The sequence below is a fragment of the Adelges cooleyi genome, unplaced genomic scaffold (assembly GCF_023614345.1).
Source record: "Adelges cooleyi isolate 19-005CV unplaced genomic scaffold, UGA_ACOO_1.1 ACOO_flye_CR_arks_rails_tigmint_CR_PRNA_1, whole genome shotgun sequence".
Classification (NCBI taxonomy): Eukaryota; Metazoa; Arthropoda; class Insecta; order Hemiptera; family Adelgidae; genus Adelges; species Adelges cooleyi.
In genome coordinates, this window is record NW_026095751.1 from 16,684 (window position 1) to 88,772 (window position 72,089).

Sequence of the window (72,089 nt, forward strand, 5' to 3'; positions counted from 1 at the left end):
ACTTTTCATTAACTTTTTTTAATTAAAAATAATGTACTAAAAATGGTGTCTGGTCGATAACCATTTTTGGTTAATTATTTTTGAAGTTACCGAAGTTTCAAGCTTATGGCAGGAGGACTTCCCCTTTCCTCCTGTTTTCTTTTCTTTTTTAGAGTCAAAATTATGTAGATTAAGTTCCTAGTCGTTAAAAATTATCAGTTTATGATTTGTAGAGGTGTTGTGAATTATTTACATTGCAACAACATGTTTTCGTGTGATCAAATAACCTTGAAATATTGTATTAAATCTTATAAAAAGCACTGCTAGCGTTTTTGCAAAAAAAAAAAACATTTTATCTGAATACGCCTTTTAACTGTACTACGTATAATAGTAACAACAAGGCCTATCAGGGTATTCGCTATAATTTTTGGAAAATCGAGATTCTACCGTGCAAGAAATAAAATATATAAATACAAAACCAACTGCAAAGCTAAAATGTTGAGAAAAACAACTCGTTTTTGATAAAAAAATAAATAATAAAACCAAATTGTTTTTGTAAAGTACGGAGCTTCGCATATTATTCAACATTGGTGATACCTATAAAAACTTGTTTACATTACAACAGTTGCTGTAAAAACAGCTCGGTTTTGATAAAAAAATAACAAAATACAATATTGTACTGTACAGTAACACATTTTATAGATTTTATTATATTGTTTTGGAAAAAAAGGTTTTTTGTTTCAACGTATATTATATAGCCATATAAGATAATAAGGGAATCTGAATGTATGCACAAAATAATTATAAAATGTGTGATCTAGAATACAAGATACAAGAATTATATTGCTTGTTGTACACATTTTAATCAAATTATTATACTGACACCAAAAATCTTGAAGGGTTTAAAATCACTTTTATCTCAAAATCGGTATTTATTGATGCATTTGTCTTGTTATTTTTCTGATTTTGTATTAATTAAAGAATAATCCATAAAGAGGAGCTTTCTATACAATACTTAAATTTTGAATATCTAACAAACGTAGGACAATACATTCAAATACAACCGTACATTTTATTGTAAATAAGTAGATACTGACGTCTGCCCGTCAAGGCAAAGAATTGTAAGAAAGTAAATTGTTGCAAAAATCGTGAAAGCGCAGTTGAAATCTTAAATTTAAATAAATTAGGTGAAATTTATATTAAAAACTTTGGATAGCAAACAAATGTACACAATAATACAAATAACGTCAACAGAAGAGTAACAATAAAAAAAAATTTTAATACAAGTTGTTCCACTTTTAAACAATTTTTATAATGGGAAAAATATAAATTATAATTGATTATAAAATAAGACTGGAAGTTGAGATATTTTGGGTTTCCTGTTTTGGTTTTTATAGACACTATTGCTGTGACTACAACACACAATATAATAACCGGGTCCTACTAATTTTAAATCACTGTTTGAATGAATACATATTTCTAAAATCAATATAATATTTATTTGTAACTTTTTGTTTATTATTTCAAGATGTTTAAGAAATAGTGGTAGTATTATGTTCGTTATTTATATTAAATATTAAATGCAAATTTAAAAATGTATTTTCAATTATGGAAACATCAGGGTTCTAAGATGAGAGGAAATAAATGGTATAACCATTTACCATACTTGTAAATACCATACTTTTTTTTAATTATGTTTTAATTCGTATTTTACATTTTTAGAATTTAACAATTTATACAAATATCTTTACATTGTAAAATGTAATAATTCTTACTATTGTAAAACATAAGAGATAAACTATCACAATGTATTGTTATCACATTTTCTAGGTCAAAATTCACAAATACTTGAGAACTTGCAACTATTTGCTTCAGTTTGTCTTATACATCAGTATGAGCTTCCCTCCACAACTAACTAACATTTTTTTTATAAGTCTCTCAAAGGTGTAATTAACATGAGGTCGTCATAAGTAATTAAACGTTCCTAAAAATCTCTGTAATTCCAATTTGTATTTAGGTGGTTTTAAAGACACTAACGCTTTAATTCTGTACTCATCTGGCTTCATTCCCTCACTGCAAAACACCATACCATAATAATTAAACTCATGTCTTTTATATTTAATCTTAAAACTATTAAACTTTATATTTAATTGTTTAATCCTTTCTAATACCTGTATTACAGTACTATTATAGTTTTTTTTCGTAAACAAGTAGGTTTTAAAAGTATTTTGTTACGTCACTTGTGTACTTAAATGTTTGAACAAAAAAAATGATGAATAATTGAGATCTCATCATATAAATACTCTATGTAAAGAAAAAATAATAATTCTTATTAAACCCAGTAAGGTATTGAGTGGTAAACGATAAATTGATCACCTTGTGTTGTCACATAACATAATATTATAAATAATGTTTTTTTTACATTATTATGCACATGAGGATTATCTGTGTCAGTTAGATAAGCGTTTTTTTTAAATGGATTTTATCACCTAAACAATGATATTGCTTGAATATCTGTAACCAGCTATCACCCCTAACCCTATACGCTCCTACTATAAGTGTAACATATTAACAGCTAGTTTAAAATGCGTAAAACTAAAACTCTACAATTGCCTACAATCGGCAATTGTAGAATAATCGTAAAGATCTTTTTCTTTTTTAAACTTTTTTAGAGTCAAAATTATGTAAATTGTGTTCGTAATTCGTTAAAAATTTATAACTATACGATTCTTAGAGGAGTTATGATTTATTTACATTACACCAGTCGTTGTTAAAAAACACGTTAACTTTACTAACAACGTGTTTTATGTTGAAAAATAACCGCGCAATCCAAAACGATACAAATTGTAGGAAAATATTGTATTAAATCTTAAAACAAGCACTGCTAGCATTTTTGCAAAATAAAAAGTTTTTCAGCCGAGTCTGCAACCACGAAAAAGCATTTTCATGTCTCGTTGAAGTACCGAATAAATTTTGAGTAGTGGTGGAATTATGAATAATCATATAGTATATTAACAAGCAGTAACAAGCTAGTATATTAAAACGTCAAGTTGCTGGCTAAAATTGTAGTGTTTATCATATGGTCAAAAGTAACTTACCATAGAGAATTAAACTATTTTGAATTTATTATTTAGTTCTAATTTGAACGTTGAACGTACAACATATCTCTTATCTCATATCACATAACAGCGTAACGCTTTTTTCGTTATAATTTTTTCGGTAATGCACCACAGCTTATTCCCACCCCCAACCCCATTGCCAACCTTGTCTTCATACCCATTTCTTTTTCGATAACGCTTTTTTCGTTATAATTTTTTCGGTTATGTGCCAGAGCTAAGACATAAAAATGTCAAAAAACATTTTATCTAAAAACGGCTTTGAAGTGTAACACGTAAATTAATATTAATTAGACTTATCTGCTATAAATATTGAAATAATGTCTGTTCGATAACCAGTATTGGTTACTAAAGTTACAGAAATTTCAAGTTTTAGGGCAGGAGGACTCCACTTTTTCTCCTGCCTTTTTTTTTTTAAAGTCAAAATTATGTAAATTATGTTCCTAGTAGTTAAAAATGTTCAGTTTACAATTCTTAGAGGTGTTGTGAATTATTTACATTGCAACAGCATGTTTTCAAGTTGACAAATAACCTTGAAATTTAAAACCATACAAATTGTAGGAAAATATTGTATTAAATCTTATAAAAAGCACTGCTAGCGTTTTTGCAAAAAAAAATATTTCATCTAAAAATGCCAGTGTATTATGTGTAATAATAACAACAAGGCCTATCAGGGTATTTGCTATAATTTTTCTATTCTACCGTGCAAAAAACAAAGTAGATCAAACATATAAAAACAACTGCAAAACTAAATATGTTGAGAAAAACAACTCGTTTTGGATAAAAAAAATAAATAATATAGCCAAATGGTTTTCGTAAAATACAGAGCTTCCTATATTATTCAACATTGGTGATACCTATAAAAACTTGTTTACATTACAACCGTTGCTGTCGAAAACAGCTCGGTTTTGATAAAAAAAAAAATAAAATACATTATTGAACTACAAAATTCAAAATAAATGATTTTACGAAAACTCCTTGTAATAAGTTTTAATTATATAATATTTTTGATTTAGGTATATACTTGTATTAAAAAAAATAGGTACTTGCCACAGTTATTATAACAATAAAACTTTTTTATAAAATTGGCAATTCTCATTATGTAAAAACATAAAAGATTTTAATGTAAACCAAGTAAACAAAAACTCGAATTAATGTATATCTGGACTTTGTTCGTCGAATGTAAAAGACTTATTGAAATTACATTTAAAATTTAAAATTTACCATAAAAATAAAGTGAATTACAAAATATTAAAAATATTTTTTAATACCATTGTGTCTTATATATAATTATACAATTTACAACAAATTACAAATAGCTATTAGCATTATACAGCTTAAGTGACTCCATTAGGCAAAAGTATATTTGAAAAATTTAGAGTTACACGACTTGAAGTTAACGACCCAGTTATTGATTCAACTCTTACAAATGTGTTATTTAAATATAAAAACATATAAAAAAATATGTTATTTCACCCCTTAAATATATTAGCTACATGTAGGGTGCTCTTATGTGTTTAATCAATAACCATATAAATTTAACTACATAAAATACAGTATTTTTCACAATGATTGTTGGAATGTAAACATATGACTAATAACTATTGCCGTCATACATTTTAAAGTTTTAACAATAGAAGAACATTTATGTATACAGTATACAGTAACACATTTTATAGATTTTATTCTATTGTTTTGGAAAAAAATGTTTTTTTTTTTCGACGTAAATTATATTGTCGTATAAGATAATAAAGGAATCTGAATGTATACACAAAATAATTATAAAATGTGAGAACTAGAATACAAGATAATTATATTACTTGCTATACACATTTTGATCAAATTATTATACTGACACCGAGAATCTTGAAGGGTATAAAATCACTTTTATCTCAAAATCAGTATTTATTGATACATTTGTCTTTTTCTTTTTCTGATTTGGTATTAATTAAATAATAATCCATAAAGAGGAGCTTTCTATACAATACTTAAATTTTTAATATCTAACAAACGTAGGACAATACATTCAAATACAACCGTACATTTTATTAGTAAAAACGTAGATAATGACGTCTGTCCGTTACGGCAGAAAAATTGTAAGAAAGTGTATTGTTGCAAAAAACGTGAATGCGCAGTTGAAATCTTAAAATCAATTAAATTAGGTGAAATTAAAAATTAATTTCCTGTTTTGGTTTTTATAGACAATATTCTTGTGACTACAACACACAATATAATAACCGGGTCCTACTAATTTTAAATCACTGTTTGAATGAATACATATTTCTAAAATCAATACGGTATTTATTTGTAATTTTTTGTTTATTATTTCAAGGTGTTTAAGAAAAAGTGGTAGTATTATGTTCGTTATTTATAGTAAGTATTAAATGCAATTTTAAAATGTATTTTTAATTATCGAAACATAAGGGCTCTAAGATAAGAGGAAATAAATGGTATAAACCTTCACCATACTTGTAAATACCATACTTTATTTTTATTGTAAATTTTGAATTTTAATTAAAACGTCTTTTACATTCACCGTATAAATTCTAGAGATACATTTATTAGAGATTTTGTTTATTTGATATCTATTATAATCTTTTTTGTTTTAGAAACACAATATGTAATAACATAGCATGATAAGAATTGTCGATTTTTACAAAATAACGTGTATAGTCTTACTGTAGTTTTTATTAATTAAAAATATATGTATTATTATCTGTTTCGATTGAGGCAGTGTAAACAAATGAAAATACGAGCTATTTTTTGTAACAAATTTTCTTTCGGTGCTGGAGTTTGTGTGCATTAAATAACGTTATCGTTATAATAACCGTGGTAAGTACCTATTTTTGAAATTTATCGCATTTTATCACTCCTTTCACAAAGAACTAACTAAACGAGATTTGAAAATGTAAACATATCAAAACCCCATTCAGCTCGGAGTAATCACAGGTACGAAAACAAATCTTTATGAGAAGTTATTGTTTCAGAACTGAGTATTACTGGGTTCATTGATGTTATAACTGATTTAATATTATAGTAAAGTGTTTTGCACAATACAACATTAATTTCTAGAATTTGGTCACACTAAATTACGGAGGGTTTCAGTTATAAGTAAATGACAAAGTTCACCGTCTCGTTTTATCTAACTGTGACTCAACCGTCGGAGCCTCAAACATGAGGGGTCAATATCAAGGTTTAATCAATTTTCGGAATGGCTTTTTAAAAAACCACAGCAACAACTACCGATTTTGTGCAACTCGCATAAGTAGAGTCGTTTTGAATATAATAGGCGAAACATACTGGTGGACAAAATATGTGGCTTTGAAAATATATTTTGGAATATTTAATGACTCTTAGAAATTACTCATTAACAGTATTCGAGTTATAGTAATAATAATTGGATACTATGTTGGGATTTATTAACAATTACGTTAATATTAGCTACTAAGAGTAGTTTAAACGCCCAACCAGGTTATCGTTTAATTGCAAGTATACCAAAAATTTGACAATTTTCAGAATATAAATTTTGATTTGGTATAATTTAAAAAAAATTAAAACAGCCGAATCTGATATTTTAAATATTGCATGTTCATTTACAGTGATCGTTTGCACGAATTGTATTGTAAGTTTATTATTGTGTACATAGCGCTCCGCTGAGATCCCGCCTTTACATTTACTCATACTAATATAATATTAGGTAAATGTAATATTATATTCTACTTGGTATTATGTTTCAGAATTATGTAAATATGTTGTTCATAACGCAAACTGACTAATGTTGCTGTTGTTAACAAATTCGCATAAACAATTCTGCAAAATAAATCTAGATTTTATTGTTTCGGTCGGCAATATATAAGCCATTCCATCAGTCGTAGATAAACCATTGAAGCAGTCAGTACAACTAGCATTGCAATTACTTAAGTAAGTAATAAACGAAATTTTGATCCTATATTTACTGGTTTTATATATTTTCTAAATGTAGAATGTATTTAATGTATACAAAATAATATTTTTAAATATTTTTACTTTAAAAAATCACTTAAAAAAAAAAAAAAATTATTAGAAATATTTACAATCTGTATTCATATGTACAATAAGTAAACTGGCTATTTTTTTTTAACAAAGCTTGAGTGACACTACTTAAGGTGTAAAAAATCACTTACAGACTATTTAAATAATATTTTTAAAAGTTATTCGAATATATTTTTAAACGAAGAATTTTTATTTGTATAATTTGTTATCTACATATTTTTTTAGATATTTTTTACCAGAATTATGCAAAACTCTGGCTATAACTACGCATAGCATAGTACGCATAGTAAGTATCAAAGCGTTTATTTAAAAGTGATTTTATACTAGTTAGCCAGTACAGTGGAGTTAAAGCAGTAGAGACGCAGAGGTCACAGGTCTACAGGAATTATTATTAATAAAAGTGATAAAACCACTTTTAAATAAACGGTACAAACGCTTTGATGCTAATTTTTAATGAAATCGTTATAAATAAAAAAAAAAAAATTGTTTGTAGCTGCTTTGTTTATGTTAAATGCTTTCATCTATACCACATAAATTGTAAATAGACATCTACGTATTATAATATTTTTGAATACTCTATTTTGCTAGACTAATACAAGTAATGTATCTAGTAAGCACTATCTGAATATTATTACCAGAAATTTTTGGATACCCATATTATCATTTGAGTACTTCAAAAATAGTCATCCAAAACTTGTTACCGACCAGCCAAAAATGTTTAGTACATTTATCTTAATTTAAACACTTTTTTAAAAACAGGCCTTTCTAAAAAATAGTAAAAAAGTGAACTAAGAAACTAAAAAATAATTTTTACTAAAATAACAATTTATCAATCAATTATAGCACATTTTTTTTAAAATATCTGTTACTTTGAAAACATCCAAAAATAAACAATAAGTTTAAATAATTTTAAACATCTTTAATTTTTGTCTAAAAAGAAAAGCGTACTTCATAATTGGTTGAATAGATACTAAATTAATTTTTAGCGGTTTTAGCTCCTCCTCCAAACGTAGAAACTCTAATATGTTTATATATTGAACACCAAAAACCATGTATTTTTTAAACAAGTGTTTTGCACTAACTGAACACTATCCTCAGAAATTTTGGATATTCATACTCATATTATTATTATTATTATTAAAGTACTTCAAAAATAGCTATTCAAAACTTGTTATGGGCCATTGAATTTTTTTAGTACATTATTCTCAATATAAAAACTTTTTTAAAAACATGCTTTTCTAAAAAATAGTAAAAAAATATTTAACTACAAGAACAATTTACCAATCAATTGTAGCACATTTTATTTTAAATGTCAGTTACTTTGAAAATAACCCAAAATTAACTACAATTTTAATTAATGTTTAACATCTTTTATTTTTGACTAAAAATAAAAGCGTGTGTCCTATGTAATTAAGTTCCTAATAAATTTATTAGTTAACATTTCAGATAATGTTTTATATTGTAAGTTTTTTTTTAATTTAAATTTGGTTTAACATTAATGTTGACACGTACGTTTCATTATACTTTACACAATGAATTTGGACTTTGTTGAATAGGGCCTACGCTTTTTTTAAAATGCATGTGTTAAAATTAATGTTTGAAAAGTTGCTATCAAAAAAACTAAGTTTGAGGGGCTGGAAATATATAAATTTGTGGAAAATCGAGATTAAATTTTATGAAAAAAAAATTAAATTATTAATTGAACTAAGTGAGATATTGAGTGGCCTATGATAAAATAATCACACTGTAGAAATTTCGATGGACTATGCGGTTATATACTATCAACTATACAACGTTCTAGTGTAAACATTTATATTTCTTACGTGTTATTACATAACATTCGATTGTATAGAAAATATATAACGATACTTTTTTCTTAACTGCGACATATTAATGAATGTAGAGAAATTTAATTTATTTATTAAGAGATCGGAAAATATGAACACAGTAATGCAAATTGTGTTAACTAGAATACATGACATACGTAGGTAAAAACCTTTGTTTAAATATTTTTATTGGTCCTAATACAAAATTTGTGTTTGACATAATATTTGTAACAAAAAGGTGCTATTATGCAAACAAATTCAAACGTTCAAAACGAAAAATTGTAAAACATAATACAGTCCAAAAAACGATTTGTTTTTCATCAAAAAAAAAAAAAAAATTAGTAAAACTTTTAAAATTGTATTTGTAAAATGCAACAGTTTTTTTTAACGTGGAAACTTAACAAATTTTGATGATTACATTGTTAGCTTAATAGTCATTGGTCTTTTTCTACATTACTTCGAGTTCTTAGGCTACCAGAATAAATACATATGACGTGTTTAATGTAAACAAACAAAATCCGTCTTGACATAATTAAGAGGCCTCTACACCTATGTAGTTTCTATCGAAAACAATTCTATTCAATTTAACCGTAACCCGAAACGACAATAATTTTGAAAACTAGTGTACATTTGCCAATAATTGTTTTTCAATATTTTTTGTAACCGTATCTTATGGTTAAAGATCTTTGCATCAATGTAAGAAAACCATGATTTTTTACCTGCATGTTTATCACAACAGAAGTTTAATCTTCACATCAGAGCCAATATTTACCAATGTAAATAGGTAAATATAATAACAAAGAAATAATCCCGCATGGAGTTAAAAAATGTACTTAGGGACATTTGCAATAAAAGTTAAGATTTTATTGCAAGAATAACTCCGTTTCATATGTTTTAAATTGTATTATTATTTGCAGACAAAAATGAAAGTAATCCATGTGTTTCTCTTCTGTGCTATTGTAAACGTTTTGGCAGATTATGGTATGTGATTCGTTTTTACAAGTACCTACTCAAGGTAGTTGGTTTAGGTTTAAAAAAACTAAACAAAAATCATAATTCAACTTTTTTACAGATACTACTGAATGGAGAAAGAAGATGGATGCTAATAGTCAGTACATTTTTTGTATAAAAATACTTTTTTTAAGTTTTAAGATTTACAGTTTATATACATAATTTGTTACAGACAAACTCATTGTAGCACATGTAGGAGCTGGTAAGACATACTTAAAATTATTAATACTATAAATTTAATAATTTTGTTGTACTTGTTATTTACCTGACTTTAAGATAATTTATATTTATGTACTATAGACTGTATAAAAAAATATTTCCAACTATTAGCCTTTGAGTGTATTGTATTTTTATTATAACGTTTTTTTTTATAACGTTTTTATGAACTCACAATCTTGTTTGCCGTTCCGGGTAGAATCTTGCAATTCAAATTTCGAGCACTTCCCGATTAGCTATCCGGCTGAAACTTTCAGGATAGCTCACAATTCGATGACAATGCATTATTAATCCAAAATAGGTTGAAAATTACACCCCTAAGGGGGTTAAAATGGGGTCGATTTCTTGTCCGTCGTTCCAGGTGGAATCTTGCAATTCAAAAAGACTTATTTCTCACCCGCCAGCAAAAATTATGCGTGGTGCGTTTGGGCGTGACGGTGCTCAGATCTGAGCGGTACCAAGTTCAAACCCGTCCCCATCCTTACACTTTTTTGCATTTTCTTAAAACTTTTATTCAACTTTTATTATCATTTATATAGTAATTACAACTTAATTTTAACTTTTATGATAATTTATACCTTAATAAATCTAAAATTATAAGCTTTTAAATTGATTACTAATTCTGATGATAATCCTTCTGACCATGCAGCTTTTTGTAATGTAATCACCGCTTACAGACGAAATGGACGGATTTTATTATGTAATATTGTAATAATATAATTTATATGTAAAATATATGTATAATTATATGTATAATCATTACATAACATTGTACATTTAAATATATAGATATGTACATACGAAAACGAAAAAAAACAAAATAACTAAAGTAGATAAACAAATTAATCCAAAAATAACGTTTTTATGCGCTTTAAAAAGTATGAAATAATATCCTGATAACCAAATAGGACAGGTGAACTAGAAAAACGTGGAGCGCATCTTTACTACTTCACACGTCTGAATATATAATAACATTCTCTTCTCATTAATAACTACTTTAACTCATAAATCGTGCACAATCATCTTTTCTCTTCTAAATAAAATAATACTTAATGACATGTCGTGTGAAATTGAGCACCACATTACTTTAGATGTGAAGTAGTGAAGATGCGCCCCACGGTTTTCTAGTTCACCTGTCCTATTTGGTTATCAAGACCCCCGAAAAGTTATTTCATACTTTTTAAAGCGCATAAAAACGTTATTTTTAGATTAATTTTTTAATCTTCTTTATTAAAAATGGTTTTTACCGAAGTACTACAGGAATTCTCAATAGTGGTAAAGTCGAGGTTTGTTGAGGATAATAAGCTCAAATAATGCAACTTGTGTTGAGAATATTTCTCAAAAGAGTCTCTCACACGAATAATATGATTACATTATAATTCAGTTTGTACAATATTATTGATGATCTATAATAGATATTAATACAGAATAATTGTGTAATAAAAGTCTAACACGGATTATCACTAGTTAAATAGGCCAAGTTTAATTAAAAATTTACTTGTATTCAGAACATTATCATACATATTATGTCGCATTAAAATTTCATTTGATTTTTTTTAACTCAATGAATTATTTATTTATTTCAGAAACCTTTAATGACAAAATAAAAGAAATTGTTCGACTTGATTATGACATGAGTAATTATTATTCTATAACCAAACCGATTAAATTATGATACAATAACTGCAAAAACAATTTATCAATGGAAATTTATGAGTGATAAAAATATTAAATTTAAATCACTCAATATTAATTTGTAAATTTGACATCCTTATTATTATTAAACGTATATTTATATCTTGACTTTCTCCTTTAAATTTTTGTAATAGAACATGAAATTAAGTCTAATATCGTTTAAAAATAATATTTTTTTGTTATCATAATTTCAGAGCGATTGACTTATATGTGTGCACTATCTGGTAATAATTGAAAATCATTCCATAAAGTTGTTTGTTATTCACAAGTGTAAAATGTTTTCGTTTTAATTTCAGGACTATTTTATGAAGACATTGAATTTTACCGTAATTCATATTTCATATCAGTAGTATATTACACAAAGCCTTCAGATTAGTTTTTAAATAATGAGAACAATTATATGCACATTAAATTTTGCTATAACAATAACCATTAGACGTACATAACAAAGAGTTTTTTTTTTTTTAATTTTAGAGTACGCATTGGAGAGTCAACTGGAAATAATTTTACTCCCAGGCTCCGGTAGTTATAAATTTCCACATATTTTCTCATGCCCTTTACAAAACTCATTTACTCAAGTACCGATTTTTTAAATTTATTGTTCAACCAACAGTATGAGTTTTAATTGAACGAATTTGACCATTTTCACAAAAAATGTTACTTGAGAAAAAATGTTACCAAAGTTACTTGAGTAACACGAGTTACTTAACTCCGTTGTTGAATAAAATTACTGAATTATAAACGGGATTGTGTGCAATAGGGTGATGTAAACCAAAACTACTTTACTAATATATTTTTTTATGAGTTTTAACCGTCTATAGGTGTACTCTTGTTAATTAATCGTAAAGTTTACACTGAATTAACAAGTGTACAAAAGTAAATGAATGAAATGAAATGAAAATGAAAAAAAATAAATAAATGGTAAATTCGTAAGACCCCATTGGCCGCCGCAAACATTAACATCTTTATTATTAGATAATATATCTACACATTTTTTTACGCATAGAACTCTAGTACTTTTTCTTAATAAAATCACATTCTAGCGTGGAGTGTTTTGGCAAGGTAAACTTTTTTAATAATGGCTCAATAAATTTAATAATTAAAGGAATTAAAAAAAAAATTAAGTAAATGAATTGGCCTAAGTTATCTTATTTTTAAAATTATTGTTATATATAGATCTAATAAAATACCCGTATTCAATAACCGAATAAATATTTATTGCATATTTTTGTTCCAGGCTTTACTCCCAATGAAGTTGGTACTCAAGGTGGTCTTGGTAACTACACTTTATATATAGCGTCATCAAAAACCTATTTTAACGATTTGTGTGTTTGTTAAATGTGCGTTTTTCGAATAATGTAATTTGCAAATTTAAAATTTCGCCGTCTTTACTGAGGTTACAAAATTGCCATAGTAAAAACACTTTACAAAATTATTTATACTTTGTTAACACATTTATTGCATTTCCAGGTAATGATCTCAAAAATGTTATTACTCTTGGTAATGAACGAAGAGTTATATTTAAAGACGCTATAATATTGTTTATGCTCGAAATTCAGAACGGTAAATAATAAAATAATGAAAAAAAAACTATTGGTTACACGGAAAAATGCATATTCGGACCAAAAAACATTACAGTTAACACATTTATAGTTAAAACAACTACACAAATAAATCGTCCAATTAATTTAACTAAATTTAGTTCAACAATATGTTTAATACTTGTTCCACCGTTATAGTTTTTTTTATTATTTTAATACCACTACATCAGAACAAAAGTGTATTAAATCAAACATATTAATTTTTCGGTTTTTTGGTTCATGTAGATTTAAATTTCACACTCTATTCACTGCCTTTTTTGTAAAAGTTGCCTGACGATGAATATTTGGTCAGTTGTTGATCTACCAGGCCTAAAACCACCTTGGTATTCACCAGTTACATTTTCAGCTGTCTCTTTTATCCTCGATAGAATACAGTTATTTATTAATTTATTTATTTTTTGTCAGTGCAACTAGCTGAATTTGGCGCTTACTTTTGAAAACTTTTTTTTAGATCCAGAGCAACGCCATACAAATTTTATCTACCAATGTCGAATGTTAGGATTGTACGTGAGTACAAGATATCCGGAAAGATACACAACAGGTGCTGATGTTTCCGCCGACAATATTTGTATCATAAGTCATCATGCAAGTACCGAGGTGTCATTCAAATACATTGGCGATTCTTTAAATGTTGTAAACGATGTAAGCCATGCGGATACCGGGGAAAGCTTTATGCAATATTCCATGAAATAGTTTCTATACTCTCAGGTTTTTTTCCATTAATAACACATTAATTATAAAGTAATTCTGTTATTATATTTAAATATTTTTTTCGTGCCACAGTAATATTAAAATTGTCAAATAAATTAATCTACCGCATGTCAGTCTTTACATTATTTGTAATACACCTATTTTGTCATTTCCCGGACCATTTGCTTGTAATAACAAAATATTAAAAAAAGTGAGAAAAGTAATATCGATATCTGTGGTGTGAGGTGTATTTGAGTGTATTGATCGGTAATACGTTAAAAGGTTTCATTTATGTTCTGCCGTTTTGTTTGATAAATGTTTATTTAATTCATCTTTTTTAATTCTATTATCACTCTAATATTATTTCCACTGTTTTAAACACACTTAGATCTACTATATGAATTCACCAAAAAAAAGTCAATACTATATATGAATCGATAGATTAAATAACACACTTTATTCAGCATAGTGTCTGTACACATATCATCACCTCTCGTGTAGACCACCACATAGGCACTAGCTTGACCATAAAATTACAAGGGTAAGACCGGTGGGTAATATAGTGTAGCAAACGCTCCTAACAACACGTAACTTGTTCTGGTCCAATGACGGTCTTGGAGTAGTAGCTCCTTCAAAAAAAAAAAAAAAAGGAATACACTTATGCTTATTATATAAGTCGTCCTTTTTAGGTACTGTACATGTACATACTACGTTTATTAAAATTGAGATGGACTCAGTTTATATAATTTACTTCGATCAAAGAAATGTTCGTTTGAAACTACTTTAGTTATGGCTCTCTCATATAAATATTTAAACCGCCGCCAATCATTAACGGAGGCAAGAGAGTTAGTTCAAGAATCAAGTGGTCAAATTGTCATTACGACGTTTAGTTCTAATATATAAATTATTAACGAAATTATTTTTTAAATATATATTTGAAATAATTTTATATATTCACTAGTAGCAGGCAGGCGACCGGTTAGGTCACAGATATTAGCTGGCAGGCGACCAGTTTCGAATAACTATTTTTTAAGATATGATGGAAGGGGAAGTGCGGTTTGGAAATGAGCGCAGATAAAAATAATACTACACTCCACCTTTCTTCCTGCCTTAAACTTGAAACTTCAATAACTTCAAAAATAGTTATCCGTAACTGGTTATCGACCAGTCAAAATTGTTAGTACATTATTATTCTAAATTTTAAAAGTTAGCAAAATATATACGTTACCATTTAAGTTTCAAAAGTTACCATCAAAAAACTAAGTTGGGTGGGGGGTAAAAACAAAAAACAATGTGGAAAATTGAGATCACATTGTATAAAAACCATATGAAAAAAAACTTAAGAATTTTAAATAGTAACGCATACATACTAATAACTTTTTAAATTAAGAAAAATTTGCTGAACATTTTGATTGGTCGATATCTAGTTTTGGATAATTAGTTTTCAAGTTATTTAAGTTTAAAATTTAGGACGGGAGGAAGGGTGGAGAGTCACCTAACCTAACCGTCATAACTTTTGAAATTGAATTACTTGAAAACTAATTATCCAAAATTGGTTATCGACCAGTCAAAATATTCAACAAATTATTTTTAACTCAAAAGGTTAATCAAATATATACGTTACTATTTAAAAAACTCATGTTTATACGGTTTTAACATATAATGGACGGAGTTAAAATTTAAAAAAAATTAACTACATTTTTCGCAACTAATAATCATAAAATTATAAAAAAAACTATTAAAAAAAGTCTAATATATTCTAAGTTATTGACAGAACACTGAAACCACCAACATCATCGGCAGTATAGACTGGAACAAAAACATAAAAATATGCAATTAAAAATTTATTCGGTTATTGAATATGATTATTTTATTAGATCTACGTGTAACAGTAATTTTAAAAATAAGATAACTTTAATTAACTTAATTTTTTTTAAAAATTACTTTAATTATTAAATTTATTGAGCCATCATTCAAAAAAATGAACCTTGCCCGAACACTCCACGCTAGAATCTAGCGATTTTATTAAGAAAAGATACTAGAGTCCTATGTGTAAAACCTATTGCTACAAACAAAGTTGATAACAAATCGTCTTGTGTACCAAATAAATATTTATCAGTATGTGATTCAGTAGTTTGGGGAATTGTTTCATCTGGCGGTGGCTACAGAAAAATGAAAGAAATAATGTAATTTACTGGAATTAAATGTATGAACAAATCTACGTTCAACAAAAGAGAAAAAAAATGGGCGAACGCTGGAAATCAGTTTTGTCAGAAGCGATTATTGATGCAGGATTTGAAGAAAGACGGCTGGCCGTAGAGAATGGTGATGTTACTGATACAGGCACTCCGTACATTACTGTTATTGTTGATGGAGGGTGGTCGCACAGAAGTCATGGTCATCGTTATACAGCCAATTCTGGAGTTGCGTGTGTTATTGGCTTACGAACTAGAAAGTTGTTATACGTCGGTATTCGAAACAAGTATTGTTATATGTGTCAATATTTATTGAAAAAATAAAAAACCAAACCAACACGATGGTTGTTTTAAAAATTGGGAAGGAAGTTCTCCGGGAATGGAGTCTGATATGATAGTCGAAGCGTTTAAATGTAGTTTTGAAATGCATGGAGTTGAATATAGAAGTATGATTGGCGATGGAGACTCAAGTGTTTATGTCAAAGCACAGATGCTAGATGAACAATTGCAAATAATTATAAAATGGGATTTAATGTTGATACGCTGAGAGAAGATTGAAAAAATGGACCGAAACATATATTTGGCGACCACAGAATGTGCAAAAATTATTACTGTACAATAAAAAAAGACCAGAATACTTCTCTTAGCATTGAAATGCAAAAAGTATTAGAACGTGTTGAAGATGTTCTTAAACCTCTTGTTCGAAAAGCACCGCAATTACTTACGAATGACACGAGTAATTTAGCGGAAAGTTTTATGGCACTTGTTGTAAAGTTTACCGGAGGAAAACAAATGAACATATGGAGCAGCATTCGACTTTCAATACGGACCTTATTGGGCTCATGAAACTTGGAAGAAAACTACATCAGTTAGTCCCTATTCACCTATGCGTGAATTTGCAGAAAAAAAACAGAAAAACAGTTAGAGTATAAACGTAAATCCATGTACAATAGTTTTATGAGTTGCGTTAAAAACAAAAAAATTAAGGTAGTTCAAAGTTGTGGAGAAGAAGACTATGGTGAATGTTGTCAGATACTTGATATGGACGAAGAAGATTTTAAAATCGAAAAAATTCAATTTATAAAATCCTTACAAATCACAGAAGAAGAAATAAAAGTTTTAGAGCACACGACTATTGGCCAGGCTGAAAATAGTAATTGGTTCGAAGCTCGTAAAAACCGTTTGACCGCATCAAATGTTGGGTCCGTTTGTAAAAGGCTAAAGACAACTCAATATGGTCCAACTGTCCGTCGTAATTTGTATAAAGATATAAATAACGATTTACCTGCGTTGCAATATGGACGTCTAAATGAGTCGGAAGCAATTAGGCGTTATGAAAAAGAAAAATCCGCGAAAGTTTCACCATGTGGTCTATTTGTTGATTCTAATATAGGATTTTTAGCTGCAACCCCAGATGGCTTAATAGATCCAAATGGCATAGTTAAAGTCAAATGTCCTATGTCTATTCGAACTCTTGGAATTGAATTTGCAGTAAAAAATAAAAAATCGTTTTATCTTAAATATTGCGAAATTTCTCATAATCCTTATCTCAACAAAACAAACGATTATTATTACCAGATACAAGAACAGCTTCACATTTGGAAAAAGGATTTTTGTGATTTTGTAGTATGGACGCCAAAAGACATGCATATGGAACGTATTAAGCGAGATGATTTAATTTGGAAAAAATAAAATGGAGACACAATTAATTTCATTTTAACACGATGCTCTTCTTCTCGAAATCGTCGACCCAAGACTTTGCAGAAATATGCCAATTAGAGAAAATCCTAAAGCAAATAATGTATCAAAAAAAAAAAAATAAATAGTTTCAAGATATTTAACATAATATTATTATTGTTAATACTATTATATCGTTTAAGATAATAGTTATAACATAACACATACATTTAATAGATATTTTAGTTTAAAAATCATGAAAATTGTGTCTTGTATTTTTGTTTTTTTAATTTATCACATGTGTACTAAAAATGTAAAAAATGCAATGTTAATTACTGTCAGAATATCCTTCAACATATCAAAATTGAAACTAAAAAGTTTCACATTGACAAAGAGGTCAATAACACTTGCAAGTTTATTTTCACAATTTTTATAGATAGTATAGTACGTGCAATACTATAATATTGTGTTTACTACTACAATGCATATTAGATAAATAACCGGTTTCCGATAACGAATACGACCGTGGCAATTTTTGGGAAATTCGATTTTTGTTTAAAAATAAACACAGCGGCCTGTGGTGGCTGAACAATTCATGCGCTAACTATTGACAGCGAAACATACTACACGTTCGCGACCTTCCCCCTTAATAATACGAGACAATTTTACTTATTGTCAGGCAAAAACTATATACTACTTACACATTTACTTACATATTTACAAAGGCAAAATAGTGTCGTTTAAATTTAAATAACGACTTGTTGTAGCGTGAAAAGTAACATAAGAACACCGCGCTACAACATCGAATAAAATTACTAGATTTTTTCCAAATTTCTGGCTGGAGAAACGCCGGAACTCCAGTGTTATATCAATCGGGTGAACTAGGTGACACGCTGATTCGATTATTACTGTTAACACAGCTGATTGGACACACAGGTGAAGAGTAACTTAAGCGCCCTCGGACTCAAACTTAGCACCCCCAAAAATTCAAACCCCAATCCTTGAACTGTACGCATAACACTTTAACAATGTAAGCATACCATTTTTTTTTTATTTTAATATTTTCGTTTTCAATTACTTTAATTTATATTTAAAGGTTTAAAGATAAGGATTATGTTTAGTTGGGTATATAATTGCCCCTATGATTGGACAGCAAAATAAATGTTAAGAGCACGAATTATTATGAACAGCAAAGTTACAGTCATCTTACTACGAGTACTTGCCGCGCAAGAACGGTTTTACTTAAAACATGAGAATTTGAACGCCAATTTTAAAATAATATCAACATTATACGCATATAATACAACACATAAACAAAACAATTGTCTTATATCGAGATTAAAACTGTTTATTTTTAATGACATTAAATTTATTGACAACGTTGATAATAGGAGGTGTGCAAAAATAAATTCAATATAATATTAGTACTACAAAAGAAGTTATCTTTATAGTTTTTGGTTTAAATCATACTATTTGAGAAGAAAGTAGCTGGAATGGTGTACCGTCAGCCTTAATTTGCCAAATATCGCCATCAACGGTTCTGTATCTACTTACATTCTTGTTTACATCTGTTATGAAACAAGTTCTTTCGATGACATTAGCAGACTTTATATACAAAGCTGGTTGTTCAATAGCTCTGAACAATCCTATTAAACGACACACATAGAACACATCTTCAAAATCTGGATCGGTTTTACCTTGAAAATACAAAAAATACAACATTTAGCTCATTTGATACTACTTTTCCTAATTTGCAAGACACAGGTTTACCAATAAAAACGTAATTTGTTTCATGATTAGAAATTTAAAAGCTTTAAATACAACAAATATTGTAATTTTAATTGGGTTATATCTAGTTCAATATAACTTTGTAGATGATTATGTATTATAGGGAAATTATTCGTTAGTGATGCCTACATATTACAATTTATAATAATAATAAAAATAAAATAATCCTAGTAATAATAATTCTAATAAGTGTATCTTAGGAAAATGTTTGTCCAGTATAATTATCGTTTCAGCTTTATAATTCTATTATTAAAAAAACTCTAAATTGTGTGTTAATGTGATAAAAATGAAGGGTAATTAATTACATCTTTGTATTTTATAAGTTAACCAAATTAGTACAATCAAAATAAAAACATTTAATGATTAATTGTACACTTATTTATACAAAAAAGGTAAAAACATTAATATAATTTCTATATAAATTTGATTGTATTTACTTATTACTAAATTGAGTAAATCATTTACAGCTGCACTAGTTTTCATTCTTCTCGCTTCTCCCAAATTAAATAGACTAACATCTTCAAAATCTCCTTAATGACATATATAAAAAAATAAAACATTTTTATATTAATATTACATTTTAAAGAACTGGCATGTTGCCAAATGATGTGGTTATGTTTTTTAAAAATATATTAGATTTGTCCTAACTAATAACTATAAGAGTATGAAAAAAAAATTTTAAAAAGTCTATTATTTTCTAACTTATTGACTCACTTGAGTCATAGTCAATCAATCACTTGGTACCTACATAACAATTTACAAAGCAAAACCTCCGAAAATTGTATATATAATTGTAATTACCTTCATTTATATCAAATGGATTGATATCTGTAACCAAAATATAAAATTTCATATAATTATGCAATTAATGAAAATCCTATTTTAATATAACAGTTTCCTAAAAATGGAGACTACTTGGACAAATCAATCAATCTAAACTAATTGAAAAACTTTCAACTTGTAATAGCCACATTTATATCGACGATTTAAACTGAGCTGTAAACGATCATCAAAGCTTTAAAATAATAAAACCATGAGATTATGACTTTAAACTCCAATCAGATATTTATCGTTATTATTTTTAATCACACTCTAATATGGTGAAAGGTTTCCCCTCGTGTAACTTGTTTGTGTTGTTTTTGTTTAATTGTTTTAAAATACGCTTATTTTGCAAGTTCTACATATTATTCATATTATTATATAATTTAAAAAAAAAATACGAAATATCAAATTTAATAGTTGTTTTTAGAAAAAGAGTTAAAATGTGTATTTACTAATTACATCCTCTATTTCTGATTGCAATTGAGTCTGGAAAACTATCATTCCTAAAATTCAAAACAATAAATATTTTTTAATGCACATCATTTATTATAACTGAAATGAATATGTAAGTAAGTGATTATTCTCAATATACACAAACATTTTTTCTAAGAAGACTGTGTAAGGCTTAAATACATAAAGTTTGTTAGAGTACAATATAAGGGCTCTTAACAAATTGTATACACATAAACACGTTTACAGACACCGACATGAAGATAGTGTCGAAACGCATCAGTCAGCGGGACCTATTATATCCGCCAAGCCACCACCTGATGACTTATTTTTTTATCAAAAATATAAGTTAGCTAAAAAAAAAATGTTAACTCTGTTGTTTACTAAAATTATTGAAAATCATACTAAAGTACACCACACACCATGAGGTTCGCAAAACCTTTTAAGGTTTGTTTGTGTTAGGGTATTGCTTGGTCTTTCTGAAATTAAAATAAAAACGTTTCATACTTAATCAATATGAAATAACTATGCGGAATTACTTCCATAGAATGTCAAGACAATTAATACCTGGTACTGCCAACAACAAAGTCATTATCTCTGAAATTCACATAACATGAATTATGTAATATTTAATGACATTCGATTGAGTTTTTATCATAATATAAAGGAGAAGAAGGCGTGCTTTATGTTTATTATTATTATTTGAATAACTACTATCAGCGCTAGTTGTATTTACAATATAATTATGATTACCCATCGTAAAAGTTCCTTGAATAATGTTTTTAACTATTTTCGGCAAATGAGCTAGAATAAACAAATAATAATGTTTTGAGCTATAAAAAAAAAACAAGAAAAATCTTTTAAAAAAAAAAACTTCTGATTATACACAGTTCAAAAATGAAAAAATGATTTTTTTTAAACAAATGCTATTATCATTAAACACAGTAGACGGAGACTGATTACAGGCAAATACTTCCCACTTTTGAGGAACCTAAGTAATGTCCTTTAGTCAACATCTTTTTTTTTTCTTCAAATGTTTGTTCATTTTTCACTAACTGACTTAAGTCCCAGCATAACAAACTGTTTAAGTAAAAATTCTTGTGCCGCAACGGGAAATACTTTTCGTAGCGGTTTTTATATTTACATAATTTGTCACTACACACAGAATCATATCCATGATTTTAGCAGAGGACTTAGTATCGATTTTTCTGCCAAAAATTCGCAGCCTTAGATTTTGAAATTTCGAGTCTTGAAATTACACTTAAATTTGAATAATAATCCATTGACGGACAGACGAAGATGTAAAATCACCGTATATGATTTATTTTCCAGATTAATGAACCGAGTAGAATCAAGATCTTGTGCATCTTATTTTAGTTTTCTTAATACTGTAAACTGTAACAGGTATTACTGATACGGACTAGCCACCCGTTATCTATTCGAGGTTCATTTATTTAGTTCTACCTTTGATAGCGTAGGCAACTAAAGGCAGGCTTTGCATACATAAATTAAGTGTCTACTATGTGTTAAGAACTCTGGTACTTTATATTCCGCTCGTTTTCAATTTTAAGATATTATAGAAACTACAATTCTTGATTTTAGAATTATTTGATTATCTCAGATAACATTATCAATAACATTACGTAATAGGATATTAAATATTTTAAATATGTTTTACCTTCAGCCTGCTTTATCAGTACGTCTGTAAATAGACTATATAATTGTAGTAAAACTTAAGAAATTATTATTTATGAATAAACATTTTTACTGACTTGTTTTGAGAACCTCCTTAGCATATTCATCTACAAAAAAAGTGAAATTTTTAGTTTTTTTTTTTTAATAGTTTCATACTTGCGTATAGGTTCATATAACAATTAAATAATTACCTAATGCTGCTACAAAAACGTTTGCCGAGGCAAACGATAAAATAACATATACAAATTTCATTTTTATCTGCAAATTGTAATAAACAATAATTTTTATTATTTTAGGCTCTATCACCAATGTCAAAATATCAGCTTTAATGTAGTGCTCATGTCCTACAACAAATATAATAACATCTCAGATCATTACATCTACTAGCAAAAATATCTTAGAACAAATATCGTATTCAGGAAAAACGAAAAGCATCCCCAGATGAAACAATCAATGTAGTTCAGCAAAACAAAAAACAAAATCAAAACAGATCTAATGGATTATAGAGCAAAAAAATCACAAATACAAAAATAAATATTTATTAAAACTTAACAAAATGTGCTGACATTTTTAAAAATTAGTAACTATTAATTAATAACTTAACGGAATGATAGTAATTATAAGCCAAGTACCAACTCGGACCGCTTGTTGGGTTCTTATGTCGATCGAAATAAAAAAATCAAAATAAACTTTGTCTGGGGCCGTTATAAATTTATTTACAAAGTTGTTTTTTTAATATGATTTTATATTTACATTACTTTGACGCATGTTCAGAATACTTTTTGCTTAGCTAATGATTTTAATATTACTCATTAATATAATATTTACATTAGTTTTGTATAATTTAAACCATATACAAAGTGATCATTTTATGGTTAACCTTTCAATATTTCACTGGGTTTAATAGGAATTTTTATTTTTTCTTTACATAGTATGCTATGGGATCTTGAAGTTTCAATTTTAGGACAGGACGAAAGGTGGAGTGTAGTATTATTATAGTCAGCGCGCATTACCCAACCGCACTTCCTCTCCCATCCTAACTTATATATCTCATACTAAATCATAAAAGATTTTCTCTAAATAATTGTAATCCTTTTTTTTCCATCATACTTAAGAGCGTAGTTTTGAAATTTAATGTATACAAATAAGACTAAATATACAACAGTGGGACAATAACATATACATTTTATAATATTATACAATTATCTCAAAAATCTGTAGTCACACTGATAATTTCACATCAAAGCTGCAACTATTAATACCAAAAAGGGCTTATTAGTTTCTAGTATACAGCATTATATAAAACATTGTAATCCATTTAAGTAAGCTTTTATGCCGTTTTCTAGTCAAGGCCACATAATGCGGACCAAATATCAGGCTCGACGAAACAATCGTCTGAAAATTTATTAAATAACATAAAACGTAAACAATTTTTTTTTAAATTGCAATTGCTCACGCAGCTCAGAAATTTTAATAATATATGTTTTTTTATTTGGAACTAATTTATTTTTAATCGCCAAAAAATTGTGTGTAAGCAGATTTTGTAAATTTTAACATAAACACGATATATTCTATTAAAATATTCTTTTATAAATAGCTATATTATAAAAAAAAAATAACAATTATATAATATTATTTATAATTAAAAAATTAACAATCGGCATTGAAAGTCAAGCGTTTTCACACATTCTGAACACTCTATATACTAGTGAACTATATTATTAAATATACATAGTGTTGTTATGGTTGATATTTAATATTTTTTTCATGAATGCACGTGTCTCACAAACTAACATTAAATCTGACAACTTAAAATTTGTAAAATACTGTCATACTACGCAAAAAAAATTATAAAAAGCCGTATGCACAGAAAAAACAATAATCTACTTAAAAATGTAGTTTTACAAAAATATTCATAAAACTTAAGGGATTATTTTAGTTTTTATTTGAACATAGTTGATTGAATAGGCTAGGTACAGTTTAATAATAACCGGTCAAAAGAGTTAATACCTATGCCCGGGGATTGGAACTTGTAAACTCTTCAACAATTGCGTTAGGCGATCATACCAGACGTCACCTTTGAGCCAGTACATAATTTCAGTATTTTTTAGTTGCTCAGTAGATATAAAGATGTATTTTTTTTGGAATTTGTGGAATTATACTTCAACCCCACGGTGGAATTTACAGATTGTTTTAGTTTTCATTTCATCAAAACCGGTTTAGTAGTTTAAGGGGAAAATGAGATCATACATTACACCTAAACACATAACACTCCTTCTACCTCAGTCGGGTAATAATGAACAAATATTGATATAAATACCCTTTTATCATCATGAAAATGTTATGAATGAATGTACCATAAAATAAATATGTACAGTCAAATTAATGTTTTTCTGTATATTAAGGCCATTGTTTGCATGGAGACACTGCGCTTTCCTCAGCTTAAAATATACATCAGAGCCTAGCTTCCTAGCGGTTGTACCCGGTTTCGCGCGGGAAGTGAAATATTTTACCTTATACTGAAATAAATTAATTGTTTTGAGATATTGCCTAATCATAATGGATTTATATATACTCCGCCGATTTATCATGACTTACTACAGTGTAGGTATTGAACACATATTACGATTATTCCTGAAAAAACATGGAAGTTGACTTCGTAAGGAAATTAACCGAAAAAACATATAATCCTATAATATGCAACTTTCCAAATTAAAAAAAAATTCCTCCTTACGGAATATTTTATATAATATTTTTAATTTTTTTAGCGTTGTTATGGCACTCAAAGTTTTAAAACAAAATTCTGGCTACAGGGGAGTTCCCAGTCTTCCGAAAATAACCAGATCACGTGCCATATTTGGAAAACCTTAAAACAGTCCTATAGCGGCTATTTCATTCCATTGCTCTTCTCCGCAGATGATGAAAACTCTTTAAAAGGCCTGTAAACAATCACGTAATGCCCATTAGCGCGCACACAACTCCATTGATCAAACAGGTTTTAGAACAAAAACAGCTGCTGTGGCCGAATGCCATCTTTGAACACATTTATAAACGGGATAAAAATGCGACAACATTAATATACACAATTTCGAGAGCCAGCCTACTCAATTACAAATTTGAACTAATCTGACTATTTTTAAAAAAGTTATAGAGCATCGTGTGATTGAATCAACAGTCAACAGGTGTTGAAATATTTACACTATATTGTTAATTACAATATTTGGGTAACTATGGCAATACATTTTTGTAGATAGACGATCGAACCTAATCGTGTAAATTAATTAATTTATAAACGTTTAATAAATTGGCATTATGTACAATGCGTTTATAGATTTGTATCTGCAAAAACTAGACCTCCTTTACTTACTCGCTTACTACTAATACTACCACTCACTTACGTATAATACTTTCTTACTGTGCTTGGTTTGTATAATTAATTAATAGAAATCAGATAACAATTGCTTTATTATTGAACACCGTAATATTTCAATTCATAAATACATACAAATATTTCAAATATTAGTATTATCGTTATGGTTATTGAATATTATCCAAATAATAGTGTTTAAGATTGTGAGTCATGATTATCGGTTTTTTTATGGACGAAAAATCTTTTCAATGAAATCCGCAAAGTTTATTGTTGTTTTACCTAAAAAAGAACAATTCATTTTGACATTTTTATGTCTTTGCTCTGGCACATAACTGAAAAAAGCGTTCGTTACAAAAGAGTTCTTTACAAAAGCGTTACAAAACCGTTACAGGGGGGTAGGAGATATTGGTAAGAGATAGGGGGTGGGAGATAGGAGGTAGGAGATAGGGGGTAGGAGATAGGGATGGTAGATAAGAGATATGTTGTACGTTCAACGTTTAAATTAGAACTAAATGATACATTCAAAATAAATTAAGGGCCCAAATATTGTCTAGTTAAGTTACTTTTGGGCTGATCATATAAAAATTTAGATTGGTTGTAGAATTATAATGAAAAAAAAATATTCCATGGAGCTTTCAGTTACAGCATAAGGAGATTAAAAAATTATGTACAATCTCTGGCTAATATTTTAGTGTTTTCATAAAATCTGGCTTGAAACAATTCGACCTGTTAAATTACATTGAATTTATTTTTTAATAATAGTCGAACGATTGTGAACACAATATCTATGGATTGTTTTAAGCCAGATATGAAACATTACAATATCAGCCAGAAACTTAATGTTTTAATATACTAACTTGTTACTGCTTATTAATATACTATATCATTATCTATAATTCCACCGCTACTCTAAAGTTATTCGGTATTTCAACGAGACATGAAAACGCTTTTTCGTGGTTGTAGACTCGGCCGTAAAACTTTTTTTTATTTTTATTAGGTGATGTACAATAACCGTCGCGTCGTTAGTTAAGTCATATTAACACTGTTTAAATTAACTTTACCATAGAATGCTTTCATTGATGTCGATTTAGAGTTTAAGTTTCCGCCATCATCAGGGTATACTAAATTGCGAGCTTCAGAAACAGACAAGCCACGGGAAGTAAGATTAGAAGCTATTCGAATTAGCACTGCTCGAACCCAACGTGAAACCAATCGAGAACGCAATGACTGACATCTAGACAGACATTGTGCAATTCACACCTGGCGTGTATAGTTAAGCGTTGGTTTTGATTGAGGATATATGTTTGGCAATCTCTAACAAAGGAATGGTGCGGTTGCGAATGTGTGCACCGAATCGATCTACAAACGACGCTTATGATTGTGATTTGCAACGGAATTACACTTCGATATCGATGATTTGGGTAAATTTGTTTAAATTAATCTTCCGAAATTGGTTCCAGAACAACGCATTGTACATGCCATAAAAATGCAAGCAACTACAAATCATAGCGGTGGATTGTAATTCATAGATGCTCCGGGAGGTACAGGCAAAACGTTTCTCATTCACTTATTTTGGTAACCATTCGATCGCGGAATAAAATTGCACTGACAATTGCATCATCTGGAAATTGTTGTTACACTTTTGGATGGTGGCCGAACAGTGCATTCAGCACTGAAATTGACATTGAATTTGCAAAACACTGATACACCAACATGCAATATCACCAAAAGTTCTGGAACAGGCAAAGTTCTCAAAACATCTGAACTTTCATAATATGGGACGAATGAACAATGGCTAACAAAAAAGCATTGAAGACGCTTGATCGTACACTGATAGATTTGAGAGGAAATGAACTGCCTTTTGGCGGAGCACCCATTTTATTTTCTGTTGGTTTTCGACAAATTCTGTCAGTTATACCACGTCCAACACCCGCTAATAAACTTAATGAATATCTCAAATCATCAGTTCTATGGCCACATGTAGAGAAATTAACTTTGAAAACCAATATGTAAGTTCAATTACAAAATGATTCATCCGTCGAACGTTTCGCGAAACAATTGTTGGATATTAGGAATGGGAAGATAGCAATAAAAATAAAATACTATGCACTATAAATAAGAAGATAGATAGTTGTCTTAGCTTAATATAAGATAATATACATTAGGTAGATTGAATTTCATAACCATACGGTATAATGGTTAAATTTGAAAAAAGTCTGTATGCTTAATATTATAAACACTTAATTTTCAATTTTATCTTACATTTCCTAAGATAAAAAGTTATTCATAAGCTCATTTCAAAGATCTCTTCATAAAGATACAAAATATGAAAAAAAAAAATTTCTTTAGCCACGTAGATCTCTGTCAAATGGACTGCTCAAACGGCAGAGTTGCCTAAAGACTTTAGATATTTGTAAACTGTGTTATAAAGAATTTCCAAAAAAGTTATCTTGTTAGTTATTATGGATACCAGAATTTTTAGTAACTATCAACTTAATTTAAGTCGTTAGTTCCGATAGGTGATTTGTAGAACCCGGTTCTATTAATATATGTGATGTTTAAGTTTTGTTTACTTATGTACTCAAAACTTAAAGTTAATTTATTACAATTAATTAAAAAGTTAATCTTGTATCTCACAGATACTGGGCGGCGACCGGTGTTACACCGAATGACGCGGCTATTGCAGTGTTAATGTAAAATAAAATAAAAATAAATAAAATAATAGAAATCAGATAATAACTTTTTTTTATTGGATACCGTAATACTTCAACTCATAATTACATAAAAATATTTCAAAAATTATTTATATAATTTTGGTTATTGAACTTTTTCCAATTATTATTATTTAAGATTTCAAGTCATACAACGGTTTTCAAAATGTTCGAATACCTTTTCCATGAAATCCGAAAAGTTCATTGTTTGAACACCTAAAAGAGGAAAATTCATTTTTTTTTATTAGGAAATGATCAATAAACGTCGTTAGTTAAATCATATTACCACTGTTTAAATAACCTTCATCATAAGACTTATTAAACAAATATTCTGCTTCTTCCGACTTTTCCATTGATGTCGAAGTAGAGTTTAAGTCATCCTCGCCGTCAGCAACCTCACCAAAAGATACTAAACAATCATTGTTAGCGCAAACCTACAATATAATATGTAAAGCAAATATTAATACATGCTTAAGGTTAGGCTGTGTTTAGGAAAAAATTGTATTTTTGTTATTCAAACAATAAATTTTTCCCTAATTTAAGCTACACTTATACAATTAAAAAAAAAAATCTTCAAAGCTGAAATATGAACACATCAAAATGACTTGCACGATATTTCTAAATAAAAATTGTGGATGTGTGTAAAAATGAGAGAAAAAATAATATTGGTAAATATAGGGTTTAAAAATTAAAATAAAAACATTATAATCATTAAAAAAATTTCTGGTTTGTACTGTGCTTGGTCGTTCAGCTGTACTAATTCCAGCAAACCTGTGACCTCCCCGTTCCCACTATGCCCCGTCCACTGTACTGGTTATTTAATTTTGCAAATATATAGCGGCCAAAATTACAAATTATTAGTACCGTGTTAAATTCTGTTGGAACGGTCGATAATTTATGTTACAGTTGTTTGTACTTAAAAAATATAATATTTCATGTATGATGTACTTCTATTACAGTAAACTTTTGTGTTCTGAACATAATGTACCACCCAAATAGTAAACTATATTTTTGAGTTCCAAAACACTGGAATTATAAAAGTACACTGTACGTAGACTGTTAAAAAGTTTCTTTATTTATTTATAAATAGTGGTATGGCCTGTATTTTCTTAAAAAATCCTTATTTTAAATGGAATCTTTTATAAGTTTCCTATATAGTGTATCAAGAGATTACCCCCTCCCCCCTTATTTTTGCACTTACTTCTGTTTTGATTTCCAACCAAATCAACAAGAATTCCACAGCGTTAATTTCACAGCCGACTAAAATTGAATTAAAAATTAAAAACTCTCTACATCAAGTGTACTACCTCCATGGCTTATGTGTATTACCGCCTTTTTTGTATTCAAGTTCTTTAAATAGTTCCTTCAAAAAATTATTTTGTTTTCTCCAATAGTCAAATACTTTTAATAGCTGTTGAACAGTAAGATATCCCGGTTGCTTATTAAATTCGTAGAGTTCCATAAACTTGTCCAGGAGAAAATTTACTTCAAATGACTTAAGTGTTTCAACCTGAAAACAATATATACATACAGAACTTGAATTACAGAGTGTTTACTTACAATAGCAATGACCCAGTCAATATCATAAAAAATATCTTGGACTTTTTAAAATAGTAGTTTTTTTTTAGTTCACAATTCACCCAAATTTTAATACCTACATTATCAATTAAAACAAATTTAAATACCATCCCCCATGTGTAAAGTCCTATAAACTAAAACCATCATTATTTCTAGATAAAAGGAGTGTCTTAGCCTTTGTGAATTACGTTGTATTGTGAAACATACTAACAATTTAGAATTTATAGGGTTTCAAACACACAAGGATTGAGATATATTATTGAAAACTATGTCAAACTTATAACTATAATAACAGTATGAAAAAGAATAACTAAGAAATCAAGCGGAACCAACGCAGATTAAATCACGGTTTTAATATTTGCCAATATTGTTGTTATGTATGTAATTTCGAGTTTAAAATAGTTGATTTGAGACCTTCATTACCTCGGTTGTGTCGGAGGTTTTGTCAATATCCGCCAACTTCTCTAATAAATCTTGGAAATTCGTAAAATCGCGCTTATCTGTAACAAGTTGATGAATTGTTAATTAAGGCATACCTTTTCAATAAAACAGTTGTAACGAAATCATTTTGCCTGACATACAGAGTGATCAACTTATCGTGTACCACTCAATATCACACTGGGTTTAATAAAAAAATTAATTTTTTCTTTACATAGTGGAAATAGGGGTGTAATTTTTTTTTTTTTTTAATTATAATTCCACAACTAATTTAAATTTATTCGGTATTTCAACGAGACATGAAAATGCTCTTTCGTGGTTGCAGACTCGGCTGAAAAACTTTTTCGGTTATGTGCCAGAGCTAAGACATGAAAATGTCAAAAAAAAATTTATATGAAGCTTCCAGTTACAGCATAAGGCCAAGAAGATTAAAAAATTATGTACAATCAAGTTTCTGGCTAAAATTGTAGTGTTTATTATCTGGCCAAAAATAACTTAACATAGAGAATTAAACTATTTTGAATTTATTATTTAGTTCTAATTTCAACGTACAACATATCTCTTATCTCTTATCTTCTATATCTTACCCCTATCCCTACCCGCTATCTCCCGTCCCAATCACTAACCCCTATCCCCCACCCCTATCACTCACCCCTATCTCCCACCCCTATCCTCTACCCTTATCTCTTATCTCATATCAGATAACAGCGTAACGCTTTTTTCGTTATAATTTTTTCGGTTATGTGCCACAGCTAAGACATGAAAATGTCAAAAATCATGTTACATATTAGTTCAACAAGATTTTTTCTCATGATTAAGACAATTTTTTAATGAAATACGAGTTCTATTTTACACAATTTTTAAAATTAAAAAAAAAATGTATATCTTTTATTGTAGCCAAAGAGCTTTCTGAATGTCTCATTTGAAGCTCGGTAGAATATTACCTTACACCCTGTATACAGGGTGTTCCAGTATAAAAGATCATCTGGAAGACCCCCAAATAAGCTCCCAGTTTTCATTTTTTCGTTAAGTCAAAAATTTAAAGTTAGGTAAAAAAATTATACCCTCTTATTCAGTGCAAAAAGCTAATCTTAAAAGAGGGGTCACATAATTTTCAGTCCCTTTCAGTTCGTAACTCAAAAAATGATGTTTTTTTGTTGATAAAGTTTATCAACAAAAAAAAACAGTTAGTGGTTTATCAGATAAAACACTAACAAATACTAAAAAGATAAAAACTGAAATATTTTCTACTATTGTACGAAAACATAAATAAAATTGTTTTCAAAAGGCACCACTACAAAATTGAAATTATTTTGAGGGTGAGCAAAACACATGCTGTTCGAAGGATAGATAATATGATAATTGTTTATAAGTATGTCACTTGAATTGTATTTAAACATAATTCCAAGATTTTTCCATTCCATTCCAGAGGTTTTTTCCACGATTTGTGCAATTTCCTTCTCGCTGATTCCGCCGGTAACTTCTTTTTGAATTGCAAAGAGTTTATCCAACTCTTTCAATTGATCACTGTTTAGTCCGCCGCTCTGAAATCAAAGTATAACGTCTATCAATATTGTATAAGTAAACGTGCTGTGTAAACCCATTGCCGATGACGTGGCAGATTTACACACATATGTGTTGTGTCCTAGATACTCGTTATATATTTTATTTTTAAGTTTACACTACCCGATGCGAATAATTAATTAACAGTAGGTATCACACTCTTACCCGTGCTGACGTCAAGAAATACACCACGCAGACAATAAGGGCGCTCTTGAAATGCATAGTTTTATTCGATTTTTAGATAAATAATAAGAAACCAATAGAGTACTTGTAGTATTATAGCTGTAAGACTGCCGGTATCGAAGACGAACGACCAATTAACCGTAAAATAATTTTTTTCTTTGCGGCTTCGGTGTTGCGTTGACCCAATTGCAAAAACAAACAATGTTTGCAAAAACATATTTTGTTATGGTCTTGGATATTATATTAATTGATAGCACTATGATACATTTGCTAAACAAATACAAACCGTGTGTATTTTTGTGTTATTGTACAGTTTTTTAAGCGCTGATGTTTAAAACTGTGTTTATTTTTTTATTGGTTTGAACCTAATATCCACAGATTATAATACACTGTTATAATAAATAATAATAGTACAACATTTCGTGAACATTTTATCATGAACCAATCAAAATCTCACGGGGTTTGATTAATAATTACATTTTAAACTTCCTTCGATTAATGTTGGTTCCAACCAATTAGGTTTTAGATAAGTGCCCGTGCACGCCTATTAATTGACATAACATAATATGACTATTATTCTTGAATATTATAACCTATATATTAACCAATCCATCACCGAGTAGGCCAGAAGTGTGTATGTTGGCTATTGTATATTATTAAATAGTATTGTACCTCTGTGTTACTAATTAGGGGTCTTACTATTTTTTTTTTATTCCTCTATTAATAAACTATCTCAGGCGTTACAGGAATTTCCTGTAAGTTTTTTTGTCTTTTACAAAGTTGCTTTGTACATTCCATACGTACAGTGTAAATTGTTTCAAAGTTATTTTTTCGCCTAAATGGCACGTTTTTGCAGTATAGTGGTTTTTTTCTGAAACCATATGAGTATGTTTATTCAGTTGTCTAGTCGAGCTGAATAAATTGTAGTATTCGACCTAGAAGCTGAAATTTGCATATTTTATGTGGCTGGCTGAACGATACTTAGATCAATTATTACGAAAAATGATCTCATACCACAATGGTTTAAACCCCCTCAATGAGTAAATCAAATAAAAACTAATCCAGTAAATTAAGGTCGGGGTATATTGGGAACGAGAATAGTGAAAACGGAGAAGTCAAGGTTATTCAAGTGCTATTACATAAGAAAGTGATACAATCACTTTCAAATAAATTATTTGACGCGAATTTTTGCTTAGTATAATCAAACCAGGACAGTCCTAACCAATCACAATACTGTCTTTTTTATATTGTAGGCGTGGAAAATAAAAAAAAAAAATGTTTTTTCATAGTAGTTTATTGCTTAGTTTAGTAGTTTAAATATAAAAGCTTTAAAGTAAAATATAGATTTTTTTTTGTTCTTTGTTATTTTTTTATGATTCATTCTAAACACTTGGTAACGATGGTAAAACACGAATGTTTAAAATATGTATTTGCTATAACTTATGTAAATATACAGTACTACCTTGCAAGGAAACAGGTCAAACATATAAAAACAGAATCAACCAAACGAAATATGATTAAAAAAAAAATCGTATACTAGTAAAAATAAATATACCTACTCGTTCGTAGTGACATTGCGCTGAAAAGAAACAAAGAGGTTTTTCTATAAGTTTTTGTCTTTTACAAAGGGGCTATGGTCATTCCATGTGTACACTGTACACAGAATACAATATTTCACAGTTATCATTTTCCTCTAAACGGCATGATTTGCAGTATAGTAGTTTACCCTAAAATTGTACGAGTATATTTGTTCAGGTGTCTAGATGAACTGATTAAACTGTAATATTCAACATAGATAACCGAAAATTGGATATTTGTTATGTCTGGCTAAACAATACTTAAATGATACTTTTACGAAAATATGACTCACACCACTATGGTTTTGACCATATCAATTAGTAATAAACAAACAAAAACAAAGCCAGTACGGTAAGGCCGGGGTAAATTGGGGACGGATCATAGTGGTCACGGTTATCAATCAACATTACATCTTAAAGTGATGCAATTATTACTTTTAAATAAACGCTTCGGTGTGAATCTGCTTGGCCCAAGCCAAGCACAGCACAAACCAGCACAGTAAAGAAGTATTAAAGTTAGGTGCAGTGTCCACAGTTTCGCATCGAAGGTTTATTTTAAAATGAATATATTTATTTATTTAAATAATTCTTGAAGGCCTGTGACCTCTCCGATCCCACTATGCCTTGACCCTATTCATTTGTTTTATTAAAAATGTGTTTTTTGAAGAACTTGTTATTGTTTTGGGTCACAGCAGATGTTATTTTAATCTTTGTTTACTGACTTTAGTTCTGTATTACACACATTAAAACGAAATAATGACAACATTTGTATGTTAATAATAATCTACTGAAAATTTCGAACTATTGATTGAAATATGTATATTATTGTAAAAAATCCAAAAAAATGGTTCTTTTACAATGTATTGTCGATATAATATCTGTAAACATGTTTCAAAGATTTGTTTATATTAGCAATTTTTTTTTTATTCTACGACATTTTTAGGTCAGTTGAAAAAATCTTTATCTACAAGGTTTTTTTTTTATTATGACATTAAAAGTTCTAATGTCGAAATAAAATCAAAACTGAAAAATTGTTTCAATATGCAGACGACACCTGCCTACATTTTACCGACAAGTCTTGGGATGGGGTTCGTGAAAAGGCGACTGTCGGTTTAAACAAAGTTTATCAATGTCCATGTGACAGAAATTTAACACTCAATGAAGAAAAAACCATGTTTATGACGTTCTCAATTTATAAAAGTTTTCTAAATCTTAACCCGATAACAATACATAGACGTGTCGATGCTTACAATTGTAATAATAACGTAAATAAATGTATAGTTATCAAAGAAGTAACTAGTACTCGATATTTAGGTATCATATAAAATTGTTGTTTGATTTATTTGTTTATGATGAATGAATTGAAAATAAATTAATAATGTCGGTACGTTTTTAAGAATTTTTATATATATAATATATATATATATATATATATATATATATATATAGTTCATAAATTCATAATTTTTGTTTTACAAAATATCCAATTATTAGATACACAAAATTCTTATCTTTTTCAAATCTCTGTGTGTGATAACGGTACATTACATTTTGTTGCAAAATTTGATGGCATAGGTATTATATACATATATATATATATATATATATATATATATATATATATATATATATATATATATATATATATATTTCAGTTTGTTAAATTAAATAATATTAACGTATTTATAAGAACACAAGCTGATGTAAACATTCAATTAATATAAAAAACACGTTAAGCGACTTATGGTTAAATACATAATATATACAGGATGGCCCACGAAGATTTGACAAATGAAATAACTTTTGTTCTAGTGAATATTTTTGAGATTTTTTTTTTAAAAATAATTTATACTTATTTGCGCTAGAAGCACCGTGGTTTTTATTGCACTTACACGTTTTACTTTTTTTATTTTTTTTATTACATATTTTATTTTTCATCCAAATAGTCTAATAATCAAACCTGTGATTAATTTTACTTTATTTCTTTCTTTATACATAAATTATTTATAAAAACTGTGTAGATAATAAAAATATTAATTGCACTTCTGTGAATATTTTTTAATACAACCTACCGGCAATTACGTTCAATGGGTTCTTTGTTTGGATTAAAGGCATCAAAGGTAGGCCACAAAAAGCACGTGAAATTGCCTAACCTATTGTCGTCAAGGCACCTGCGGTCATACTGACCACAGGTTTACAGCGGCAACAAGTAGAATACCTACATATTTAGTATCCAAAAATAAATACCAATTTATTTATTGTCTTACGGATGTGTACAATTAGTTTTTAAACTAACAGGTAATACTTACATTTATATTAAACAATTTGTACTCATAACAAATTATTTTTAAAAGAGATAAATAATATAATTAAAGCACTGAATAAAATATCCTCAAATCAGTATAATACATTTTAAAATTAGAAGTACTGCAGCTAATTTGTGTGTTATATAATTATGCTGTTTATTAAAATACAACATAAACATTTGATAACTTTTTCATTATTTATAGACATGAAATATTTATAAGTATTCGCTCCACCCTTACTTATACCCTACTTACTCCATATTATATTGTCTAATTTTTTTTTAATCAGATCTTATACTAATCATTTAACCAACACATAAATGCATTTTTATGTAGTCTTAAATAAAAAAAATTATAGGAATGACTTGAAAAGCATCAACAAAGGTCCCTATATCATCTTTTTAAATTCTTATTTTAGTTGTCTTTACAGACATATTCTTTTAGCTTTCAACATTCTGTGTTCTTAGACCGTTTTTATAAGTAGTAATCAAAAATCAAATTGTCTGAACATTTATTTTTACTTACTATTTAATGTTTATTTTTTTATATATTAAATTTTTTATTTTTGAGCTGCTGTTGATGCAGCTTGAACTAAATTAGATACTTTGTAATATTGACACTTTACTGGTTTGAAATAACTAACTATTGATTCGCATCGAAGCGTTTATTCGAAAGTGATTTTATCAATTAATACTCAATACAAATTTGAACTAATTTGTCTATTTTTAAGAAAATGTATAGAGCATCGTGTGAGTGAATCAACGGTCAAAAGGTTAAGAATTTCTATTATATTGTTAATTACAATATATGGGTAATTATGGCAATATATTTTTATAGATAGACCATCACAACTCATCGTCTCAACCCAAATAGTAAATTTTAATTTTTGAGAGCATTTTTTGCATAAGGTACAATACTTTTATAGATATTTGCATTTGTATCTGCAAACACTAGACCTCCCTTACTCACTCGCTTTCTACTAATACTACAAATCACTTACGTATAATACTTTCTCACTGTGCTTATTTTGGATTATTAATTATTAAAAATCAAATAATATGTTTTATTTTTTATTGGAATAATTCAATTATAATAATAATAATATTTCAATTCATTAAAACATAAATATATTTCAAATATTATTAATATTATTTTTGGTTATTGAACATTGCTGAATTAAAAGTGTTTAAGATTTTGAGTCATGCATGTTGATGGATACATCTTCATCGTAAAAAATCTTTTCCATGAAATCCGCAAAGTTCATTTTTTCTAAAAAAGAAAAATTTGTTTTTTTTAAATTATGAGATGACGAATAACCGACGTTAGTTAAATCATATTAACACTGTTTAAATCAACTTCACCAGAATAATGTTCTGTTTCTTTTGACTCTTTCATTGATGTCGGAATAGTGTTTAATTCATCCTCGCCGCTAGCATACTCACCAAAGGACACTAAACCGTTATTATTAGCGAAGACCTATAATATATGAAAAAAGTATTACTACATGCTTTAGGTTAGGCTGTGTTTAAGAAAATTTAAAGTGTTTATTGTTCAAACAATAAATTTCTCCCTAGTTTGAGCAACATTCTAGTAAACCTGTGACTCCTCGTCCTCACTGTGCCTCGACCTCACTGTACTGGTTAATTTTTTTTTTGCAAAAATATAGTGGCCAAAATTACAAATTATTTGTATCATGTTAAATTCTGTTGGGATGGTCGATAATTTATGTTACAATCGTTTGTACTTAAAAAAAAAATATTCTGTGTATTATATTCTTTCATTACAGTAAACATTTGTGTCTGAACATAATGTACCACCATGTCAGTAAACTACTTTTTCTAGTTCCAAACCACTGGAATTATAAAAGTACACTGTAAGTAGACTGTTAAAAAGTTTCTTTCTACAACAAATAACTTTAAAATTGTATAAAACAATTAGGGGAACTGAATGCTATGTCCTATGCTTTACCCTATGATTACTGAATGTATTACAATATATGTTTTTTTATCAAGATAGAAATGTTGATAAAAAAAACTTACACTGTATTACTAATTTCGTTTTATTTACCTTTTTTTTTATTAAAGTACTATGTACTCAGTGCAAATTTTAAAGTCCATATCACATTCTATTGTCTATAAATTAAAAACTAAAAAAAAAAAACTTGCAACCCCCTGGGAGAATGGGGGAGAGGGGTAGAAAAATCAGTACACATTTGAGACTTTTGAATTATAGGGGCATACCGAATAAACATATCTTATAAATTTCAACTCTATTGTTTTTTTTAATTTTAATGGTGAAGAAGTGAATTCTTTAACTTTTACTACTGCAGAGTACCAAATATGTCTTAAGGTACAATGCTTCTAGCACTATTTGTATTTTTAACCTTGAAACTGGATCTCCCTTACTTTTTTTTTTTTTAATTGTAAATTTTTAACACGTTTTATTTATAAATAATGGTATGACCTGTATTTTTTCGAAAACCCTTATTTTAAATTGATTCTTTTAGAAGTTTTTTATTTATTGTATCAAGAGATTTTATCCTCTCCCTCATTTATTTGCACTTACAGCTGTTTTGATTTCCAGTATGATCAACAAGAATTCCACAGCGTGAATTGCACAGCCGACTAAAATTTAATTAAAAATTAAAAATTGTCTACATCAAGTGAACCGCTTCCACGGCTTATGTGCATTACCATCTCTATCGGATTTGAGTTCTTTTAATTTTGCGTTCAATGCAGAATTTTTTTCTTTCCAAGAACCAAATACTTCTAATAGCTGAGAAAGAGTAAGATATCCCGGTTCCTTATAAAATTCGGAGAGTGCCATAAACTTGTTCAGGAGAAAATTTACTTCAAATGACTTAAGTGTTTCAACCTGAAAACAATATATACATACAGAACTTGAATTACAGAGTGTTTACTTACAATAGCAATGACCCAGTCAATATCATAAAAAATATCTTGGACTTTTTAAAATAGTAGTTTTTTTTTAGTTCGCAGCTCACCCAAATTTTAATACCTACATTTTCGATTAAAACAAATTTAAATACCATCCCCCATGTGTAAAGTTCTGCAAATTCAACTTAAAATTTTAAATTTATAGTGTTTTTACACATAGGTGGCCCTGAAGTAATGCTTAACGGTGGGTTCCGGGGCCGCCTATGATTCAAACCGTGGAAAAAGTGTTTTAACATATAATGATAAGAGACTAGTTAAAAAAAAAAAAAATTAACTAAAAAATTGCGATTACTTCTAGAGAAAATGACTGTCTAAAAAATGTATATCCTTAATGAATCAATATGTATTGTAAAACAAATTTAAATTTGGAATTTATAGGATTTCAAGACATAAGGATTGAGTTATTTTTTTTGAAAATATGCCAAACTTATATCTATAGTAGTATAGATAAAAATAACTAAGAAATCGCGCGGAATCAACGCAGATTAAATCACGATTTATATATTTGCCAATATTGTTGTTATGTATGTAATTTCGAGTTTAAACTAGTTGATTTGAGACCTTGAATACCTCGGTTTTGTCGGAGCTTTTGTCCTTATCCGCCAACGCCTTTAATAAATAGTTGAAATTCTTAGGGTCGGGCTCATCTGTAAATAAATTGATTATTTGTTAACTAAGTTATTCCTTTTAAATAAATTAGTTGTGTCGATATCATTTTTTTACATAGGTTTCCTATCTACTATATTTTTTTTTACCGTCGCTGTTAACACCTTTAGTCGTCTAACTTTGGCTTAATCAAATACACGCAAAACACATGTGATATGCTACCGTAGTTTGACTATTGCATCGCGATGTAACCAAAAAAAAAAACAGCCGTAGAATATATAAAAAAAAGGAATAATGTATTGGACAAATAGTTAAAATATTTATTATTGTGGTGACACCAAAAGTTCGTGGTCAATTTCCAACAAATCAGTGGTTTCATTTTAGGCCAATGCGATATATAAATTAATTCAATTTATTTTTAGAAAAGTTTTTGTATATTTTCGCAAATCAGCGCACGTGATTTAAAAGTGACACCGAGTTCAAAATTAAACGAATATTTGAAAATATAATTTGAAGTGTTGTTTATCGAATTCTCGTCTAAGCTTTTACACGAAAACACAATTTTTTTAACACAATTTCCATACCTGTTTAATATACAAATAATATTAAATGAGAAAAAAAAACGTTATAGACATCACTACTAGATGGTATAATAACAAAAACGAGTAAACGTTTTCAAAATTTTACCCAAAAAAGTATAGCTGTAATTACAATTGTATGACCAAAGTGCGAGTCTGAGTTTACTGTTTTTCTTATATATTTCAATAAATATTATTTTGAGACCATACGACTGACATTATTCTTTATCATCAACACGATGACTATGATTGGACTCCTCTTACTTAAGATGGATATGAGATTTAACAAAACATACAACCAAAATTTGTATCATTCGTTTTGCTACTTTGATCTAACAAAAAAAAAAAACTTTAAATAGAATTACAGAATTAAAAAACAAAATAGTAAACGTCCTATTCATAAATACACTACACTGATGTTTTATGTTGTTTGTTAGACCTATCTTCGAATTACTTATCAGTTCTTAAATCTTAAAAATGCGCCAAAATTATGTCAACCTTTCTCGCAGTGGGTTGGGGGGTTGTCAAAACTTCGGTTTTTCCATGTGCGATTTTGTTGATAGCACATTTTATATTGAAAATACTAAAGTTATAATAAATCGAAAATATTTTTTAAAAAAAACATACAATTTCGGCACTTATGCACATATGAGAATGTCTGAGTACATTTTTTTTTCCATCGATAAATATTCATACATTTTAGGCAGAAAAAAACGTCGGTCTAACGACAAAAACAATGTATAAAATTGTCAATGTTTGAATTTCCAATTTTTTTTTTTTGGTTTTCTTTTGCACATCTTAGTTGTTACTTTTTACACGTTGAAAATCCTAAGGTCACAGCAAATCGTCGAAACATGAAAATGTTATCGAATCGGATACACTATTAGCACACCATTTGCGCACATAGATATTGAATTATTGTACGACTACTGCCTGTAATAGTCCGTAAAACAAATAGTAACCTAACCTTAAGTATGGCTATCGACAGATGTTCACAAGGGAAAAAGCCATTAAAATTGGGGTCGGGACTTCAGTTGGACCGAACTGACTGAATGTGATAAAATCACTTTTAAAAAATGTCATTAAAACCTAGAACTTATGCTTGGGCACTCAAAACTTACCGAGACCACTCAAAATAGCATCCGTTAAAATATTGGCATGATTTGATAATTTTTTTTTAAACATTTTATTTTAGTACATAAATAATAATATATTTTTTATCATTACTCTAATAATAACTTATATGTCTTACTAAAATCATAAAAACACAAATTTTTTGGCAATCAATTAATTTGATTTATAAGTAAAAAAAAAAATATTGACACAGTAAAATAGTTTCTAAAGATTCTATACTACAGTATTAGAAAATATTAATATTTTAATTTTTTTAGTGTTTCCTTAAACTTTATTAATTTTTGAAACTTAAATGGTAAAGTATATATTTTATTGCCTTATTGTATACTACTACGAAGTATTGCATTCAAGTATCAAAATTTGATAAACCGTTAACAAATAGTAAAAAGATAAAAATTGGAATATTTTCTACTAGGTATTGTGCTAAAATATAAACAAATTTTTTTTCAATAGGCACCACTACAAAATTGCATTTATTTTTGAGAGTGAGCTCAACAAATGCTGCCCGAAAGACAGGTACCTAATATAGTTGTTTATCAGTATGTTACCTGCATTGTATTTAAAAACTATTTCAAGATTTATCAATTCCATTCCAATGGTATTTTCCACGAACTGTAGGATTTCTGACTCGTTGGTAAATTGTTTGTAATTTTTAAACAGTTTATTCAACTCTATCAATTGATCCATGTTTAATCCGGCGCTCTGAAAATATTAAGTACAACGACTATCAATTAGTAAACGTGCTGTGTAAACCTATTGCCGATGACGTGGCAGATTCACACGCATATGTGCTGTGTCCTAGATACTCGTTATATATTTAATTTTTGAGTTTATACTATCCGATGCGAATAATTAAAATATAGTAGGTATCATACTCTTACCCATGCTGACGTCAGGAAAATACACCGCGCAGACAACAAGGGCGCTCTTGAAATGCATAGTTTTCTGGGGTTTTTAAAATAATTAAAGTAAGAATTCAATCGAGTACTTGTACTGTTATAGCTGTAAGACTATCGGTATCGCAGACGAACGACCAATAAACCGTAAAATATGTATTTCCTTCGCGGCTTCGGTGTCGCGTTGACCCAATTGCATCAATCAAACATTTCTTGCAAGAAAAAATATATTTCGTTATGTTCTGGATATTTTTTTCCATAGCACCATGATAGATTTGCAAGACAAACACAAACCGTGTTTATTTTTGCGTTATTGTCAATGTCGATAAAATATTATCAATGTAACCGTCGTGACTATAATATAATAAATAATATTTTATGGTGATAACCGCATTACAATCGTGATTATCGAAAGTGGCTGGTACACGTGCCGTTGGTTCATACAAGTGGTTACAATTTCAAGTTTTATGTTAATTTCAGTGATTTTGTGACTTTTTCGGTTTTTACTAAGTAAAACAATTCGAATAAGTACACAGTGTAATTCTTTATAAATTTTACATAGATGGTAGACTATTGATAAACGATTGTTCTGTTTTACACTAGTTTTGCGTTCAAGAAAAATACAAAAAGAACTATTTAAGAAAAAAAAACTGTATTTTTAATTGCTGACTATAAAAATATGCTATAGTAAATTAATATTATCAAATTATATAGCATTTAAATCGTTATGTTCTGTAGTTTTTAACAGTATAATACTTATCAATGTAACTATTTGCGCAAAGAAGATTTATGAGCACAAAAAGTTCAAATCTATAGGTCTCAAAAATATGGGTGATCCGTCTAACGTAAGACACTCGTTTCCTCTGAATTTTATGCTAAGTAGGGTAATTTTCATTCAATGATTGCGATTGAATTTTGTTTAATGATACATGGACACTTCTAAAACTGTGTAGCTATAAAATAAGTACATAGTCAAGGAAAATTCATAGCCCTTTATAGTTTGGCGGCATCTATTTCAGACACCATCTACAGGACTTAATTTTAAAGTAACATTAATGTTCCCTTAAACAAAAATGATACAAATAAGTAGTAGAATAGTAATAGTGTTCTAATGAAAAAAATAGTTCTGCCCGTCTAAGGTATTTTTACAAGTGGCCTTCATATATACCACTGTATGGATAATTTCCGAACCATTAAAATAATTCTGCGCGTCTGCCGTTCGAATTAAAGTGGTTTTCATAGAGGCCACTGACATATAAAGGGTTAAACTTTTTATTTTATTTTTTATTACTATTTCCTGTGCGCTGGAATATATTTTAACGGACATTTGATTGTCATCATAGTTTTCTGTGTTCTCGAGAATAAACGGACATTACATTAAAAACACGGACCTGACTTTGTTTGTTTTTTTTTCTATTTATACTATTTTTTTTTTTTTGCGTGTAACCACCTCGTCATCACGTAAAACGCCGACCACCCCAAGTGTTACGTCAATAATACACAGTTATAATAAATAATAATAGTAGCAAATGTTTACATTACACCTGTACAGGGTGAACATTTTATCGTGAACCACTCAGAATTTCACGGGGTTTAATTAGTAATTTAATTTTTTCTTTTTTAAACTTTCTTATTTTAAGTGATTTTAGTTTTTTACTATTTTTTTTTTATACTTGTTCCCCCTCCCAGATAGATAACATAGATGTTAAATTTAGTATAATATATAATTTCTGTATGGAAGAATGCAAAAGACAGTTAATGTTGGTTCCAACCAATTAGGCTTAAGATAAGTACGTACGCCTATCAAATGACGACATAACATGTGTCTATTATTCTTGAATATTATAACCTATTTAATAAACAATTAATCGTCGAGTCGGCCAGATGTGTGTAAGTTAGCCATTGTATATTATTAAATAGTAGTGTTCCACTATGTTTATAATTAGCGGTCTAACTATTTATTTTTCATTCCTCTTTTAATAAACTATCTTAGGCGTTACACATTTTTTTGTCTTTTACTAAATTGCTTTGGGCATTTCATATGTACAGTGTAATACATATAAAAGTGATAAAATCACTTTCAAGTTAATGATTTGATGGGAATTTTCGGTTAGAATAATCAAACCAGGACGGTCCGGACCAACCACAATGCTGGCATTTTTATATTGAAGGCGTAAATAACAAAAAACATTGTTATTTTCATGGTAGCTTATTGTTTAGTTTAGTAGATATATAAGTGTTGAAGTAAATATAGAGTGGTTTTCCAGATCCTGTGGTGGGTAAGGAGGACCTTAACAGGCCTCATTAGCTTACTCATTGTAGAAGATATTGAGAGACTGCGATAGTTAATATTTTATACAATTTTCAATATGTCTCAACCAAACCAAATAAAAAAGTTAAATAAAAACAAAGTTCTTACAACAATTCGATTCGGTGTTGAACTCATTTTATTTAACCCCACCACACCGTCTCAAAGCTCATAACTGAATATAAAAAAACACAATAAGAAAGCACGGTAAAAGACGATTAAAAAAAAAACCAAATTAAAAAGGTTTAATTTTAATGAGAAAATTGTGCCAACTCTTACATTCAACAAATATCTTATATGGCCTTTTAGAAATAACATAATATACATTTTTTAGCTTCGATGCGATAGCAAGAAGCTATCGGTTTTACATATTGATGTGTTTTTTTATATTTATGTCCTTAATCAAATATCTTTTTTCAGTGGTCCAAATTTTTCGTGCAGTACCTATTTAAATTACCTTGGAAATAGTACCTATTTTCAAGACATCTTTTTCAACCCCAAAACCCGGAAAACCTTGACCGGGTTTTCAACTGTCAACTTTGACAGCTTTCTTACAAAAAGAATAACACCACATTTTTAATTTTTGGTTCATTTACCAATTTTATAGATAGTTTTTTATGTCTCCTGAACAATTTTGAAAAATTTACGTACGTGGTTATTGCACCGGGGCCTTCAATTTTAGTCTAGGCTCCGACCGTAAAAGGGTTTTACTAAAAAAAATTACTAATTTTGGTTATTTAACGCGAAAAACGAGAAATGTTGAGGGTTTCTAGTAATAGTGTTTTACCCGCGTGTGGTTTTAGCTAAAAATAGAATTAGGCAAAACTATAAGCCCGCTGACCATCCAACAGATTGTTCCGGTCTAAACCCAACTTTGCGCGTTTCACGGGCGACAGAATCTATGTGGCGGGAAATTTTCAGGAGGATTTCTAGGAAAAGTATAAAAATACAAATATAATACATTAGCAAAAAATAATTTCATAATCATGACTCAGACTGTTTATTTTCAATTATGTTAAATTTGTTGACAATTTTGATTTTAGAAGGTATGCGGAAATTATTTATACATAATTTCTGGTCCAAACTATTGTACTTGAGAAGAAAGAAGCCGAAATAGAGTATCGTCATTGTTCAGTTCGTAGATACTGCCGTTAATTTTTTTGTATTTGCTAGTTTTGTTATTTTGAGTTTTTAGAAAACAAATTTCACCGCGGACTTTAGCAGATTTTATAAGAGAATCTAGGTATTTTGTACTTCTGTACAATCCTACTAAACGACACATCTGGGGAAAATCTTCGAAATCCACACTCAAGGTGGTGTCCTTACCTTAAAAAAATAACCAAATTTAGCACATCTTATGCTACTTTTCTTTATATACAAGTCTAAACTACAAAAAAATAGTATATTATACACGGTGGCTTAATTGTACATCCGCGTTACTCCGAGTCAGTAATTTAGTTTTAATTGGGAGAACACGGATGACCATCCTGTTTATCACAATCTAACATTAAAAAAAAAATGAAATCCCGTAGTTTATGTTATATTAAACTTCATTAGAAACGTTTATATAAATAGCTATTACCAGTATACTAAGAAAAATAGTAATTTGTAATTTAGTTGTTACTTTGTACAAAAACTGTGTTAATATCTAAATATTATACAATATATTCTAACATCTATCTTGGTTAGAAGACAAATTCTTATCATAATATTACTAAAAATTGTAGAAAGTTTTTTAAAATTTAAATTTAAAATTTTTTAAAAGTTTTAGAAATAAGTGCCTATTCTAATATCCATGTTGTGTTAGCTCTATACATCTATTATTTAAAATGTTTGTTACTGTGTCAAGAATGAATGTCTGTAAATTAATCGTTATTTTATTTTTGTATTACGATTATTACTATAATTTAATTATTGGATATTCGATAGAATAAATAAAATTGGTATTAATTTATTAGTGTGTTATAAATGCAAAGAGTTAAATAAATATATAAATAAAATAATGAAACAATTCCATGTGATTACTTACGTAGCGCAACGCGGATTAATGCTTTCACAGCTGCTTTAGTGTAAAATCTTCTGGATTTCCCCAATTCTGGCAGTTGGACGTCTTTAAAATCGTCTTGATAACAAATAAAAAAAAAATATATATAATAATAATTGGTTGCCGTAGTAGAGTTGCATTTGATTTTAATTCACTAAAATTTTTACAATTTTTACATGCTTTACTTTAATTCGCTAACGTACGTACGTTTGAACGGGTATTTTGCAAATATTTAAAAATTAATTTAACCCACTTCCCGATGTCGTAAAGGGCTGAAACTTGGCACAGACACTCATCTCGGATGACAATACAATATCCTGTAATCATATTAGGATTCGGAAATCCAGGTCGACCTACACAGGGTCGAATGTGGCGGTCATTTCACTAAAATTTCGTTTTTTTTTTCAAATCTTTTAAAATGAATTTAGTAATCTATTCACCAATTATTAAGTAACTTTAATAGGACTAAAAAGTAAAAAATAAAATTAATTAATTAAAAAAACTTTTTTAAAAACATGCTTTTCTTAAAAAAGATAGTAAAAAGTGAACTAAAAAGTAAAAAATAATTTTATTACAAGGACAATTTACCAAACAATTGTTGTTTTGCAATTAAAATTTGGTTCAATATTTGTATGTGACACAAATATATTTTATAATACTGAACTCAATGAATTTGGACTTTGTCGAATAGGGCTTGATACTATCAAGGCTAGCAGAAAATGTAGACTAACCAAAGACCTACTGCAAGGTTTAGTTATTCCCCACTTCTTTTTAACTTGTACATAAAATATTAACCATCTCCGAAAAGTTTATGTAAAATTCTGATTACCTTCGTTTATATTAGGTATTACAGCTCCTGTAATCAAATATAAAAAAATCAAACAATTATACATTTCATATATTTTATATTTCACTATAACAACCATCTAATAAGTATTAAGGACACATGGAAAAATTATGAATGTAAAATAATGTCAAAAAATCAATAAATTTCGTTTAAATTAACGATTTTTAATAACTTTTAAACGGTCATCGAGACCATAAGAAAAAAAAAACAAAAAGGAATTTGACATGAAACTTCAATACAATGTTTACCGTTTGTTTTTTAACAATATAATATTTAAGTTTATTAATTGTTCTTGTAAAAAAGTGAATTTTTATAATTACCTGTTACATACCATACTTGATTTTGCATAATATGCTGGTAGTCTATCATTTCTAAAACGTAAAACAAAATACATTTTAACGTACATAATTGATTATGATAGGGAACAATATATTTATAATTTATTATTGTTCTCAATATATACAAATATTTACTAATAATTTACTATTAAATATTTACTATGCTCTATTCGTACATCTTCTTCAGTTTCTGAAATAAAAATAAAAAACATTTCATGCTTGATGAATATCAAATAACTATGTCGAAATATTTCCATAACACGAAAAACCAATTATTACCCGGTACTGCCAACATTAAAGCCATTTCCACTAAAATTAACATAAAATAAATGTTGTAATAGATTTAATTTTTTACTCTAATATAAATAAAAAGACGGAAGTAAAGTGTAAAACTCATATGTTTTATGAATTGGGAAGAAAATATTCTTGGATTAATTATAATAAATTTAGTGGAGGCTATGGTAATAAAATAGCTTAACTGAAGCACATAAGGAGGAAAGAGACCAAGAAAATACACGAGACTTATTGACTGTCTTATTGTGACTTAATTATGTTGTTAATTTTTTTTTTGTAGAGATAGAAGTTTATATAGAAAAGGCCAACCTCAAAAAACCTAAGGGTGATGAAAAGGAACGTAATAGGTTTAATGATGGAGGGGAAGTAATTTGATCAATAGTTCCCCCCCCATTGATTTTTTATTAAAAGAAAAAAAAATGTTCATTGCGGTAGCTTCCATGCATTGGAATGAGCCGACAGATTTTGAGGAAATATTGTTGAGATGAATTTGTGGCCTAACTAGATTATACAGAATTTAAGGAATGAGTTGACGTAAGCCGAAGAACAGGTGACAAAAATTTAAAAATATAATATGTTATTCTTATATAGAATTTTCACGTCTGTTATATGTTAGGTAATAAATGCCTATCATTACAGCAGTGAGGTATGATGAGTAGAATACAATATAATGGTTAGCTTAGTGTGAAAGCGATAACATCAGTGTTGTTGATCAGAAAGATTCCATTTGGAGTATATTAATTTAAGATTTACATCACTGGTGAAATTGCATAAAGCTAGTTTGTTGCAATTTTATAATTAATTTTAAATATTTTTTTTTACTAGTACGCTTTGATTATTATCATTTTATTTATTATAAAATTATAATTACCCATCGTAAATTTTCCAAGGACAATGTTTTTGATTACTGTCGTCAATTGAGCTAGAATAAATAAATAATAGGTAGGGCTATAAAAAAAAAAATTGAAAATACTTAAGCAATACCTATCTGTGTATTTTACATAGTTAGAATTAAGTACCGGCTAGATTAATATTTTTATTTTTTTAACATTTCTACTCTTTCTCTTGTATCATTAAATTAGATTTAAGGAATTTTACTGATTACACAATGTTATTACTGTGGGTAATAACCAATGCATGTTACGCCGCTAGAAAACCTTCTTAAATATTTTTGTTACTTATATCATGTTCTTTGAATCTAACTCCGATCATTAATTTTTGTCTAAGCTACCTAGCATTTGTCTTTAACATTGTAATTTATAAATCTCCTAATATTATTATTCCACTCTTTTATCATAACACAAATTTGAAATTATTAAATTTCATTGCATTTCATTTTTTTTCTTCGAATTTCTGCATATAGTGAAATTTATCTCAAAACATGAATTATTTGAGTGACTTAAAATTGATATCTGTATTTTTGTCGAACACTTTAAGATACCTGAAAATACTTGCAATATGAACAGATTAAAGAAACTAAAATTTGTAATTTAAAAATCATCTGATACTCGGACAAATATTTTTAAAACATTTTATTTTAGTATTTTAATTTTAAATACATTTTACCTCCTGCACTCTTGATGTATTCGTCTGTAATAAATTATACAAAAATAGAAAACATAAAGTATTATTTTGTATGAAAAACATGTTTACTGACTTGCAACGATAACCTGCTTATCATATTCATCTGTAAAAAAGTAAGTTATTATTTTTTATAGATTTCTACAACCTTGTGTAAAAATTGAATAATCACCTAATTCAGCTACTAACACATTTGCCAAGGCAAATGATATCAAAATACGTAAAAGTTTCATTTTTATCTGCAAAAAGAATAATAAAAATTAATCGTTATTCGTTAGAAATACAAATCATTAGTTAAAATTAAAATAATGTACTTATAATACTGGAAGTTGATTAGTGTTACTTGATTAAATTTTTTAAATTATAGAACATGCAAGCAAAATATCTATTCCATCAGTTTGTTTAACTATTTTAAAGTGATTTGTTGGCGACTTTGGGATAACCTTTTATATCAACCAAAACAGTAAAATTTAAATATATATTTTACAATGCCTTTGTTTACTTATTTATATAGCTGTTTCTTAATATGATTTCATGTTTATATAACATTGACGCAAGTACAGATTATTTTATCTTAGTCTTTATGACACATTATATATATATTTTTTTAATAAAAGTAAAATTTATTATTCCTATGATTATAACTTAAATAGAATTTTTCATATTTTTTCTTATTGACTTTTTTCTCTTCGAATAATTTCCAAATTTTTAAATCCCCCCAAATTTTTAGGATTAATAGACCCTGGAAATTGTTTTATTATAATAATATTATCGATACAGTAAGACGCAATTCGTATATAAATTTATGCTTCGCCTGTCCTTGGTACCTAAAATTAGGCTTTGCTAAAGACACGTGTACACAATAATATGCAAATATTTATTTTATAGAAAAAAAATGTATATTTATAATTATTACAGACATAATAAATTGTTATCGCAACATAATGCCGTATTATCCGAATTCTTATGATATTGAATTTGTTTATTTGATTATCGTGATAAACTGATTAAAAAAAGAACAGAGTTAGTACAATATATATCGTCTGCATATCACATACGATAAAATATTTATTGACGTCCTGTCCAATTTTAGCCTTCATCCGGTAGTTATCCACCCTTCTCAACAACAATACTACTGCATAGTAACTTCAATTATTTACTGTGACGGAATGTATTTATTTATATGCATGCAGTATTGGATTTATGTATATTATTATGTGTTCTCATACTTAATTATCATTTGGTAACTTACTATGTCTTTAAATTAAAAAATATATTTTAAATATTAAGTAATTAAAATATTAGTAATTTAGGACAGGAGGTGGAGTTACAATTTAAGTTTAAATAGTTGGTATAACTCTAGAAAATTAATAAAACATTTTAATATTGTCCAACATTAAAGAAAACAAAAATATTTCAAAAAAAACCATTGCAGTGGGGTCGGGGCATAGTGGGGACGGAGCATAGTGGGTGACTAGCTGTCCGCTGTTGCCTGTTACAATTACATATTTAACAACAACCTTTTATGGTTATTTTAAACATTGTATTTTCTTCATAATAGTATAGGAGCGGTATCACAAAGTTAGTATTTTCAAGCCAGTACAGTCCAAGCACAGAGTAAACCAGCAAAGTTAGAAAGTATTAAATTGAGTTGCTGTATTTACAAATAAGTGTCAAAGAGAGGACTAGTACAGTAGAGTATAGAAATAATAGAATTAAAGCATAGAGGCGACGGAGAGGACTCGGGTCTACAGGAGTTGTTATAAATAAAAGTGAATAAAATCACTTTCAAATAAACGCTTTGTATATTAATTTGGTTAGTGTTCTAAAGAAAAATTGAGTCTCCTATATTGAAATTTGCAACGAAGCGTTTATTTGAAAGTAATTTTATCACTTTCAGATTTAAAAATTCCTGTTTACCTGTAATTTCCCCGTCCCCACTATACTCAGTCCCTACAGCTAAGCCCCAACCCACTCCACTGGATTTTTTAAAATATATTTTAGTAGTAAAATATTCAAGACAAGTTTAGCGATTTGTGACTATATTTTAAATTACAATTTCGACACGCTATACCATTTTATGAAATAATCGAATAACTTCCAAATTTTAACGGGATATTTTTCAGTACTACAGGTGAAATACAATAAAAAATCATCCACTATTACACACACAAGGGTCCTAATCATTTATTACAATCTTGAATTATTTAGATTTAAAACACAACATTTTCCCAAATTAATCCATAATTATTTATTACTTATTGTATTTCTCTTATTAAGTCGAACGTTTAAATTTCGACCCAGTATTATTAATCAAAATACTGAACACTGATGTTAGGTAAACTTTCTACCTGTTATGAAATAACAGAATAAATACAACACATGAGCTACAAATGTGTTTGAAATCGTGATTAAAACTGTTTTTTTATTAAATTCTTACAATTTACTGACAATTTGAATATTACTGCGGTATGCAAAGTTATGTAGTGTTATATAATAATCCTAATACTAAACAATAAGTCATCCTTATAATTCCTGGTCCATACTATTGTACTTGATAATAAAGTAGCTCAATTACATTACCGATCTCGTCTACTTCAGAAATATGGCCAAATACCGTTTTGTATCTGAACCGACAAGAACCGTTTTCCGATATTAGAAGACAAACTCCATTATAGATAATAGTACTTTGTACATAAGAACTTGGAACTATTATACTTTTGTACAAACCTATTAAACGACACATTGCAGAAAAATGTTTGAAATCTTGATTATCTCCACCTAAAAAAAAAATCCTAAATTTAGCTCATTTCTTACTAGTTTTCATAATTAGCAGACACAACTTATATACGGGTATAAAACATTATAGAAAATAAAATAATGCATAGGGTTTCCGTATGTTACTCTCAGGCAAAAATATTTTTTAAATGGGGAATATGTTTGATGATAGACAATCATAACTTATTGATTATTCATCAAAATTTAAAAAAAAGGAAACCCATAGTTTGTTTCATAATTAATTTTGATTGATAGATATCTAACGTAAAATTTTACCAAAAACTAATAAAAGGACGATCCAAATGTACTTGCTTACTACTACCTCAACTTTTACTACAGGTATAACATATTAGGTTAGGTTAGGTTAAAAAATAAAAAAAGCAAAAAAATTGAGGTTAAAACCAAACGAGTACATAGACAATAAAATATATAAATTTATAAGGCAACTGTAATCATAATAATTTTATTTTTTTTTTTTTTGTACTCGCGTTATTTTTATTATCAAAATATAATTATTAGTTGTATCTTTTTTTTTACACTATTTTTACTAAATAGTACAATACCTATAATGGTATAAATTAGTATATACAAGCATAAAAATATATGTATGTTTAAAAAGGTAAAAAAGTTCTTTATAAATATTTACGTAGTATAACGCGGATTAAAGCTTTTATAGCTGGTCTAGATACATCTCTTCTATTGAGTCCTAGTTCTGGTAGACTAACGTCTTTAAAATATCCTTTATAACAAATAATACAAAAAATAACAATAAATTAGTTATTATTGATATACTTATTACAGTTCTTAAAATAGCTGAAGAATTTTGTCGATCTGCCATTAGTATTTAAAAGAACTTTATTAAGACCAAAGTAAAATGTTAGAATTGAGTCTCAAAATTGAGAAAATTCCCTTGAAACGATAATAACGGCATGCTATAATTTGTTTGAACATTGTCGAATAAGTTTCAAATGTTTATAGAAATTTGACATTTGCCATGGTTTGGATAGTTGGCTTTAACCCTTTGAAACCTCTTAAACAGTATGCTCAGATTTACAACTTGTAATATGACTAGCAGAAAGAGTAGATAAACAATGGTCTATCTCAATGTAGACATGTGCATTAGCGATTCGCCAGCGAAAAACCTCCTAAAAATGAATTGATGGTTTTAATTACTTTCGTTTATCTCAGGTGCACGGATACCTGTAACCAAAATATCAAATAACTATATAATATATAACTGAATGGAGATCAGAACATTAAAAAAAAATGTAGGTTTATGATCTTCCATCGAAAATTTACCATGGTTGTTTAGAACTATATTAAATTACACAAATTTAATAACTATTGTTCGTATAAAATTAACTAAATTTTTATATCTACCTGTTTCGGTAGTTATTTCTGTTTGCATATGAATCTGGCAGTCTAGCATTACTAAAATTCAAAACAAAACAAATTGAATTGTACGCAAAGTTATACTATGTAAGTATATAAATATTTTACGGGAACGCGTCATGTTCATAGTTTCTCTTTCTGAAATTAAAATAAAAAACATTTTAAACTTAATTAATATCAATATAACCATGTGGACAATATATTTCTATGATATATCAAAAATTTCATTACCTGGCACTGCTATCATCATAGCCATTTGCTCTAAAATTAACATTTATGACATAAAATTTAATTTTTTAATCAAATATCAATAAGAAGACGGAAGTCAATTAGAAGAAAACAAATTTTCTGATTTAGGAAAAAAAAAGCTTTGATTTATTATACATTGATTCGATGAAGATAAAAAATATAACAACAGCGTTGTATGTTATTATGTAAATCCATAAAGCTGTTGTAAATTTTAAATTTCATACATAATTCTAAAACATCTACTAGCATGCTTTATGTTGAGTATTATTTTGTTTAATATATAAATATATTACCCATCGTATAATTTTTCAGAACAATGTTTTTAATTATTGTCGGAAATCGACCTAAAATAAACAAATAATAGGTTAATCTATTTAAAATGAATAAAATATTTTAAGAAAACTTAAATCCCAGTTAAACAAATGATTTTTTTGTTATTTAACATTATATTTCTTCTCTAATGTTCGGTTCTACTTAGGTGATTTTACTGATTATATAACACACCTATATGCTATCATTAGTATCCGATAAATGTTACCCAACAGGAGATTTGTGTACTTTTTGATTTTTTACGTTCCTTATATTATTATGCCCATTGAACCTAACCCCTATATTCCGTTTTATGTAACCTACAAAAGACCTACTACAAAGCATAATATACTCTTAAGTGTATTTTTTCTTATGCTTTTTTTCATAAAAATAACGATAAAAAAAAAAGTTTCGGATAAATTAGCAAAAATATACAAAATAATTCAAAATAAATGTATATCAATCATCAATCGGTTACAATTTTACATAACGCTACTTGTCTTGTTAAAGTAAATAGTCACTGCCACTGGTAAATAAGAGGTGATTTATATTTTAATTATAGATACTGCTTATTTGGATTTAAATATAAAATAATTTATTTCCATAAATTTAGCATTTACCCCTAATTCATTCTTAATCTGAACAGATTATAGAAATTATTTGTTTTAAATTTAAAACCCATTTGGTATCCAAACAAACAAAAAGAAAACATTATTATTTTATTATTTTAGCTTTAAATATTTTTACCTGCAACTTGCCGGATGTGTAAGTCTGTAGACAATATTATAAAAACAATAAAACTAAAAAATTATTTTGTACGAAAAAATATTTACTGACTTGTGATGATAACCTGCTTAACATATTCATCTGTAAAGGAACAAATGGTTGATATACAAAGTTGATATTACATTGTGTAGCTACGTGATAAAATTTAATATTCACCCATTTGAGCTACCAAAACATTTAACGAAAAAATTCTTATTAGGGTACATACAATTTTCATTTTGTCTGCAAAAGTAGTAATAATTATAATTTCAATAAAACGTCTAATATAATTTTTACATTCGACTAAGCCATCGTTTAGCTATCAGCTTCAATGTAGAGTTAAGAGTGCTACAATGTTTTTTTTTAATTTCATAATATACTTTATGACATAAAGTTTACGTGGCTGTAATCACGGTATTTTAACAACTCCTGATTCTTGAAGGATTTATTAAGGATACAAATAATTAAACTTTGCAATTTCTTTTTCAAAATTTAAAAAAAAATTCTAAGAATGTTCACGTTGTTCAACTAAAAATTACAACTTTGTAAGAATTTGTTACGACGGTATTTTTTTAGATATTTGGCCGTAATTTTTAGACTTGGTTTGGAAAGAAAGATAAAAATGTTATCTAGAGTTGTGGTTGTTATGAAATACATAAGTATGTTATCATTTTATTTTTAAAAAATTCAAAACATTTGTAGTTATACTATTTAAATTTATATATTTTTTGATAGTTTACAATATATTTTTATTTATAAACAGACAATTTCCCCTCAACGTAACATTATTAGTTGTAACAAACATGTTATACTCAACTTATTCAGTTTATTATTTTTATTAGAGAAATTTTATAAAAACATCCAACGTGTTTTATAAGCCATTTCGCGAACGTATTTATAAAATGAAACGAGTAAAACAATATTATTTTGATTTATCACTGTGGTAAGAGTGGATTAATAGTTCTTTATAAGTATGCAATAATAATAATAATACATTATTTTATTCTAACGCCTTTAAAGGTTTGACATAATTAGGTGTAGCAACTGTTTTTTGATAAGATCACTAAACGATTTACCACACTCTTACCAACACATTAGTTTTACTTGTGTCACTTTAGACACATTATGTGTGCAATTTATTAACTAATAAACAGTTTGTACCTACCTATTTGAAATATGTTATTTTATCTACGTTGGTGCATCGAAACGTTTGCTGGTTTCTATTGTATTTCTTGATATATTTTAGGTCATAATATTTAATATTATGGGTAATTTAAAAAAAATAATAGCACAAATTTAGAACAGATCCGCATCTAAGCTAAAATGACGTTTTGAATTATTTTAGAATGTTTCACTTGATTTTCATTTTTTTTTTTCACTTTTATCCATATGAAATAGAATTCACAGTAACTATACATTATGTGTTACACTATCTGTAATGGGCTTTCGATTTAATGTTATTGGCTAAGCGGTTAAAAAGCTATCGTATGCGGGTGCAAGAAACGGATACAACAGTACACAATTAATAAGACTAGATGAAGTGTATAAACATGTACTTACAATCCTAGAAGTTGGTTAGTACTTCTTAATTAAATGATGAAATTATGGAATATACAAGCAATACATCAACTCAATTGGGGTTTTAAATGTTTTAAAGTAATTTTCAAGCCATTTGAAGATAAGCTTTTATATCGACCGATACAGTAAAATCTAAATATATAAAACAGGGAGCCTATGTTAATTATGTACAAAGCTGTTGTTTTTTTTTTACATATTTACATTACACTGATGAGATGTTTAGACTATTTCCTTTTTATTTATTTGTTTTAACTATTAATAGATTTGAATCATCTATTTTTGAGAATGAAAATGACACAATATTTATAAATATCCATTTAAATAGTAATTAACGTAGGAACGAGTACAGGTAAAAATATAATTATATTGTATTATTACATTTTTTTATATTACATTGCGTCTTATAGTTAATGACATAAGGCCCATAATTTTGTCTCATGATTATCTTCCGCTTAAATCAAAGATTACTTTTAATTTCGAAATTTAAAATAAAAATTTATACTTATTCTGTATTTTTTTTTAACATTAATTGTACAATTTGTAGCACATACATGGATAAACCAATAAATTGAAATGTACTACATATAATATATGTGTCTTTGTGATTTTAAAAAAATTCGGATTCAAGTGAGTCTTAAAAAGTTTCAAGGATAACATTTAAGAATACAGTATATGATTCATGATGGCACGAGACACTCATTTTCTCAGGAAATATAGATATTCTGAAAAATATTTGTTTTCCTATACTTGCGGGTACATATTTTACTATATTTTTCATTATTTTAAAAATGTTTTTTTTTTCATCCCTTATACGTGATAGAGTTTTCTGTTTGTTTGCTATGATTTAATAACGATTTTCATTTTCTCCAAACTGTTGTCATATTTATTTGTTATTACTAAGACTAGTAGTTTAATGTTCCAATAATTATTGTCTGTGATATCGCTGGTAACCCAAAATAATAAATAATCACTATTGTGATAATGTTAGGTGTAAAAACGGCCATATCAACACCGGTTTTTCTACCACGCGATTCGTATAAAATACATTTTGTTATGCGTCACTGTATCACCAAGATGTGCCATTATTATTTAAAGTCGAAAAACATAAATAATAACAGCATTTTAATTAAATTTAATGTGCGCAATAACTTTTTTTTAAACATTAAAATAAAAGTCATTATTATTTGGAATATTTTTTATTTTTTTAACATGAATTTACTTTACTATTAAAATATTGAATACTATAAAAAAAATTTCAACATTAAGAAAAATCAAGGGGATTCAAACTTTTTGAACATCCTGTATATATTATGTTACGTATGGATAGTAGTGGGCAGAAGTATTAATATTAAAAATGAAATTTAAATACCAATAAAAAATCATCTGAGTACATGGCACAAAAAATTGTATATTATTATTATTTTAGCAATCCCAGTGCACACACAGACAGACAAATGATTACCGGGAACGAAATAAGGTATATTAATGGTGAGGTATAACAATTAACCACGAAAAAACTGTGTGTATATGTACAAATATATATATATATAGAAAGTAAGGTAAGTGACTTAGGGTATTTATTGTTTTTGTATATAGAAAATGTTTAACGGGTACAAAGATTATTTCTAACGTGTACATAATATTTTATCCAAAATGCCCAAATTTAGGTTTCCAATTGATAATGTGTGAGGTTATATTTTGTACACTGAATTTTCGTTGTGAAAAAATGCACTAGTATATTATAAAAAACATGTGTTTGCAACACATGGTTAGAAAAAAAGTTGTTTGGGTTATATATTTTACTTTACATTCGTATAGATATGAAAAACATACTATGAGAAATAATAATCCACATAAAAATACTTAATAATGGTCTATGTACCCGGATTTTCGGTACTATGAAATACGTTGGTATATAGAAGACCTTGAAGTGATGCGTGTAAAAACACACAATTTTTTTCACCATTGTTTTTAGTGTATTTTTTGGATCGGTGTGAACATTTGATCAACAGCCCGCAAAAATCACTTCTCTAAATCAATACACAACCACAAAAACAACAATTTTACAAATTTGCAATTCCGCACAAAATAGTGTGTTGGAAATAATTTGAAATCGACAAGGTTTTAAGTTTAAAATACGTAGATTCATTTTTGTACCACGAATTAGTCTTATATGTATTTAATATTACGGTAAATGATTTCTCAAATAATGATGTTGAAATAGCGCTAAGAGCTGTTAAAAACGGCAAAGCAGCAGGAGCTGACGGCATTTTTCCGGAATTCATAAAAAAATTAGGCACTAAGGGAAAAACTTGGCTAGCTAACTGTCAACAGGCGTAGCCAACACGTATGTTATCCCGAAACTATGGAAGGAAGTTAAATTAAAAGCCATATTGAAACCGGGTAAGCCAGCCAATAGTGCACGCAATTATAGATGAATCTCGTTGCTGTCGACGGTCTTTAAATTGTTTGAAAGAGACTTCTCCTCCAGAGACTACAACCGGCAATAGAGAAGGAGCTACCGATAGAACAGGCTAGACAGAAATTGCTGCGACCAAGTATTAGCCCTTACCACGTACGTAGAAAACGGTTTGCAGTGCAAAAAAAAAGTCTGGCACAGTTTTTCTCGACTTATCCTCGACACGGTGTGGAAGAGAGGACTATTACTTAAAAGATGGTCAAAATAGTAAAATGTAGAAAGACACTTCGACTCTTGGAAAGTATGCTGTCAAACAGGAAATTTAATGTGTTTCTGAATGGCGAAGCTAGCAAATACAGATACCTGCAAAATGGGGTGCCGCAAGGCTCAGTACTCTCGTCAGTGCTGTTTGATGTCTATACTGCTGACATAGTAGAAACAACAGCAAGAAAATGTATTTATGCAGATGACATAGCACTGGTCGCCCAAGCCGACTCCTTAGTTACAGTAGAGAGCATACTTAATCGAGACCTTAACAATCTACATCATTATTTCAACAAATGGAGATATAACTAAGCATCCCCAAAAGAGACTCGAGTCAAGACACCCGATATGGGACCTTGAATTTCCGGTAGAAGCTTTGTCGGAAATATGGAAAACACGTTGGAGGGACTCAGGGGTACGAGGTGTCAACTTGATTGAAAACCCAGAGTCAAGTGTCCCTGGTTTTGATCTCCCGCAGATGGTGTGGACATAGTTAAACCGGATAAGAACTGAGCAAGGAAGATGCAAAAGCCTACTCTACAAGTGGGGAATGGAACAATCTCCTTATTGCTCATGCGAAGCTGATCAAACGAGCCGACATATCGTCGAAGAGTGTCCAAACACAAAATTCGAAGGCGGAGTGGGGAAATTGCACGAAGCCGGGACGGAAGCAATAAACTGGATATCGAGCCTGGAGACGCCATTATAATGAATTTTCTTGTTATTTTCATATTCAAATTTTAAATGTTTAAATGCTTACATCGTACCCTCTCTGCCATTGAAATCAACCTCCCTAACACCCAATTTGGTTTTCGACACAATCACTCAACTATACACCAAGTGCACCGCCTTGTTGACAAAATATCATACACACTAGAAAAAAAGCTAGTATGCACGGGTGCATTCCTAGACATGGCCCAGGCCTTCGACAAAGTGTGGCATGAAGGCCTCCTCTTTAAGCTAAGATCCTTTCTTCCTCCGTATTTTTATCTATTATTTAAATCCTACTTAGAAAATAGACATTTCACCGTACGTTCAGGTTCCTCCTTGTCTGAAATATCTTCAATTCGTGCTGGTGTGCATCAAGGTGCTGTCGCAGCCCCTTTATTATTTAATCTTTTTACCTCAGATCAGCCCACAACACCTTACTCCACTACCGGTGACTTTGCCGACGATAAAGCTCTTCTAGCCCTCCACGCCGATCCTGTAACGGCGTCAAACTTCATCCAAAATCACCTAAATCTATTATCAACATGGTATAAAGATTGGGGGATAAAAATCAACGAGACTAAATCCATCCACTGCACATTCACTTTAAAACAAACAGACTGCCCTCATATTTATCTCAATAACATACCCCTTCCAACCGCTCAAAATGTTCGATACCTGGGCTTACACCTAGACCGGCGTCTTACTTGGGCAACTCATATCCACGCTAAGCGTCTCGTCTTAAACAACCGCCTCCGTCAATTACGCTTCCTTCTAACAACAAAACACCTCAACCTCCAAAACAAACTTTTAATTTACAAACTACTCCTCAAACCCATTTGGACTTATGGCATCCAGCTATGGGGAGCTGCCAAACCATCCAATATCAATAAAATACAAACATTTCGAAATAAATGTCTCCGTCTATTAACAAAAGCCCCATTTTACGTCTCCAATGATACCCTCCACAAAGATCTCTCCATCCCAACAGTCCTTAACTCTGCCAAAACCTTCTACAAACGCCTACACTCCAAAACCTTTAGCCATAAAAACCCCCTGATCTCGGAACTATCCGTGCACACAATCCCTGGTGACCCCAGAAGGCGCCTAAAGCGAACGTGGTGTCGCGATCTATTGGTTGACTAATCCACGATCTCACACGTCATGAAGTACCAGCTCTGGCTGGCCTCTTCTAACAAGTCTGCTGTATCAATATATTATTATATATTTGCCTACCATGTAATTTATCCTTTGTTCTTATTGTAATTACATTTATTACAGATTGTACAAATTCTAAATAAAAAACAAACAAAAAAAAAAAAATGCTTACATGTTTTAATTAAACGTTATGTTATTTCTTTATTGTTATTAGTATTATTAATGCTTTATTATTATTATCTTTGTGATTAGTATTAATTCTATTTAATACCTTTATGTAAACTCACAATATTGCCGAAAAACGTATACGCATAAAGTGTATAACAATAAAATAAGATTTTCCTCTATTACTTGTTTATTTAAGCTGCTGTTCAACTTTTAAAATAAATTGGTAATTTGGTAACTCGTGCTTATAATATAATCGTCCATATTATTACATTGTTAATTTCACTTGATGTTATTTAATTTATATCAATATACATTTTTTTTTTTTGACAAATCAAAACTATTTTAAATGATAGTACAAGACGTCCAATACTTTAACTGACAAACCTCAATTCATTTTTTTTCTGCTTTAAAATATTTCTTGCTCTAACTGTTAAGTAAGCAGGATCGGACACTCGCTTTCTAAGCTTGCCCGTTTCTTTTTCAACAAGTATCTAGACTACGCTATCGATAGTAATTAGTATTTAAGACATAGTGCTCTTGCGCAACACCGTTGGTCTTTCTTTAAATATTTCAATAAATATTAGTTTTAAGATAACTCGCGAAAAATACATTTTTAATTATTTTATAATTATAGTGTGAATTGCAAATATCTTTATATTATTTATACTAATACTAGCCAGTTCAGTGCTGTCAAGGCATAGGGATTGAGCATATTTGAAGCAAAATAATTTATTCATGAATAAATTTAACTTCTACGTAAATGCTTTCAGAAAAATGGTAATATCGATGGCCGAATTCTTCATTATATTAGTTTTTGCAAAGTATATACTCGGACAGTGCTATTAAGGTGTTCGCGAGGTACAAGTTATATTCGCAAAACGAAATATATTCAATTTTTAAATTTAAAACAATTTGTACATGACCGACCTGGCATACGTTGAAATAATCTTACTTATGAAATTTGTACACGTTATTTTATTAAAAAAATATATTTGGTTCTATGAATGTTCAAAACGGCGGTTGAAAAAAAAAATATATTAAAATATCTGTGTGCACAGATCCTAAAATTGTATGTTTGACACGAGAATATTGTCGACCTATGATTCATTATACCCTTCGAATTTTATGATATCAAGTTATATCAACTAGGTCTAGGATCACATATAATATAAATATATTATTAAAACTAAATGTGATAGTGTCGCTTATAAACAAACGCTTTGATGCTAAGCTGTAATAGTGGAAATACAATTATCGATGAAAACATTGTACCAAATAACATTAATGTTGTAAAAAATGTATTTTAGTTATTAGGGTGGATAATTCTAAAAAAAAAAAAAAAAACAATTCGCTTAGACAATTAGTGTGATTAAATAAACACTTGGTTCGGTACATAACAAAATATTTAAGATGATATGTACAAATTAAGGTCTTAAACAGTTTGCGCCATTCCCCCGGCTTCACAGTTGTAGCTTTTTCAACCAGTTATTAAAATGTATATTGTACATACGCCCGTGCATCGGACGGATAAACGATTTACAATTATTTGAAAAAAATGACTTTTTAGAATTTTCAACGCATAAAAATATGGCCCAAAAATGTTGTTTATTCGCAGTATTGTGTGCACCTCATAAGAATTATGACAATTTGAAAAATATGTAAATTTGTCGGGTATTTTTCTCGATTTTGAAAATCAAGTTGCAACGTTTTTGTGTACACAAGTGTCCCACAATTTACAACGTTTTAAAGGGTAACGGACGGCTCGAGTACGAATTATTGAAAAGAAAAAAACCACCGTACACACAAATAATAAATGAACACGTATGTACAATATGGAAAAAAAAAGGCACTCTACGCGGAATTTATTAGTACTGTGTCAAAGGCAAAAACTCCATGTAAATTGGAAACTTATTCGGTTATTTAACTATTTTTCTTTTTTGGAAATACATTTCCAAAATCGTGTGTCCGGGGAGGAGGAACGGGGAGTCCCTGCTATGCCCAATATCGGGGTTTTTGTTGTTTTATATTATCTGGTAGCAAGTTGTGAATAATATAATTAATATTTGTTCGTCATACTAAAATTTGTATTATACTTTACGTATATGCGTTGTTGACAATTTTGATAACATTTATCAAATTTGTTATTTAAAAAAACAAAATCAACATTTTAAAATTATAGATATCGGATAAATATTGGAAATGGCTAATATTTTTAATTGAAAACATTTCATAACCGAGCTCAAGTTGGTCTCCGTGAACAAGTCGACACTGACAGCGGATTGTTCGTTCGCTTATAGATGTACATTAACCAGCATAGAATAAGGATAATATTATAGGATATTGTTTAAGTATAGAATCAATTAAAAAAAAAAAATTATAAGTCTCATTAATCAAGTGTATTATATTATCTTAAAAGAATACATAACGTGAAGAGCAACTTAAAATGTATATAACATGTCATTTACCATTTTAATATATTTTATTTTATTTTTAAGAAATTTCTATTTTAACAATCACTTCACCTATTTTTTTTTCTTTTTGTAAGCTACACCAAAACATATTCAAGGATAGTGAAAATAACAGTAAGCGCATACAAATGTAATCAAATATTCAAATAACTAATTGAATTAGATTGCTTTGCTGTAAAATATCAGTCACAATCAAGTGCAATCAAATTCAATTAGTTGATTTTAATATGCGGTCAAATTTGTATGCACTTAATTTTACTATCGGTGAATATGTTTGCCGCTGAATTGTTAAAATAAATTTCTTAAAAATAATATCAAAAACATTAAATTACATTTATTTGAATTGTATTTTATTTAAATTTAATTATTTTGAATAAATGATTTAATTAATAATTATGAATTATATATTAAAACGTCGTATTATAGTAATAACAATGCGTTGTACTTAGGAAATGTACTTAAAAACTTACGGCTCATAATAGCCAACATTTACATACTGAAATAAAAAATAAAAAATGCATAATCAATGTATAATATATCGAAAAAATATTTTCCAAAAAAAATTAAAACAACTATACAATAAACAAATTGAATCTGAAATATATCTCTCTCCTAATGCAACTTGTGGTAGAGACAGAGAATTACAGAAGTAAAGTAAATTATGTAATTAAAATAATTTTGTTAACAGAAATTGTACACATTTAGAAAAATGTAAGTTTAAGTGTATAAAATCATTTCAACAGCTGTTCCTACTACGTGAACATTTTTAAATTGATTGATTTTTTAAAATGGGTAGTTACTTCAATGTTAGTTAAAAAATATACCTACGAACCAGTATATACTTTACTTTAAAAATTTAGCAGAGAAGGTATGAAGAAAACAACCAATCTACTTTAGACACTCTTTGTTACTTTGAAACATTAGGTAGTAAAGTGTAAAACAAAATCATACTTACATTCACCAGGCTTTTTCGGTAGTTGATCAATTTGATCTGTTAACAAGAATGGTGAGATTAAACAGACTATTTTTTAAATTTATAACCAGTTTTTATTGTTACATGCATGTTATTGTATTACACACTAGTCATTAAATAGAGTATTATTTCGTTAAGTTGACAACATAATGAGGTTGACAGACATACTAACCTTTCTCGATTGAAGTTGCATGGTTAAGACTATAATAACCTCCACCTAAAATAACACACTAATAGTTAAACCGGTTTTTATAAACAATTTAATATAATGCAATTAATGTCATTATTCAAATAATTAATTATATATACTATACTATCATACATATAGAGTTACACCATAGGTACACATTATATACAATTTTGTTAGAATTTCTTTTTCTAGTTTTATAAGTAGGATTTTGTTGTTTCTTATTTTGTTAGACGACGTTTTGAAATCTCATCATTATGCTTTAAAATAATCGATAACATGTAAATTGGAAATATAGATTGTTAAATTAGTTTTTGCATGTTGAATCAGAAAACATTCTTTTGCAAAAAAAATATATTTACTTTACTTTACCGATTATACACTTTTTAAGTTTAGGAGTTAATAAAACGTTTGCATCCTACGATTACTCGATTATTTATTATATCGTTAAAAACCTACAGCAGTGTGTATGACTTGATAATTAACCCTTTAACTTATTTCATTACATTCTGATTATTAAAATTAACTAACGATAGACTTTGAATTTAAAAGTTTTCCAAACAATTCAAAAATTATCTATTATGAATAAAAGAAACAAGGAAATTAATATATATAATGTAAAACTTCAAAGTTCTCATAAATTATTTAGTAATTCAACACCCGATGTCATATAATGTGTTGTGTGAAAGTGAACAACTTTCACCTATCGTATTAAATTAGTATAATAATTCTTCAATATTTTAATGTTATTTATACCGTTAGGATCTTCTTTTGGGATTGTAACTGGAATCTTTTTAAGATAACCACTTTCATCTAAAAAATAGTAAGATAATTTTAATAATAGAAACATATACAGAGGGCATCTAATGAAAGTCTGTAAAATCAATTAATAGCACATACCTTAAATATCTTTAATTTTTATATTATTATATGTATATTAGAAAAACTACATAACGAAATTGTTAAATTTAAGATAATGACAAACATTTAAAAATATACATACAGTCTCCAGTTTGGAAAGGCATTTTTTTGCTATTTTTTCTTTCAACAGGTTCTAAAAAAGAGTTATAGAAAAACTGATTAGTAGGTGTCACACACAATTATGTTAATATTTTATCGTTGCATAAAATTCCTTACTTCCTCCATTTGTAACTGAAATATAGTACTAAACGTAAATATAATCGAATATGCATATTTATATAATAATGTGTTATTGCAACAAATGTATATTACCCGCAGTTAATGTTAAAAGGACAAATGTTACCGCGATAATTTTGCTCGATGACACGTTTGAAAACATATTTAACGGTCACAGTAAAATTAATGACAACAAACAAAATTATTGTAAACTCTGAAGGGTCGGTTTGGCTTATACCAGAAATGTGTTCTGTGATATTATTGATCTCTTCCTTGGCATGTATATATATGTATAAGCGGGAACACCGTGAATATCGAAATATTGTCTGTTTCAAATGAAACGAAAAATTTGCGTTATTTGTTTTAACACCGCGCTGTGGAAAAAAAAATTCGTTTTCTCATGTATTCAAAACTGTTGACGTAAAAGACTTTGTTGAAATAGCGGTAAATAATTTATAATGCGTTCTTATACGAACTCGGCGCCACATTGCCGAAAGTAAATGGCGGTCTCCGTCCGAACCTTGAACTTTACCGTAGCACGTCGTGGTGGGAGGCGCTTGCCGTTGCGCTTGCCTGTCGTGGCGTATGTTAAGAAGCCAGTACAGTGGGGTCGGGGCATAGTGGGGACGGAGAGGTCACGGGTCTACAGATTTGATTATAACTGAAAGTGATAAAATCACTATTAAATAGACGCTCCGATGCGAATCTGTGGATAGTATGTTCAAACCAGTTATAGTGGTTTAAAAGATATCGTGGGACCAGCAATAATGCACATAAAAATTTAATATTTAGTATTGTGCAGGGTCGATACGATAACGGTTGATCGTCTGTCCGTACAAATGTCTGTACTGTCACAGTTACCCATATATCGTAATTAACAATATAATAAAAATATTTTCATTACCTGTTGACTGTTGGTTCACTCGCACATAACAACCTAGAAACTGACTACGGCCAAAAAATGTAAATTCACCCTATTTTTGGGGGTTTTCCTTAATAAAAAAAACATTTGACTAAAGATTTTTGAGAAAATTGTATATGTTATCGTTCATTTTAGATCTACCTTTGGTCTAATTTTCAGATCTAAATCTTTAAAACTTTGCTTGAAAAAGTGGAATAAAGAAAAAAAATTCTATCTCTTCCGAGGGAAAGGGTTTATGATATTTTTTTGGTTTGTTAATGTTTATCGATAGTACTATGTTTGAAGAACAATTCATATAAATTTGGAACATTTTCGTCTATTAAATATATATATATATATATATATATATTACTACAAGGTATGTAAGAGTTTGCTTAAAACTATGAAAGTGATTACATGTCATAAAGAGTGACCAGGATTCAGGTTGATTTAAAATATCGCAGCTCCTATGTAATAGGTAATTGTACCTATAGGAAGTAAGGTGGAGGGCAAGCTGGAATAGCGAATGGGTTTCACTAGCATGGGATGAAACACGAAAAGGGATAGAAGAGAGCCGTTGAGGAGTGAGGAGATAAAAGAGAGATCAGCTTTGACACGACGCGACGGGAAGCTAAAGTAGGAATACTTAGTGCTGAGCAGATAAGGGTGTAATCATGCTGAGGATGTTTTATTAAGAAGCAGCAAAGTCGAGAAGTATGTTTTGAACTCACACGATGCCACAGTGGAGCAAAAGGCCTCTAAAACTAGCAAAAAGTAAAATTTCAATTGCCGAAAATTCAGCAGTATGTAACATAAGATAACAGCTTCTAGATATTATGAAACGTTCTGAAGGAAAAGTTTAGATCAGCAGTTTAACTTTATGGTAGAAGAGCTTAAAAAACGGACAAGCTGTGAAGACAGAAATTGTATTGGTTTGAAGAGAACGCAATCGATTTTTAAGTCAGAGTTTAGATCTCGATGGTTGAAGGCGTGTAGAATCGATGAAAAATAAAAAATAAATAATAAGAGCTGGCTTGATACACCGCTTTTGCTTCCGCGCTTTATAAAATAAATATCAGAAAACAAACATGGTCGACCACCAATTTCATTTTTGATTTATGGTCCAAAGTACTAAAAGGTTAAAGTCGAAAGAGTTACTTGATTCTACTTCTACATATTTTTTAACAAATTCTACCTGTATGAGTTTATGAGTGGAGGGGCAAGTGCAAGCCTCGAAAGTTATAAAATACATTACCACATCGAGTTCAGATCTTGCTAAAAAAAAATCGAGTATCCACACTACAAGCGGATGCATAGGCACATGTATAAGTCTTACGTCAACTATGATTATGTTAAAAATGATAATATACTGTCTGATTGAGCAGATTGAATGAGCAACAAAAACTAATCGGCCAGAATATTAAAAATAATTTACCAGTATTTAAACTCTTATCTCGAATATATTATATATACATATATATATATATACTCGATAACGTTTTATGTTTCATGTTTTAGTAGTTTTATAATATCTGGACTTAGTAGATTTACTGCCAACATTTATCAATAGCTAACTTCTAGTTATTTTTGCTAATATTCCACCATTAATTTGTACTAGTATATTATGAAAAACTGTTTTTAACGTATTTCGTTTGGTTGCTTGACTTTGTATATTTTTCAACTATTTTATTGCATGGTAATACTGTAACTTGTTTATATAAGTTATAGCGAATACCTATTTTGTACATTCGTATTTTACCACCGTAGAAGTGTTTAGAAAAATTGTATTTGTTATTTTACCCTTCAAGACATATATTGTGACTACATTACAATTGGGCTTTAACGGAAATATATAGTATACAACAATAATTTTTAGTTTTAGCTAAAATCACCTAATAGTACACAGCGGTAGATAGGTAATATTTTCATACACATGGCAATATCGTGTAATATTTTCCACAAAAGTTTTCGCATTGCAAATAAAATAGGAAAAACACCTGCTGGTTACACAAGACCTTTTAGGTTGCTGTAAGGCAGCAACGTATTGGCTACCAAACGGGTAATGTGTGTAGAGAAAAAAATTGAACACGGTAAAATGTTTGATAGCTAAGCAAAAAATATAACAATGATGAACTCACCAAATATTACTACACATTGTTTTATAGTGTTGCCTACGTTATATAGTTTTTGTGATCTAAATCGCTGTGGCTCAAACCTATCTGCCCAATACAGGGTGTCCCACAAAGATCTGACAAATGAAATAACTTCATCATCGGTCAGGACGACGTCTCTTTATGGCTTCTTGACCAGTGGGATTGCGTTTAACCCGACAACGATTCCTTAAGTCCAATCTTTGTGCATTGCTCTATTTTTCTACAACAATCTAGTTGGTGAAACAAGCATCTGCCCGAACGATCCCACTCTATTTCTCATAGTTAAAATAATTTATTCCTTGTCAAAATTCTATCTGCTGCTCATGCAATTTTATTAAAACCTAAAAAACCAAAATTTGTTAATTATTTCTCATCATAAAAATCACTAATATTTCTCTTTTTTTATTTTATACCTAGTAATCTGAATTCTGTGTTCCACTGAGAAATTTTCTATTACAATCTTAGTAATATCGCACCCGATCAGATAGAAGACCAACGGCAGTGTTGGCAACTTTTATTTTGTAAAGTAAGGCCTTGATAATCAGTGAGCTTAATAATAAATTGTGGTGTAAGCTGTGAAACGAAGACAAGGGATACGAGAGGCTGATAAGACGATGGCATATTAGAAAGGTTTGGAGGAAAGACGGACCATTTGCCACTTTTGTAAACTATTCTTTGGCAGAACTGAAGAATGTTTTAAAAAGGTATGAGAAGTCAATTTGGATCATGGAAATATACTGTTGAGCTAGCAATGTAATGAACTCGTTTTTAGTGATCTCAGAGTTACCTGGGGCCCAAAAAAACTGAACTACTTAAATAGAACAGAAAATACAAGAAAAGAAAAATCGTTTAAGAAGGGAAGATATTTTAGAGCTGAATGCAGAGGTGGATTTAGCTTTTTTTTTATTAACTATATCAGAAAGGAACTTCATTTTCTTAAAATGCTTTTTTCCAAACGGTAGAAAATTAAATATCATACCTATTGATTTTTTAGTAGTAGAACTGCTCCCTCATTTTGGTAGCAGCTAATCGCACAATAGATTTCCAAGCATAATTAAAACCTTAAATAAATAATAAAAATAGTGTGAAAACAATTTCGCAGACAATTTAACATAGTTCAGTATAATGTAAACATGTAAAAATATAAAAAAACAAAAAAACTTTTGTAAATAATTTAACACTGCAAAATCATACAAAACGTATTTCGATTTTACTGTTTCGTTAAACATAAAATGCATATTTATACAAGTCACTTCAACAAATGATCCATCGCTTCTATAATAACTGTACTGAATGTAATACTTGCCGACGTCTTCGATAGTAAGTACAATTTTTATACATTTTTTTATCAGTTACAAATTACTGTTTTTTGTTTCCTTGTAATTGCGCACGATACATTTTTAACCGCTAGTTAATTCAGAATCGCCAGTTTTTTTTAACATGGATGTTTTTTTGGGGGGGGGGGGGTCATTCTGAAATTTGCGAAATTTGTATTACGATTTCTCATCGAGATAAAGATTTATTTATTGAACAATAAATATGGGTACAGGGGTTCTATAATATATAATATATTCTATTATTATTATAATATATTCTATATTATATATTATATTAATTATATTAAGTTACTGCTAAAAAATATTTTTTTTTAATTTTTGTGGCCATAATATAATATAAGCATCTTACTGAAATTTTAAATATAAATCAAATAATTGTACCTCATAAAAAAATCGTTATAGTTATACCTACCCGTGATGCTAAACCAGTCCATGATTCAATGTTTTTCCGTGGAGCGTAGAAAACAAAAATAGGTTTTTGGGCTGGGGGTCATTCTGAAATTCGTGTTATGATTTCGTGCAATGGACATAAATATGTAATAGACATAAAGACCGTCATCGACATAAAGATCGAGATTATATATTGAACAATAAATATGGGCTTTTTAAAGTTATAAGAGTTTTAAAGTTAGAATGGGAGGGTAAATGGAGTTGGGAAATGCACTCAGATAAAAATAATACTACACTCCACCTTTCCTCCTGCCCTAAACTTGAAACTTCATTAACTTGAATTAATATTAATAACCGATACTGGTTATCAACCAGTCAACATTTTTAGCACATTATTCTCAATTTAAAAAGTTAATAAAATATATACGTTACCTTTTAAGTTTCAAAAGTTGCTATCAAAAAACCAAGTTGGGAGGTGGTTCAAAACAAAACAAATTGTAAAAAATTGAGATCACATTGTATAACAACAATATGAAAAAAAAATATTTTAATTTCTTATTAAACCCTATGAGATATTGAGTGGTTTATGATAAAATAATCACCCTGTATATGCTTCGTTCTTACTAAGTCCCGATCCCACCGTGTTGGCTTGT

The 72,089-nt window shown here is 28.7% G+C and overlaps 4 protein-coding genes and 1 pseudogene across 12 annotated transcripts; 1 reads left to right on the forward strand and 4 right to left on the reverse strand.

The window, feature by feature from the left end:
• Positions 1-16,409: 16,409 nt before the first annotated feature.
• On the forward strand, positions 16,410-18,053 carry LOC126833085 (uncharacterized; annotated as a pseudogene).
• Positions 18,054-19,393: 1,340 nt separating this feature from the next.
• LOC126833747 (uncharacterized) lies at positions 19,394-23,447 on the reverse strand. 4 transcript variants are annotated; one of them, XM_050565276.1, is made up of 11 exons: positions 23,398-23,447; positions 22,985-23,051; positions 22,871-22,900; positions 22,777-22,800; positions 21,852-21,902; positions 21,666-21,695; positions 21,521-21,577; positions 21,101-21,151; positions 20,628-20,654; positions 20,264-20,356; positions 19,394-19,735 (listed from the first exon to the last, which is right to left on the reverse strand). In XM_050565276.1, exons 2-11 carry the CDS (start codon positions 23,043-23,045, stop codon positions 19,503-19,505), a joined length of 657 nt encoding a protein of 218 aa, XP_050421233.1. In that variant the 5' UTR covers positions 23,046-23,051; positions 23,398-23,447; the 3' UTR covers positions 19,394-19,502. The 4 variants fall into 4 exon arrangements, with proteins under 4 accessions (XP_050421233.1, XP_050421216.1, XP_050421224.1 ...); XM_050565259.1 differs by having other exon boundaries at positions 23,172-23,438; XM_050565267.1 differs by having other exon boundaries at positions 23,347-23,432.
• A 5,479-nt stretch (positions 23,448-28,926) lies between these two features.
• Positions 28,927-32,752, reverse strand: LOC126834474 (uncharacterized). Its single transcript, XM_050566413.1, has 7 exons — positions 32,619-32,752; positions 32,272-32,434; positions 30,876-30,952; positions 30,204-30,384; positions 30,076-30,134; positions 29,161-29,308; positions 28,927-29,090 (listed from the first exon to the last, which is right to left on the reverse strand). Exons 1-7 carry the CDS (start codon positions 32,673-32,675, stop codon positions 29,017-29,019), a joined length of 759 nt encoding a protein of 252 aa, XP_050422370.1. The 5' UTR covers positions 32,676-32,752; the 3' UTR covers positions 28,927-29,016.
• A 13,222-nt stretch (positions 32,753-45,974) lies between these two features.
• On the reverse strand, positions 45,975-50,558 carry LOC126847681 (uncharacterized). Of its 3 annotated transcripts, none has more exons than XM_050588062.1 (11): positions 50,417-50,557; positions 50,275-50,341; positions 50,179-50,208; positions 50,088-50,111; positions 49,393-49,443; positions 48,507-48,536; positions 48,388-48,417; positions 48,210-48,260; positions 47,872-47,898; positions 47,028-47,120; positions 45,975-46,324 (listed from the first exon to the last, which is right to left on the reverse strand). In XM_050588062.1, the coding sequence occupies exons 2-11, from the start codon at positions 50,333-50,335 to the stop codon at positions 46,083-46,085; spliced, it is 639 nt and encodes a 212-aa protein (XP_050444019.1). In that variant the 5' UTR covers positions 50,336-50,341; positions 50,417-50,557; the 3' UTR covers positions 45,975-46,082. The 3 variants fall into 3 exon arrangements, with proteins under 3 accessions (XP_050444019.1, XP_050444027.1, XP_050444033.1); XM_050588070.1 differs by having other exon boundaries at positions 50,446-50,505; XM_050588076.1 differs by having other exon boundaries at positions 46,105-46,319; positions 50,417-50,558.
• A 1,948-nt stretch (positions 50,559-52,506) lies between these two features.
• Positions 52,507-57,283, reverse strand: LOC126835180 (uncharacterized). Of its 4 annotated transcripts, none has more exons than XM_050567568.1 (12): positions 57,156-57,283; positions 55,773-55,838; positions 55,668-55,697; positions 55,578-55,601; positions 54,815-54,865; positions 54,504-54,533; positions 54,381-54,410; positions 54,261-54,311; positions 54,054-54,080; positions 53,527-53,619; positions 52,833-52,883; positions 52,507-52,729 (listed from the first exon to the last, which is right to left on the reverse strand). In XM_050567568.1, the coding sequence occupies exons 2-12, from the start codon at positions 55,831-55,833 to the stop codon at positions 52,695-52,697; spliced, it is 483 nt and encodes a 160-aa protein (XP_050423525.1). In that variant the 5' UTR covers positions 55,834-55,838; positions 57,156-57,283; the 3' UTR covers positions 52,507-52,694. The 4 variants fall into 4 exon arrangements, with proteins under 4 accessions (XP_050423525.1, XP_050423508.1, XP_050423498.1 ...); XM_050567551.1 differs by adding an exon at positions 56,761-56,913 and having other exon boundaries at positions 52,507-52,883; positions 57,156-57,260; XM_050567541.1 differs by having other exon boundaries at positions 52,507-52,883.
• Positions 57,284-72,089: the final 14,806 nt, after the last annotated feature.

Coding starts and splice junctions, on each gene's coding strand:
- LOC126847681 (XM_050588062.1), bottom strand. CDS start 50,335: ATGAAACTTTTACGTATTTTGATATCATTTGCCTTGGCAAATGTGTTA. Junction 48,537..49,392: donor CCTTGGAAAATTTACGATGG/GTAATTATAATT, acceptor TGTTAATTTTAG/TGGAAATGGCTTTAATGTTG. Junction 46,325..47,027: donor ATTAATCCGCGTTGCGCTAC/GTAAGTAATCAC, acceptor TATTTTTTTAAG/GTAAGGACACCACCTTGAGT.
- LOC126833747 (XM_050565259.1), bottom strand. CDS start 23,228: ATGCTTTTCGTTTTTCCTGAATACGATATTTGTTCTAAGATATTTTTG. Junction 21,903..22,776: donor ACTGATAAAGCAGGCTGAAG/GTAAAACATATT, acceptor TGTTTATTCTAG/CTCATTTGCCGAAAATAGTT. Junction 21,152..21,520: donor AAGGTTTTGCGAACCTCATG/GTGTGTGGTGTA, acceptor TTTGAATTTTAG/GAATGATAGTTTTCCAGACT.
- LOC126834474 (XM_050566413.1), bottom strand. CDS start 32,675: ATGCATTTCAAGAGCGCCCTTATTGTCTGCGTGGTGTATTTCTTGACG. Junction 30,385..30,875: donor AAACCTCCGACACAACCGAG/GTAATGAAGGTC, acceptor TATTGTTTTCAG/GTTGAAACACTTAAGTCATT. Junction 30,135..30,203: donor ACTTGAATACAAAAAAGGCG/GTAATACACATA, acceptor ATTCAATTTTAG/TCGGCTGTGAAATTAACGCT.
- LOC126835180 (XM_050567541.1), bottom strand. CDS start 55,833: ATGAAAATTGTATGTACCCTAATAAGAATTTTTTCGTTAAATGTTTTG. Junction 55,602..55,667: donor TAAGCAGGTTATCATCACAA/GTCAGTAAATAT, acceptor TATTGTCTACAG/ACTTACACATCCGGCAAGTT. Junction 53,620..54,053: donor TGCACCTGAGATAAACGAAA/GTAATTAAAACC, acceptor TTTGTTATAAAG/GATATTTTAAAGACGTTAGT.